General features: G+C 47.6%; 3 protein-coding genes across 8 annotated transcripts in view; 1 reads left to right on the top strand and 2 right to left on the bottom strand.

Annotated features, from left to right (window-relative positions):
• Nucleotides 1–7,125: 7,125 nt before the first annotated feature.
• Nucleotides 7,126–25,830, top strand: TBC1D20 (TBC1 domain family member 20). 2 transcript variants are annotated; one of them, XM_060078399.1, is made up of 9 exons: nucleotides 7,126–7,285; nucleotides 13,601–13,786; nucleotides 17,146–17,226; nucleotides 19,609–19,795; nucleotides 19,976–20,077; nucleotides 21,239–21,380; nucleotides 22,204–22,391; nucleotides 22,652–22,944; nucleotides 23,977–25,830. In XM_060078399.1, the coding sequence occupies exons 1-8, from the start codon at nucleotides 7,216–7,218 to the stop codon at nucleotides 22,905–22,907; spliced, it is 1,212 nt and encodes a 403-aa protein (XP_059934382.1). In that variant the 5' UTR covers nucleotides 7,126–7,215; the 3' UTR covers nucleotides 22,908–22,944; nucleotides 23,977–25,830. The 2 variants fall into 2 exon arrangements, with proteins under 2 accessions (XP_059934382.1, XP_059934381.1); XM_060078398.1 differs by having other exon boundaries at nucleotides 22,652–25,830.
• Nucleotides 25,831–31,522: 5,692 nt separating this feature from the next.
• On the bottom strand, nucleotides 31,523–50,382 carry RBCK1 (RANBP2-type and C3HC4-type zinc finger containing 1). 4 transcript variants are annotated; one of them, XM_060077993.1, is made up of 12 exons: nucleotides 49,599–50,382; nucleotides 48,392–48,536; nucleotides 41,865–41,958; nucleotides 41,556–41,754; nucleotides 40,252–40,373; nucleotides 39,982–40,155; nucleotides 38,508–38,752; nucleotides 37,447–37,558; nucleotides 34,549–34,728; nucleotides 33,722–33,820; nucleotides 33,236–33,379; nucleotides 31,523–32,230 (listed from the first exon to the last, which is right to left on the bottom strand). In XM_060077993.1, exons 1-12 carry the CDS (start codon nucleotides 49,618–49,620, stop codon nucleotides 32,150–32,152), a joined length of 1,617 nt encoding a protein of 538 aa, XP_059933976.1. In that variant the 5' UTR covers nucleotides 49,621–50,382; the 3' UTR covers nucleotides 31,523–32,149. The 4 variants fall into 4 exon arrangements, with proteins under 4 accessions (XP_059933976.1, XP_059933977.1, XP_059933975.1 ...); XM_060077994.1 differs by having other exon boundaries at nucleotides 33,236–33,340; nucleotides 38,508–38,788; nucleotides 49,599–50,380; XM_060077992.1 differs by having other exon boundaries at nucleotides 38,508–38,788; nucleotides 49,599–50,374.
• Nucleotides 50,383–56,699: 6,317 nt separating this feature from the next.
• TRIB3 (tribbles pseudokinase 3) overlaps nucleotides 56,700–64,104 on the bottom strand; it is an 11,534-nt gene continuing 4,129 nt past the window's right edge. For both annotated transcript variants that reach the window (XM_060120353.1, XM_060120352.1), the window contains exons 3-4: nucleotides 60,910–61,202; nucleotides 56,700–58,037 (exon numbers count right to left, since the gene is read on the bottom strand). In XM_060120353.1, the coding sequence (XP_059976336.1) occupies nucleotides 57,548–58,037; nucleotides 60,910–61,202 (783 nt within the window). In that variant the 3' untranslated portion in view covers nucleotides 56,700–57,547. The remainder of the gene's footprint in view (nucleotides 58,038–60,909; nucleotides 61,203–64,104) is intronic.

Here is a 64,104-nt window from a genome sequence, read left to right as displayed (position 1 = left end):
CCAGTTCCACCTTCCCCCTCCTCCACACACAATAAGTTAATGGGAGTATTGTTGAATAAAGAACATCTCAAGATGAGAAGAGCCTTGTTCATAGATGTGCAGCTATAATTACAAGCCACAGGCCAGACTGGATTAACATGACAAAATGTTTATTAATGTTTACTTATTTATTTAAATTATTTAATAATTTAATGAGCCCTTGGTGAAATCTTGAGTGGCTGAAGGCTGAGCAATGGTCCTGACCAATTCAGTAGAATTAGGTGCTACAGTATCCCTGCTTTCCACCATTGGTATATAACAATGTGAAATTCAGGCTGTTCTCCAAGTAGAACAGATACATAGAGGGTGTCACAAGGCAGTCTGGTTCTGGAGTCAATGTGGACAAGTGCTTTCTAGATTTCATAACTCTACTATGGTTCTGTGCTAAATTTAACCACTTCAGAGAAGCAACCTAGTAGAACTATAAATGCCCTGGTTCTGAAAAGAGTTATGTCTGGCTGTGTAGTTTTGGCTCAGTAACTTAACCTCTCTGAATCTTCACAACTGACTTAAATTATTATTGTAAAACATTTTAGATGTACCAAGTTGTAAAGAGGCTGTAACACAGCCATGAACCCACTGCCCAAGTTAAGTCTATATTACCAGTTTTGCCCCTCTTCTCTTCCTCCCTGCCCCAGAGGTTCTAATATCTTCTTCATATGTAAAATTGGGGTGTTAATACCTATTTTACAAGGTGGTTATAAGATTAGATGATAAATGTTTGGAAAGTGCCTGGCACACAGTAGAGTTGGGCTAAATATTCACTTCCACTCTGAATTGTATAGTTGTGCAGGTTACGTGCAGAAAAAGGTGCCATGTCTATAGGCATGCCATAGACTTGTGCATTTCTTTCTACAGTTCTACAGTAGATGGCAGTAAAATACCTGGTTCTAGAGGAAAAAATCCATGCATTAGATATGACAGGTTTTCAACAGATGCAAGTTGTCTCTAATTTCCATGAAGGCCAGCATTGCCCTGTTCTCACCCCCCTCACTCTTCTCCTCTAAGATTCTATCACTCTTATCTCCTCTGAATTTTTAATTGCTCTACTGAAAGCCAAGTATTTTTGCACTATGGCAAATTACAGTCTGGATTTGCCTCCCTGTGGTCATAATCACCAGAGATTCTTAGTGGTCTCAGTGTAAGAAGCTCTTCCCCAGGCACCTCCAGATGGGAGTTTATAGGATGGACAGTCCCTTTCTTAGAGAAGTTCCCGAGGGGATTGGGTATTTCTGAGTCAGCTTTACTCTTGCATCATCTGCTTTGACAGAATTTTCTTGGCTCCTCTAATAGTGAAAAGCAGCAGCAGCTGGCAGTTGGTTTCCTGATTTCACCCTGTGAGTGAGAGTCTCGGCTATAGCTAAACATTTGTAGACTTACCTAGAAAGGGAGGACTTTGCTTCTCTGTGTTGAACAGTTCTGGGAACTCCACGGTGAACTTCCTATGAAGAAGCCTGAATACCCACAGCTCTCCACACCTCATTCTGTTCCCTGCTCACCCACTCAGCTCTGTTCCCTCAGCCCAGAATCAGAGTTTCTTACGGACTCATCTTCTTGACTGGTCTTTCCAGAATTCATTTGTTTATACAATATGCCCCTCAACAGTGTTGATGTCTGTGAGCCTGGTCCTATGCTAAACACTGGAGATTGGGAGAGATGAGACGCAAGACCATGGGGAAATGTGTTATTGTCAAGCAGAAAGGCAGGAAACAAATTGTTCCCCAGGAAAAATCATATTGCTAGTCAGCATGGTGGATTGAGCTAACTCAGATAAGTACCCACCTCCTGCTCCAAATATGTGAGGATGTTGACTGACATAATTTACTTTCAAATAAATAGCCAATTTCAAAGAAAAAAGTGGAAATTCCCAGGTGGCAGAAAGGAAGACAGCATTCATCCTGAAGGTAAGTGGGTATTGAAGTCACAGTGGGCCCCCGACACGAGGCTTGGATACAGATGGGCCTCAGAGCATAGGGGCTAAGGTTTGAATGCCCCCCAGGGAGATAGGAGACAGCCTCAGTGCCTTTGAAGGTAAAAACAAAGAATCCCCTGGCACTTGAAAGAAAAGGCTGCTTCCAGGTAAAAAGGTTAGAGGAAAACAAAATATTAGCTGTAGTTGCTTCTGGGAAGGGAGTTTGTGATGCTGTACAAAAACTCCTTAGGAAGAAGTCCTGAACTCTTGGGGGAGGAAGAATGGTCAGGAAAGCCTTCCCAGAGGAGGGACTGCTGGAGCTGGCTTGAGAGAGGTCCAGCCTTAGCAGGTTCGAGCTGCCAGAGCCCACACTTGCCATCAGAACCCATGTCTCTTGCTTAGTTCTGCTTCCTGGACTGCCTTTTCATAGCTGTGCTTCCAGGAATCCCTGTCCAGGTTTCTAATCAATCATTATAGATAAACTTTCTTTCTCTTGCTTTTTGCTCTCTGGTCCTTTCAACAAAAAACATTTATCCTCACACAGATCTCTAGGTCAGCTATAGTTCAACTGATCTAAACTGGTTCAGCCAAGCAGCTCTGCTTCAGGTTGAGGATTGACTGGGCTGGACTAGGCTCCTGTGTTGATTGGTTTCAGGTTTGCTCCATGTAGTTCCTTCTGGGTCCCATGCCGAAGTTGCGGCAGCTACCCGGGGCATGTTCTGGTGGATTGCTGGGGCACAAGAGGCCAAAGGACAGACACCAAGCCAGAGAGAGATCCAAGAAGCTCTAAGAACACCAAGCAAATTTATACACAACTAGGCATATCATATTCAAAATGCTAAAACAGAAGACAAAAATCTTAAAGGCAGCTCAGAGAAAAAAATGACACATTGCATACAGAGGAAGCTAAGAATTATCAGAGACCATGCAAGCTAGAAGACAATGGAGTGACTTTAGCGCTGAAGGAAAAATAAAACAGTCAATTTATAATCTTATACCCACTGAAAATATCTTTCAAAATGAAGAAGAAATAAAGCTTTTTCTCAAAAACTGAGGAAATATGATTTAATTGCCTTAAAAAAATAATTGAAGTCTAAAGTAGGAGGTCTTCAAACTTTCTGTAAAGGAGCAGATAAATAGTTTAGGTTTTGCAGGTTATATGATCTCTTGAAAGCAATCTACTGTTGTGGCATGAAAGTCTTAGACAATAGGTAAATGAGCATGGTTGTGTTTCAGTAAAACTTTATGGACTCAGATTTGGATTTCATATAATTTTTAGGTGCCGCAAATTATTCTACTTTGATTTTTTTGCCAATAATTTAAAATTGTAAAAGCCATTCTTATTAGCTCATGGGCCATACAAAAGCAGTCAGTGAGCTGGTCTTAGCATGCATATGGGTCATCCTTTGCTGGCCCCAGGTCTAACGCAAAAATACTAGCAATGAATTGTGTATTTATAGCATATATTAAATTTTTAAAATATGAATAAGTGAATTGATATATCCATATGATGAAATACTAAACAATAAAAAGTAATAAACTTGATACGTGCAACAACATGGGTCAATCTTAAAATAATTATGCTGAGTGAATGCCAGACAAAAAAGACTACATACATTCCAACCATATAATATTCTAGAAAATGCAAACTAGTGACAGAATGTAGTTAAGCGGTTGTCTGCAAGTGTGAGGTGAGGCAGGGTTCCGGGTAGAAGGGGAAGAGAAGGAAGGATTTCAGAAGCAAAGCAAAGCACGTGACAACAGCATGGAGAACAGAAGGGAGGAAATGGGAATCTACAGTTGTAAGGTCTTTATACTCTCCATGAAAGCAGGATATTTGAAGGAAAATTGGTTAATTTAAAATGCGTATTGTAAACCCTAGGGCAATCACAAACTAATCTCCACCTCTTGCCCACTCTCAGTCCCAGGTTTGGGGACTTTTCTTGGAAATTCTGAGACAAGGACGATTCAGCTATATTTCACAGGGTCAGATGCAGAAAGTATGTGAGAGCTGGGGCTGCCAGAGTCATATTATGAACCCAGGGCCTGTGGGAGAATGCAGTCAACATGAAGAAATGGGCAGCTGAGAGATAGAGGGGATGCAGAAGGGCAAGAGCTTTTCAGTTATGTGAGCCAGTAAATCTTTTTGCCTGTGCTTTTTTTGGGGGGTCGGGGGGTAAAATTTTCCGTTGCTTGCTGTTTAACAAAATACCACAAATTGATTAAAGGCCTACAGGAGAATATCTGCTGCTTTGAATTTCTCCAGGTAAGGCCTGCACCTTCTTTTAAAGCAGTGGTCCCCAACCTTTTGGGCACCAGGGACCGGTTTCATGGAAGACAATTTTTCCACGGACCAGTGGGGAGGGATGGTTTTGGGATGATTCTAGCACATTAAATTTATTGTGCACTTTATATATTACAGTGTAATAATAGAAATAATGAAATAATTATACAACTCACCATAATGCGGACAGGAGGCGGAGCTTAGGCGGAAATGTGAGCGATGGGGAGCAGCTGTAAATACAGATGAAGCTTTGCTCGCTCACCCACCGCTCACCTCCTGCTGTGCGGCCCGCTTCCTAACAGGCCATGGACCAGTACCGGTCCATGGCCCAAGGGTTGGGGACCCCTGTTTCAAAGGACTTGATCGATTAGGTCCACCCAGGCCAATCTTTCTTTTGACTACAGGGTCAACTGATTTGAGACCTTCATTACCTCTGCAGAATCCTTTCATCTTTGCCGTGTAACATCACTGGAATCATGAGACTGAGATCCCGTGATAGTCACAAGACCTGCCCACACTCAAGGAGAGGGAATTAATTAGGCATGTATACCATGGGGTGGGAGTCTTAGGGACCGACTTAGAATCCTGCCTGCCAGAGTGACCTAAGATGCCCCTGTGCCCTGCACTCAATCATGAATCTTGGTTTCTGGGATTTTCCATGTTCTCCCAGATTTCTAGGTTGCCCTCTGACCTCTTTTCACTTGGCTTTGCAATTGCCTAGTTAACTTGTCTTCCCCTTTAGAAGTTGAGCAACTCAACATTTGTCACTACGGCCCACCTCATAGCCTAGCACTGGTTTGGGCCATAAACATTTGTATGGATCAGCGGAGGTGATTCTTATTGGAGATAAGGATTAATCTAGATGACATCAAAGACCACATTCAATGCTAAAAAATTCGTTAATTCACCCTGCTGACTCCATCCAGTCCAAACTCTTTGAATATGGTTTAAGAGGTTCTGTCTAACTTGTCCCTGCACACTTCTCTGCCCTCACTAGTGTCAAAGTTCACTTTGTCTTTCATGCTGTGCTATAAGAACACTAAACCACTTGTAGTTTCTAGACTATGATTTGCTTTCTGTTAGCTTCAAGATGGTGCCTGTGCTGTTTTCTCAGACTAGAATGCTCTTCCCTACATCAACTGACCTACATCAATTGACTACAAATGTTCAAAGGAACTTAATTGACTAAGTTTATAAATGGTACTGTTACCAACCCAAACTTGGGTCTGGTTGCCCGTGCACAGTAAAGCCAATCTACTGACACCAAGTTGTGGTGAAAGAAAGTGCAGCATTTATTGCAGGGCGCCAAGCAAGGAATCCAGGCAGCTGGTGCTTAAAAGACAAATTCCCTGATGGGTTTCAGGGAAAGGATTTTAAAGACAGGGTGAGGGAGGGGTGTGTGTGCAGTGCTTGATCAGCTCGTGGACATTCTGATTGGTTGGTGAGATGATCGGGAGTCAACATCATCAACCTTTTAGTTCCAACTGGTCTATGGACAGCATACAGTTAACTTCTTCCACCTGATGGGGGTTTCAGTATCTGCAAAACAACTCAAAGGATATGGCTCAGAATATTATCTACAGCCCTTGAGGAGGAACTAAAGGGCCTTGACTTTGTTCAATGGTAAACTATTATTATTTTGTCTCATTTGACTGTTTTCCTTTCTGTATTTTTCTCACTTCTCAGATTAAATTTATTTTTTGGAACTTGAGGAAGGCCTAGGAGGCTAAAGTTTTTCTACAGACAAGGGGCAGGCAGAGGACATGGTTGGCAGGTTGGGGATGGCGGGGGAGTCTGTCCTGGGAAGGCCCCATAGGGTCCTGCTCAGTTACGGTAGCAAAGTGATTGTTAAAATTTACTAGATTTATGAATGGAATTGTAAAATTTGTCAGTTGAAGGAAAAACAAGGTTTAGGGATTTCTAAATTTAATACATTGAGTATTAGTTTTAAAAATCAAATGAACTTCAGAGTCATTTCTGCTCATGAATGCTACCCAGAGGACATAAAAGAGGACTTAAAATGTGATGGTGGACCATGGAACCTGAATGAAACCAAGACGGGCCAGTAGTAATGGGTTCCATGTGCTAGACGCCTCAGAATAAAGAATTGTCATGGTAGGGGTCATCCAGCAACCAGAATCATGGGAGTTTCAGCGAGGGGGGCCTATCATTGGAGATTTAAGAGGTGGGGCAGTTTCTGGCCACAACGATAGGGATGTGACCAAGGGAATGAGTGGCCTATTGAAGAGAAAGGACTGTCATTGGAGACGAGGCGGTCAACGACCTGATAAGACAGATGCTCATTTTGGATGAATGGCCAGTTTTGTACAACTCAAAGGGAATCTGCTCACATAACCGTCTATGTGAACAGCGCCTTTGGCATTGTGCAGTGCACAATCTGCATAACCGTATGCGATGGTTCTGCTAAACCCTGAAGTCACCAAGTACGATGACAGGAGTACCTGTGGGGAGGCGAGACAGCAGGTAAACTTCTTGGTAAGCAAAAACAGAGTGAACAGCTGTGGAGTAGTTACTATATGCTTGGCAGTGTTCTGAGCACTTTCCCAAGAACTTGTGAGTTCAGTACTTTTATTATCATCAGTATCATTTTACAGATAAGAGAAACAAAAGAAATGATAAAATTTGCTCCTGAACACATTTCTTCAAGAGTGCCACGCTCTGCAAATTCAGTTGCACCTAACTCTCCGGGGCGCGCTCCCCGCGCTCTTCCTCTCACCGCTTAGGGCGCCTGCGCGCGGGCCCGGGTGACCGCCGGCTGCCCCCGCCGCCGCCGCCCGCCCGGCGTAGCGGGGTCACGTGCTGGCACGGGGCGGGGCTCGCGCGGGGACGCCTGCGCGCCGCGGGCTGACCAAGCCGAGCTTACCCCGCGGAGTCGGCGCTGGATCCCGCGGCCGCTGCCTCGTCTTCTGTTGGCTCCGCCGCCAGCCGGGGCTCGGGCCCGGGCCCGGGCCCCCGGGACATGGCCGTCCGGAGTGCGCAGGGTGACGGCCCCACCTCCAGCCGGTGGGACGGCGGCGCGGGGAAGGCAGGTACGGAAGCCGGCCGGGGCGCCGAGGAGCGGCCTGGGAGGACGGCCTGAGGGACAGGGGCGGCCCGAGGGTCAGGGGACAGCTGCCGGAGGAGGGGGCCGGGGGACCCGGGGCGACCGCGCGGGGTGCGAGAGAGGAAAAGGCTGAAGACCCCGGTCACGTCTGAAGTGGAAGAGATCCTGGAATTGGGGGTCAGCGGATGCTGAGGGGACCGGAGGAACCGTGGCTGCAGACCCGCACCCCCAGTGGGAAGGACGGGGCGTGCGGGGGCCCCGCGAACCACCTCGTCGCATCTGGAGAGGAGAATTGGGTCTCCCTGAGAACCGAGGCCAAGCCTCGCCCCCGACCGAGACTGTCCGGCCACGTCCGCAGGCTCCGGGGGCCGCCTCCCTAGTAGTGGTCAGGCCGGTTTCCCAAACTTCATTCATCGGTCGCAGTCTGGAGTGACGCGGTGTCCGTGGACCACATATTTCTTTTAATTACCACGAAATTCACCCTTTAAAGTGTGCAGTTCAGTGGTTCTTAGTACATTTTTACAAGGTGGGGCAACCATCGCACTGTCTTAATTCCAGAGCATTTCTAATGCCAAAAAGAAAGGCCATCATTCCCCAGGCCCCATTCTCCACAGCTCCTGGCAACCACCAATGTACTCCGTCTCATCCTGTGCCACCTATTTCAATGTTTAATTGTGTAAAAAGCGAGTCTCTCTATTTTTTTATACTGTCTTATACTAATTTCCATGAAATCATGGTTTCGTTGTGCGCTTTGTTTTCAAGTATGTTTTACATACAGTTAATAAATGGAGAAGACTAAGGTAACTTTCCCACTTTTCCATCTTCCATCTTCTGGTGGGTGGTGCCCATAATAGAACCAACCACGTATTCAACCCACGTTTTGATGAAGCACCCGGTTATTCACATTTTGTTTCTCTGGGTTCATGTTGTTATTGCCCTTTTCTCCTATTCTAATGCTGCATGGAAATGGAGCTCATTCCTCATATTACTCCTTAGGCCCTTTGGCCTTGTAACCCTTTGCTGATGTTTGTATAACATCTGTCCTCATGGCATAATAGTCGCCTCAAGTGCTATGGGTCTTGTGACATGATGTAGTGCAGCTGTGCCTAGGTTGCGAGACTTATGCTTGTTTCCTTGATTTTGCTTCTTTGGATAAGTGGGAGGAATTTAGAGATGAGAGGGGTTTGTTTTTCTGTTTTTCTTGTTTGTTTTTGTTTTGTTTTTAATCATATAGGAGAATTGACAAAGTTACTAATACTATTAACTCTCTTTTGTAGAGGTTATGATTACATTGGTTTACTGTCTAGAATATTTTTCTCCATTTTGGGGGTAATCTTTCTTCATATGTGCTTGTCTTTATTTTTCAGGTAGTTAATGAATCTCTGCTAATTTGGGTACTGTTTGTTGAAACTAATTAGTACCTCCAAAAACAGAGTTTCTTTTATTTTGTTTTTAATAGGAAACTTACTCAGAATAAGGTAAGGTTTTCCTCTCCCACTGTATTTCTCTGGTACAGATATGAAGTTCAGGCGTAAATTTTTTTTTCAAGCATAAATTTTTAAGTTAATTTCCAGTGTCAACATCAGGAGTTCAAGGGGTGGAGCAGGGGGTGTCTGTCTGGGAGGATCTTTCTGACTTGCTCTTTCATTGTTTTGATTAAGGCTAGCACTGCCTATTTAAGTTTAACTTCTGTTTAAAGTCTGTAAAGCTTTCTTGACATGCAAACTTAAACCAAATAATCATCATGGAATTTTATTCTTGCACATAAGATTCATTTATTAAGCGTGTAGATCATTTACCTGATCTAAGTCACTGATGTGTGTTTTGCTGATATGGAAAAACTTTTAGAGGAAGCATAGCTAGTGCTCATTTTTAGCCATTGTCCTTTCCTGTGTATTAAGTTCCCCAAGCCAGATGCTTTTGAAGATACCTGTTGCTCTAAGGAAGCAGAAATCTCTACCTGAGTTCCGTAGCCAGAGTAGGGAGAGGTTTGAGACAATAACAGGCTCAGCCATCTTTATCTGAGTTGTTAAGAACGACTGTTTCAGTGCTCCTTATTTAAATGATCGGTTTAATGGAGAGCAGGCCAAGTATTACCAATGCCATTCCTTTTTGTTGAATGAATTACTTTTCAGGCAGCAGGGATTTATTTATAGCAGTGCCTTATATTTTGCAGCCAGCTCTAGAATAGTCATTTCATTCTGTCGTGGTTATGAAAGCCAAGACCTTTATTATAAAGAAATTTGGAAGATATCAGCTTTGGAATATATAATACATCTCCCTTATAAGTGGAGCAATTAAAAAATTGGAGAAGAAAGGATTCAAGGGGATTTGAAAATGTGGGCTTTTATCCCACGCCCAAATATCGCATTCTCAAGTCCAGCAATGTGTCCTACCCCAAAATCCATATGTAAAATTTATCTTAAAATAGTTAGACATTAATTTTAACCTTTTTCCAAGCATCCCAAGAATAGCTCTGACTTTCCTCTTTCTGAGGTGAAGAGGATATGACATGTAAATTAGTTGTTCATTTGAGACTCTGCAGAACCTCATTGTGTAGTCTAGCAATTGAACTCATCACTGTGTAATTTATACATCTCTAGCTCACTTGAGTTTGCTGTTTTCTCCTCCCTTTTTATGTCACAGTCAAAGCCTGTTTGTACGTTAGGTGCAATGAAATATTTGTCTGTGGGTGTGCCTCTAACATTTAATTGCTAGAATATGGGATTGAGAAAGGCGATATTGGGGTCTGAACAGACAGCCACTAAAATCCACAATTGAGCAGCATTCTACTCTGGGAATCACCAATAGCTTTAGAAAAAGGTCTAAGTGCCTGCAAATCTATGTAGAGTTTTCTGGTGTGGATATTCTTAACAGTAATATGGGGGAAATAATGCCATTTACTATAGGCCAATTTTTCCAGAGGAACAATAGCTAAGCTAAATTATTTGTTCTATTCCGCTCGTGTGTGTTGAGTTCCCACAGAGCATCAGAAACAAGATGATAGCAGTAAATTTTGAAATGCAGGATTTAAGTAGAATCCAAACAGAGTTTTTAGAGAAATAAGTATCGGAGCTGTGGTTTGGATTCAGAATTAGTTAAAATTTTGGCATATTATTTACCAAAACCTACTGGAAATCCAGCTGATTGCAAACAGTTTTATTTCCTCCAAGATATAAACAGTGGTTTTCCTTTTCCCCCAGATTGCTGAATAGCTTAAGTGGCAAGAGGGGTAGGGTGGATATACGTCTTTAAAAATTGAGGAAAATTTTCCATACTCTTAGAAAATAGGTTAACAAGGTTTCTAAATGTCAGCTGCCTCAGTAAATATTTAGTATTACCATTTAAGTGTTCTTAATTTATGATGTGTAGAAAGTACAAGAACACTCTAAGTTAAAAAAATTTTTTTAATACCTGATTTTTTTCTTTGTTGGAAATTAATTCAATTCCTGCTCATATTTTGTCTCAGCCTATGTTGTTATATAAAGTCCTTTCTGTTTTCTGTGTCTCAGTGATCCCTCTTTGGAAACATACAGCCTTCTCTTCCAAAGGATGGCCCTTTGACCCAAAGTAAAATCCCTCCCTGTCTTCCCCTTCAGTGGAGGATAAATCCAGTCCAGACTCTTCTGTTAGCTGCATTTACTGCCGTCCTTCCAGCCTCTCTTCCTTTACCTAACACTTTAGCCTCTTGGAATTTTTGTTTTCAGGGCATGATGTTTCTTTCATGTAACAAGGTCTTCGCACATACTCTCTGGAATGCTCTCCCTTCAGCGCACTCTTCCATGTGCAAACTCTTCTTTAAGGAGGTACCACCGTATATTCCTGGTGAAGCCTTTCCTGATCGCCTCAGAAGTAGTTATTCTTTCCTCTGGGTTTTCATGATTCTTCATGGTTCTGTTATATCTTGTATGATAATTACGTCGCTCCCTACTGTGAGCCTCTCCAGGGCTGGGAGAGAGTCACATTCATGTTTTTATCCCAGTATGGTGCTTACTACAAGTAGTTGCTCATTAAATGATCGACTGATAAATGAATGGATAGATCAATGGACAGATGGATGGATGGTAAGACACGCCCAAGCCAAGAACTTGAAGCACTTTGTAAATAAACATTTGACTAGTTAGGTGCTGTGCTGACAGGAAATTGGGACTTGATTTTTCATGATTTCTAGGTAGAGTAACCATTTAATTTAGCATCCAACCTGGGACATTTTTGAGAGTGCGGATGGGAGGAGGGGTTTGCTATGAACAGTTATGCCAGGACTATAGTTGTAAACCAGAAATCTCTCAGACAAACTGGAACAGATGGTCCCCTACTAGGTCACCAAGGAAAATAATAGTCTAGCCAGCAGAACAGGTTTACCGGGGTGAAAAAGCACCTGGTCCTGTCTGCACCTCCAATTGCATGTTAAATCCAAACCAGTTGGTGCCTCTGTTTATATGGTTTATGTCACAGTTCTCACAGATAGGTAACCAGGGCCATTAGTACCAACTTTCATTTGCGTTAATAATGTGCAGCTTTATCATGGAAACAATTTGTAGACCGTTGCCTCAGAATAGAACAGTACTGAGGAAAGCTGCTTAGTGTCTGTTCTAAAACAGACATCTACCATCTGATGTTAGTCCCTTCTAAAGCCTAACCTACTTCCACTGTTATTCCTCTCTAAAGCCTAACCTACCTTCCAGTGTTATCTTCCACTTTACGTTAACTCCAGTGTCCTGCACCTAGTATATGCTACATAAATTTTTTTTTAATTATTTATTTATTTATTTTGGCTGCTCCGGGTCTTAGTTGCAGCACACGGGATCTTCATTGCAGCATGCAGGATCTTTAGTTGAGGCATGCGAGCTCTTTTAGTTGTAGCATGCGGGCTTCTTAGTTGTGGCATGAGGACTCTTAGTTGCAACATGCATGCAGGATCTAGTTCCCCGACCAGGGATTGAACCCCAGCCCCCTGCATTGGGAGCATGGAGCCTTACCCACTGGACCACCAGGGAAGTCCCCATAAATATTTTTTAATGAGTTCATTTACTGTTAAATGAAAGGGCCTGTGTTTCTGTCTCCACGCCTTTCTTCTGCTCTCCTCCCAGCCTCTCAGAATCCTCCCCTTTCTTTTTAAATTGCACTCTTCAGTAGTGCGTTCTCAGATTAGCCTGACCCACAGCTGTCTGAACTCTTGGTGTCTGCACATACCTTTTTTGGGCAATTATAGTGCACTGCTTTGTGACATCTCTTTGGTGTTGTCTAGTTTAACTTTTCTTGTGTTTGCTGTTCCTAAAATCAGCCATTCTGCATGAAAACTCTGACAGCCTATTATTACCCCATTATTTTAAATAGAAAAATTATAATATGATGCACATTAACCACAAACTCTCAACCAGTCTCCTAAAAAAGTAATTTAAACACAGCAAAATGCCTGTGTATAAATAAGAGGCTACCACATAAGGATATAAGATGCTTAAAACAGTACTTCCTGATCATCAGTAATTAATATGGTTCTTGAGAAACCGTTGCTTTGTATGCAGTATCATGCCTCTCTTACCACTAACCACACTGGAGACCCAAATATACCCTTTGACATTCTACTTTTGAAAATATCTCCATGTGATTCTGATGTTTTACCAGTTGTATTAGTGTATAACTGCAGACTTTTTCCACGTGTGGTTTTGTTTAAAAAAGTAATATTGAGGACTTCCCTGGTGGCGCAGTGGTTAAGAATCCGCCTGCCAATGCAGGGGACACGGGTTCAAGCCCTGGTCTGGGAAGATCCCACATGCTGTGGAGCAACTAAGCCCGTGTGCCACAACTACTGAGCCCATGTGCCACAACTACTGAAGCCCACGCGCCAGAGCCCATTCTCTGCAACAAGAGACGCCACTGCAGTGAGAAGCCCACACACCGCAACGAAGAGTAGCCCGCGTTCTCCACAACTAGAGAAAGCCTGTGGGCAGCAACGAAGATCCAACGCAGCCAAAAATAAATAAATAAATTTATTTTAAAAAGAGAGAGAGATATGTATGCTCTGTAAAGTTTAGCATTAAGAAAACACAATCATTCTATTAGGAAAAACTGTTAGATTTATCTGAATGTACTGAGCATTTATTATAATTGTAAGTCCTTTTTTGTTACTTATATGGCATATCTCCTTAGTGTTTTGCACACTATGTGCTAGTGAAATATCGGTAGATTGACTTCAGATATACCTACCTTACCTCAAACCAAGTAAGGAGATTGAGCCCTGAAGAGAAAATGTACAAATGCTGAATATGTGCCTAATGCCCTTTTCCCTTCTGTTTTGCAGACTTTAATGCCAAAAGGAAAAAGAAAGTGGCAGAGATCTACCAGGCTCTGAACAGTGATCCCACTGATGTGGCTGCCCTTAGACGTATGGCTATCAGTGAAGGAGGGCTCCTGACTGATGAGATCAGGCGGAAAGTGTGGCCCAAGCTCCTCAATGTCAACACCAATGATCCACCTCCTGTATCAGGTAGTTAGGGGTGAGGTGCTGTGAAGGGGAGCTTGTCTAGGAGGTGGGGAAAAAGAATGCCAGGGTCTTTGATTTTTATGCTCATTTCAAACCAAGAGTAGATGAGTAAACACCTAAAGCATTTTAGGATATGCTTGAGCCTAGTCTGAAAATAAGACCAAACTGGTAAGTAGAATCTTAATAAAAAATGGAATGAGTTTTTATTAGGTAGGTAGCTAGCTCTAACTGGCTAGTTAGGGGAGTTTATTAAAAATGTATATTCTGGGGCTTCCCTGGTGGCGCCGTGGTTGAGAGTCCGCCTGCCGATGCACAGGACACAGGTTCGTGCCCCAGTCTGGGAAGATGCCACATGCTGCGGAGCGGCTGGGCCCATGAGCCATGGCCACTGAGCCTGCGCATCAAGAGCCTGTGCTCCACAACGGGAGAGGCCACAACAGTGAGAGGCCTGCGTACAGGAAAAAAAAAAAAAAAAAGTATATTCTGGGAATTCCCTGGTGGTCCAGTGGTTAGGACTCCATGCTTTCACTGCTAAGGGCCCGGGTTCGATCCCTGGTCAGATTACTAAGATCCCACAAGCTGCACAGCATGGCCAAGAAACAAACAAACAAAAATGTATATTCCAGTTTACATTCACTTAGAAGTGGGTTGTAGGAATATGTATTTTAACAAGAATCCCACCTAATTCTGATGCACATGGACTGCATTTTGAGAAACGTGGGACTATAGGAAGAGATAATACCTCTACGGTCCTTATAAAAACAAAAAAACCTTTTATGAGGAAATGCTAAGACCATTTTGAATTCTAAAGTTCTGTAATTCTATGAAAAACTGTTACAGTTGGCCCCTCCAAGTCCAAGGATTCAACCAACCATGGATCAAATATATTCTGGAAAAAAAAAAAAACCTCCAGAAATTTCCAAAAGCAAACCTTGAATTTGCTGTGCTCTCCAACTATTTACATAGCATTTACATTGTATTAGGTTTTTTTTTTTATTTATTTATATTTTATTTATTTATTTTTGGCCACGTTGGGTCTTCATTGCTACACACGGACTTTCTCTAGTTGCTGCTAGCAGGGACTACTCTTTGCTGCGGTGTGCGTGCTTCTCATTGCAGTGGCTTCTCTTGTTGCGGAGAATGGGCTCTAGGCACGTGGGCTTCAGTAGTTGTGGTGCATGGGCTCAGTAGTTGTGGCTCGCGGGCTCTAGAGCGCGGGCTCAGTAGCTGTGGCACACGGGCTTTGTTGCTCCATGGCATACGGGATCTTCCTGGACCAGGGATCAAACCCATGTCCCCTGCATTGGCAGGAGGATTCTTAACCACTGTGCCACCAGGGAAGTCCTGTGTTAGGTTTTATAAGTAATCTAGAGGTGATTTAAAATATACGGGAGTTGTAATTACAACAACTGTACCCCCCAATAAAATAAATAAATAAATAAGTATATGGGAGGATGTGCATGGGTTATATGCAAATGTTACACCACTTAATACATGGGACTTGAGCATCTGTGGATTTTGGTATCCTTGGGGATCCTGGAACCAATCCGCCTCAAATACCGAGGGGCAACTGTACTTATTTGCAAGGCCCGTGTAGTGAAAAAAAAAAAAGTTCCTTAGACTACAGTGCAAAATACAAAAGAAAGTACAGCTGGGTTTCCCTGGTGGCGCAGTGGTTGAGAGTCCGCCTGCCGGTGCAGGGGACACGGGTTCGTGCCCCAGTCCGGGAGAATCCCACATGCCGCGGAGCGACTGGGCCTGTGAGCCATGGCCGCTGGGCCTGTGCGTCCGGAGCCCGTGCTCCGCAACGGGAGAGGCCACACCAGTGAGAGGCCTGTGTACCGCAAAAAAAAAAAAAAAAAAAAAAAAAGAAAGTACAGCAAAACAGTGAATCCACTTTGTCATTTATTCACTCCACAAAAATGTATTGCTTTCCTGCTATGTTTGGCAAAAGTCCAGGTGCTGGGGATTCTTTCATTCATTTGGCAAGTACTAATTGTGCTCCTAATGTGTGCCAGGTACTAGAGATGATTAAAACAGCCTCTACTGATAAAAAGTTCACAGTGTTGTGGTACAGCCGAGTAGATGGTTTTTTTGTTTGTTTGTTTTATTTTTTAGTATACCTATTTAATTTATGTTTTTTTTAAATTAATTAATTTATTTATGGCTCTGTCGGGTCTTAGTTTCGGCACGCAGGGTCTTTTGTTGCAGCGCTGGTTTCTTCTTCGTTGCATCACACAGGCTCTGTTTCAGCATGCAGCCTTCTCTCTAGTTGTGGCGTACAGGTTTTCTCATTCTAGTTGTGGCACGTGGGCTCCAGAGGGAGGACTCTGTAGTTTGCGGCACTCAGGCTCCCTAGTTGAGGTGCGCGGGCTCAGCAGTTGTGGTGCGTGGGCTTAGTTGCCCCACAGCATGTGGGATCTTAGTTCCCCGACCAGGGAACAAACCTACATCCCCTGCACTGGAAGGCGACTGGACCACCAGGGAAGTCCCTGAGTAGATGTTTTAAGTTGCCCCTTGTTATTATCATTGGAACCGAGCTGCCTCAGAGCAGTGATCTTTTTGTTGGAAGGAAAAGGCATTGCTGTATTCACACTCTAAATCCTGAGATGGTGTTCCGTCAGATTCCAAATTTCCCATATCTTTATAAGATGAAGTCTGTGTATGCGGAAGTATTGTACAGGCTCCTCTAGGAAGTTTTGATTTCGGTTATGAAGGAAATGTACACTTTTACATATATAACAGCTAGAGACTGCCTCCTTACTTTCAGTTGGGCTTAACAACTGAACACAAGTACTGTCTCCTGTTTGCAGTGTCTTAGTTTTAGAATTGCAGGGTCAAGAGAGGTTAGCTCCTTTTTTATGTGAGTTTATCTTAATACTCCTTTCTGAACAGCTCAGTGTTCCCTAGACTTTAGAGATGTTAAGAGTTTTTCCAGTGGTCTGTGGTTTCCACATTCATGATCTTATTTGATCCTTACAGTAATCTGAGAGGTACACATGGAAGGGAGTAATCCCCATTGTATAGATGTGGACTTGGAAATTCAGAGCAATTCCCGGTGGCACACGGTAGCAGCCTGCATGCAGCTCCTGGCCTCCTGACTTCTCCTCTGCTGCTCTTTGCACTCTGTAGCCTCCTGGATAATCTTTGTTCCCTTCTCTTACAGTCATCATGACTTGCGTGAATCAGCGTGTTTGGAACTAAACCAGGAGTTCCTCTCCAAATGTTGTATCTTGAGTCATGTCCCCTTCAAGAAAAGCCCGAGTATGTCTTTCAGGCCTTTTATGTCATGTCAGGATGTTTTGCTCCTGATGTGGCTTCCCAGACATTCTTGCAATAACATGTTCTTTTTCCTTCAATAGGGAACGACCTACGAGAGATGAGCAAGGACTACCAACAAGTGCTCCTGGATGTCAGGCGGTCTTTACGGAGGTTCCCTCCTGGTGAGACGCACTCTCGGTCTTCCTGGGTGGGGGGTGGCGGGGTGGCTTCTGTCCCAGTTGCACTTACTTTCCTGTGTTGGTGCTTGCTTGTCCCAGGAAGCTTCCACCCCAGCACAGAGCGTGACCACATGCAGGACCCTGCCTCCTCAGGGACCCATTCTGCTCCCCATCTGCCGCGTCATCCTTTCACTGTCTCAGTCAGTTCAGAACCCCACTGTGAAGGCCTGAGCCTAAAATAATGTCTTTTGGCCTAGAGGTGGTGAATGAGAGAAGAGGGTGTTTCCCCCTTCAGAGCCTTAGAGGAGACTTCATAGGGATTGCTAGAGCCATCAGTCTGGCTTTAAAGAGCAGATTGGTTTGGAAGTGGTCACTATAACAAGAACTATTAATATCTTCATTTATACATAGCGGTATCTTGCATATACATATATTGGGGCCCTTGGACTGGAAGGAAGGCCAATCACTACATGTTTAAAGAGTCTGTTCCTAAAATCGTCTCCCCATTCCCAGGAATAATGAGAAGAATGACCATTGTCTCCACTTTCACAATGAAGGAAACTGGCCAGCAAACCTCATCTATTTCTCTTCCTTTGGCAACTCCACCTTAGGTCCATGAAGAGAGGAGAATTGCTAGAGGGAACAAGAGCCTCTAAACCCATTTTCTCACTCTTCTGAACCCATGCTCTGGCATTGGATTTTGTCTGTTAAAGGGCCTCTTTCCTGCTTGCACCCTGGGTTCCTGGAAAGGCTCTTGTGATTCCTTTGTAGCCAGTAGCCTGCCATCTTGGTTTTGATAAACACATATGCCTATGGTCCATTCCCCTTTTCCTATCCTGCTGGTCTTGAGACCACATAGGACAGATGCATTCCATATTTTTCCCTAGGTAAACTGTCTTTCCTCTGAGCCCTTTATTCCTCTTCCACTTAGGTGACATCAGTCTATGATATTATTCTTGTAGGCTGAACTTTCCATGTGGTTTCATATTTTTTTACATTCACGTTCTTCTGAGCTTAGCTGACCTCTTTTATACTGAAAATTCAAATAAGGTTTACTTTTTTTCTCTCACTACTTTCATTACTTTACCTATCCATAGTAGTTGGTTTACTCCATGTTCTTTTTTATCTTTTAGAGTATGCCTTTTTGAGAAGGGGTGGGTAAAAACGGGCAAAAGATGAGCTTCACTTTCACCTAAAAACCTTTGTCCAGTTTAGTCTGGGCTCTTGTATTAGCTGTTTTCTCTCATAAGATCTGTTTTTGACTGGAAAACCTAATGGTGTAGGAAAGCTGTGCTGTGTGCCGTTCTTCTAAAACAGGTCATGAGGCCAAAGGTTGGCATTTTTATACTAAAAGCCAGATGAGCCGAGGAGCCACAGTGACCGCTGCCAGAACTAGGTGCGCACGCCGAAAGGTCTCCCGAGACAGTCTTCTGTTTCCAGCTGCGTCTTTGGATCAAGGAGATCAGTACTTCCTGTGATATTTAGTTTGTTTCTGAGGGGAACATGCATCTCTTACATTTTTTGTTTTTATATAATTTCATACCTACAGAAAAGTTGCAAAAATAGGACAAGGAATTCCCCAGGTGGCTTTTACACAGATTTTCTTATATGTCAACATTTTACTATATTTACCTTAGTATTGCTTTCTCTCTCTCCTTTGTGGTACACACACGCAAATTTTTTTCTGAACTATTAAGAATAAATTACACACATGGTGCCCCTTTATCCCTAAATATTTCAGGGTATATTTTTTTAAAACACGGCTCTTATTACATAATCACACTTAAAATCAGTAGCACATTGACAGTATTTACTGTTAATACAGATTTTATTCAGATTTCACCATTTATTCCAATAATGTTCTTTATAGGAAAAGGAGATACAAATTCATGCATTTTCCATTCAGTCTTCATATCTCTTTAGCTTCCTTTATTCTAGAATAGTTCCTTTGTATTTTATGACAGGCCAGTTATTTTATAAAATCTCCCTCAGTTTCGGTTTATCTGGTGTTTCCTCCTTTTAAGATTCAGGTGATGAACTCTTGATAGGAATTCCACCAAAGTGGTGCTGAGTTTTCCCTGCAGCACCTCAGGAGGCACATGCTGTCCACTAGTCACACTACTGGCAGCATGACCTGTGGTGACTTGGGTTTTAAGATGGTGTTGGTTGGGTTCCCCCACTGTAAGGTAGCCAGTCTGTGGCTCTTTCCTACATGTCAGGCAGTATCAACAGTGTGGGTCTTGAGTGTGTTGCCAAATAGTTGTAATTAATTTTCTTTTATTAAACACTTTCTCTGCTAATCCACTGCCGACGACCTTCCTAACCTCTGTGTTACTAGGCTGCTTGCCATGTTCAAGTGCATCTCCCCTGCCCTCCCCTCCCCAGGCATGCCAGAAGAACAGAGAGAAGGGCTCCAGGAAGAACTGATCGACATCATCCTCCTCATCTTGGAGCGCAACCCTCAGCTGCACTACTACCAGGGCTACCACGACATCGTGGTCACATTTTTGCTGGTGGTAGGCGAGAAGCTGGCAACATCCCTGGTAGAAAAATTGTCTACCCATCACCTCAGGTACCAGCACAAAACAGCATAAGAGGATGGGTATCACTCCTCAAGTCCCCCTGGGGATAACTCCTCAGCCCATTTCCTAGTCAGTGTTTTCAGTGGTTTGAACCCCACTCCACCCTACTGCCCCCAAACCCTGATCCCAGTATTTGGTCTGACCAAGCTCATTGAATTGTCTCCTTCTAGGGATTTCATGGATCCAACAATGGACAACACCAAGCATATATTAAACTATCTGATGCCCATCATTGACCAGGTGAATCCAGAACTCCATGACTTCATGCAGAGGTATATATGTGTCTACATTTATGTGTGTACATACACACACACCCCTCTTCAGCTTTCTCCTAGCCTTTGTTTATTCTTCACAAGTGTAGCTCAGTTGCATCATCATCTTATGTTGAGTAGTGTTAAGTTCTTCCGAGTTGTCCTTTCCAGTTATCAGCAATCTGGATAATTCAGTTCCGTACAGTCTTGGAACACTTTTTGGGTGCTGTGCTTTTTGGGGGATAGAAGAGATGTCACAGCCCATGCCCTTGAGGAGTTTACATCTAGTGGAGGGAGGTGGACAAGGTAAGTACGCCAAGGTAGACTTCGCGGTTACTGCTGCAACAGAAGTACAGAGTTCTATAGGATCCAGAGGCGAGAAAGACAAGGCCATCTGTGGGTTGTTGTATTCACCACATACCGAGGAGAAGAAATACTTCTTTGCAGTTCTCATATGATTTTTCTCTTCTGTTTAGTTGAGAATGTGTCCTTGGCCAATGCCTGCCTCTCTTTAAAAATGAAAAAAAAAAAAGGCTGTGTCTTAAGGTGTTTCAGTCACCTCATGTTAACTGTAAAATTAATACAGTTGTGTTTTCAAGCCTGAGAATATGTGCTGTGCCCCCCGCCAAAGGAGGGACTTTCTCAGAAGGAAAATGGTGGTGTAGTTCTCTGAAAACAGCTAATACTTTTTTTTTTTTTTTTTGCTGTATGCGGGCCTCTCACTGTTGTGGCCTCTCCCGTTGCACAGCACAGGCTCCGGATTTGCAGGCTCAGCGGCCATGGCTCAGGGGCCCAGCCGCTCTGCGGCATGTGGGATCTTCCCGGACCGGGGCACGAACCCACGTCCCCTGCATCTGCAGGCGGACTCTCAACCACTGCGCCACCAGGGAAGCCCAACAGCTAATTCTTGTTGCTGTAGTTGACGTTTCTTGGCCATTAGAAGAGCACCCAGGGAGATAAGGCCACCAGGACACTATTGTGGTATTAGTGTCATGATGTTGGGTATATTGTAAAGACTTTCTGTGTTGTGAGGAGAAGATGCTGAATTTGTAGGTGGCTGAATTTTCAAGAAAGCACGTTTCTCAAATGCTTTCTTCACACAGCACCGAGGACAAAGAAGACCCAGGGAGGGGGAAGGGCTGACTCAGCAGGGAACCTAACATCTGGGCTTCTTGCTCCTAGTGCCGAGGTGGGGACCATCTTTGCGCTCAGCTGGCTCATCACCTGGTTTGGGCACGTCCTGTCTGACTTCAGGCACGTCGTGCGGTTATACGACTTCTTCCTGGCCTGCCACCCGCTGATGCCCATTTACTTTGCAGCTGTGGTAGGTACAGACCATGAGCCAGCAGCTTGGTGTGCATCCTCGAATCCAGCTCGATCATGTTCCCTAAAGGGAAACCTGGTGATTTTGGAAAGATGCAAAAGACAGCACTTCCCCAGGCTGGCGTCTCTGGACACTGTTCTGTGGAATGTTAATGGGAGAGTCATGGGAGAAAAAAATGTTCTGTTTAACAGTAAGTTTGGGAACTGCTAGTTAAACAGAATTGTTAGATTTGTTTACTGCTTGATTCTTCTGAACCTTTAAAATGCTCATGTGCATTGTGAATTATCAGGGTTTCTGTTGACAACTGGAGCTCGTACAACCCCAACTCCGGGTTTAAGAAAAGAAGAAGTGTGGCATTATGATAGAAAGTTGAGATGGCTTTTAATCGGGGTTGAGGGGCCCCAGTTATTAGAGGGGCCTGAACCATCAGGCGTGAGGGTGGAGGTGGGCACTCACGGCGCTCTTCATTGTCCTTTAAAGGGAGCAAGACCATTCTTTCTGCTGTTTTGAACCATTTCTTCTGTGCTGGAGCTAGGAATCTCCAGTAATCCTTCTTTCCTTCCTCCTAAAAGAACCTCCTTCATTTAATTGGTCAGCCTTTCACGTCATGGGGTGGAAGTTTGCCTCATCAGGAAGGGTTTGCCCAGTGGGAAAAGTGCTCAGATATGTACATCATTACTTCTTAGATGAATACAAGAATTTGCTGAACTTCTGGGGTGAGCCCTGTTTGGTACCAATTTAAATTCACCTCTAAGGAGAATGAAATGAAGTGGCCAAGGTCCTGTATGTTCTGGTCTCTGATGCAAAGCCTTGCTCTCCACAGATCGTGTTGTATCGAGAGCAGGAGGTCCTGGATTGTGACTGCGACATGGCCTCAGTCCACCACCTGTTGTCCCAGATCCCTCAGGACCTGCCCTATGAGACACTGATCAGTAGAGCAGGAGACCTCTTTGTTCAGTTTCCCCCGTCCGAGCTTGCTCGGGAGGCAGCTGCCCAACAGCAAGCTGAGAAGTGAGTGGGGCCACGGCACCGGTTGAACAGGGGTGTTCGTTAGTGAGCAGAAATGATGGAAGACTGTCTGGTGGGGACGGGGCTGGGAGTGGTGTTTCCAGAGACCTGTGCTTATGCTACTGGAATCCCCACTTGAGACTTCATGGGTCTTTATAAGAAGAGTTTTCTGAGCAATGGATGTCTCTGCCCTCAGCCTGTTTAATCTAGTTTTTTCCCTTCTTCTCTCATCCCATTCCCTTCTGTCTCCTTCTCCTCTGCAGAACGGCAGCCTCTACCTTCAAAGACTTTGAGCTGGCGTCAGCCCAGCAGAGGCCTGACATGGTACTGCGGCAGCGGTTTCGGGGACTTCTGCGGCCTGAGGAGCGAACAAAAGATGTCCTGACCAAACCAAGGACCAACCGCTTTGTGAAGCTGGCAGTGATGGGACTGACGGTGGCACTTGGAGCAGCCGCTCTGGCTGTGGTGAAAAGTGCCCTGGAGTGGGCCCCAAAGTTTCAGCTGCAGCTGTTTCCCTAAATGCCTGAGAAGACACGTCCTCTTACATGACATCAAGGTCTCACCCTTCCATGGACAGATTGGGAGGGGGTGGAATTTCCTTTATTAAAAGGGTTTCTGTCAAGGGTTTTCTATTCCTGCACCCTTCCCCCCGTCCGTGGATGCCTTTGCTTCAGAGGCCAGTAGCAGGGCCTGCGTGACGCTGGGCACTCGGGTCCTGAGCACAGAACTCTTTCTGCCTCGCAGTGGGCTTCTGAGTTGTCTGCTGCCTTCTCTTGTGTTGAGGGAAGTGGGTTTCTGCAGCTCCCGGCTGCCTTTGGAACCCGCTGGGCCTGGTCACTGGGGAGCATCTCGGCTGCTCATAGTAAGCTGGACCACTGAATGCCCTCCTGGCAGCTCCTTCCATTCTGACTGCTTCAGCCAGACAAAGAAGGACGGAGCTGCCGCTAAAGAAGTCAGACCTTGGAATGAAGGCGAAGGGGCAGAGAAGGCCAGCCTGGGAGCAAGATTGGCCCCCTTTTAAGAGCAGCTCCATTAGCTGGTCAGAAATCTAAGAGACACGTGTGAACTAGGTTACTAGGTAAATCCTACCTATTTTCAGCCTAGAAATCACTTGGGCATTTCCAGTCAAACAGGAAGGAATGTTACGTTTTAGGGCGCAGACATAGGCTGGTTTTTGCCTGCCTTTTTTTTTTTCTCCTTATTCTCTTCCACAAGCCACATGACGATGCATATAAAAGACACTTTTACTACTATTTTTAGAATTACATACACCCAACATATAAAGTACCTGCACTTTTAAAGTAATAGTTCCTTCATGGAAAAAAAAAATAATTGGTCTCATCAGAAGGATGAGCTTCTAAAACCCTGAAGTTTCCTTTCTACTCAATTATTTAACATTTCACTTTAGTCAGAGTTGCTGTTTGTAAACAGCCCCACACTTCCATAGCGCCCACTTCTCCAGCTTCCCTTCCTCCCCTCCTGTTTTCCTCCAGTCACCCTTCTACTCCCAAATAGGCATCCACTCACAACCTTGGCTTGGTTTTTTGGGTTTAACTTACCTCAACTGCTGGTTTCTCCTTCCTGGTAGGAAATGTCACTGGGAACTCGTCAGCACCCAGAAGGGGACAAACTGCATCCTGAAGCGTGTGGTGGGAGCCTGGGACAGCCAGCTCGAGGCTTCCTAAGGACTCTCCAGGTCTTAGAGAACAAGATGGATATTCACTTCCTCTGGTACAGCTTTTCCTATAAGCGAAGCTAGGTTTGTTTTAGATTAACTGTGGCTTGAAAAAAAAGTGCCTTTTCCTGCTCTGAAGAACTGGGGTGTATAGTATGAAGCAGCCGTGTACTTTTATTTTCCTGGTCTGTTGCAGGCACTGTTCTCTCTTGGCAGGTGTTTTCTTAAAGTAAACATGCCAGAAGCACTTCACCACACCACACCCAGACCTCCACATCCTCCCCATATGCCCATGGTGTGCAGAGTGGTTAGGAGAGGCATCTGTCTACACTGAGTTACACTAAGCACTTTACAACCAAAAAAAGCTCAAAGTGGCAGGTCATTCTCCATAGCAGGAGTCCCACCTGGGGTTAGCATGATGTGGATGGATTAGTCTAGAAAGTGGTAGATTTATCAAGACAAAGGAAATTCTTCCAGGATCCAGATGATCTGACAGAAGTTCCCAGTCTTCTCCCGCAACAAGTTTGTCCTCTTGTCATCTTTCCAAATGGGCAGCATCGGCCCCTCCTGCCACAGGCCCTTGGGCCTGTCTGTAAATACTGAAGGAATTGATGGGGAAGACGAAGGGAGGTGCATGTGATCAGGGTCCCAAGACCATGGCTTTTTGGATCCCAGGAAGCAGGTGGCATTGACTTTTGTTGTGGCCTAGGAAGGAGAAAGTTCATTTGCTTTATAGCTTTTCTGACATCAGGATTATCCCCTGCCAATGAGAAGAAAGCGTTATCTTTTTACCTTCAAGTGGTTTACTATTCTGTAAGGAATATGTGTAAATATTTTGTACAGAGCCCTGTATGAAATAAACGGCCATATGTGGTTACTAATCTCTTCTGTCATTCTTTCCTTGTTGGAGTGGCTTTAGCTTTAGACATCTGGCCTTGATGCTCCCTCCCTTCCACCCCTGACCTGGAGATGTGCTGTATCTGTGGACTCCTGGTTGGCCTTGACTTGCCCGGAGAGTTTGGACAGTACCTGCAGTCCTGTTTCTGTTTTTCCTGAGGCAAGAACCCACGTTGCCTGGGTTCACTGTTTCCTTGGCCCAAAGGGGAGACGTAAGGGGGCTGAAGGCTGAGCAGGCATCACTCGGCTCCCCGACTGTGTCTGACCACCATAGGCCAGCTGCCCATGCTGTCCGTTGATTTGACTTGTGGAGGACACAGGGCTGGCCAGGACACAGCCCTGCCTCTGGGAACTCACCAGAGAACTGCATTGAAGGAGCAATTTGTTTTCAGTGGCAGTTTCATAGTTGATTGAATGTAAAGAGAATTTTGATAAATGGAAAACTGAAGGAAGGGTATGTGTGGTGAAATAAATATTTGGGTTTTGTCCCCACTTCCCCTGAGACCCTTGGAATTTTCTGAGTGATCGGAGTGTCTTTTGGTGTTCATAATGATTTCCTTTGGATCCCACCTGAGTTTATGCTAATGAAGTGAGTTAAGGTGGGACCCCTGGATAGCCTCAGGATGGCACAGGTCACCGGAAGGACCAAGTGATTAGAGAGTGAGAACTTTGAGCCCCACCACTGACCTCCTGGGAGGGGAGGGGAGGCTGGACATTGAGCACTGCAAAAACTCTTGATTCAGAGATTGGGAGAGCTGCTGTGTTGATGCACACATCAAAGTGCTGGGAGGGTGGCATGGCCCGAGAGGGCTTGGGAACATTGCACCCTCTTCCCCCTGTTCCTTGCCCTATTCATCTCTTTCATCTGGCTGCTCCTGAGTTGTGTCCTTCATAATAAATCAGTACATGTAAGTAAAGTGTTTTCTTGAGTTCTGTGGTACTTCTAGCAAATTATTGAAACTGAGAGGGTTTTGTAGAAACCACTGAACTTGTAGTTGGCCAGGCAGAAGTGTGAGTAGTCTGGGCACCCCATTTGCAGCTGGATCTGAAGTGGGACAGTCCTGTGGGACTGAGCCCTTTAACTTGTGGCATCAGATGCTAATTCCAGGTAGTTAGTGTCAGAACTGAATTGAATTGTTGGACACTCAGTTGGTGTTGGAAATCAGAGAAGTGGTGTCAGAAAATACTGCACAACACGCAAGGCTGAGGGGAAATTAGTGTAAAAATAATAGCTGAATAACAAGTATGGGTGTTTTGTAGAAAGATGGAATGGGCAATGGCAATGGAAGGGTACTTGGGGCTCAGGCCAGGGAGAGCTTTGAGCTCTGTGGAAGGGAGTTGGGACTCTCTGTAGGCAATTTGGGGGATGAGGATGGGCCATGACCAAACCTGGGTTTGGAGAGAGTTCCTGGTGACATGATGGCAAGTGTGTTCCTTCCTGGCTATGTGAGCTTCTTCAAGTCACTACATCTCTAGAACTCACTGTCAATGACAGTAAAATAGGGATAGTCCCATCCCACATGGACGGTTTAATGAACTGATGTTTGTGAAAATGCTTTAACAAACTGAAGTTGTGCAAGTGTTGTGATTCCATTTCAGTGAACATTAATGGATCAATAAATGCCTTAAGCCAGCCTTGCACTTGGGCCCGGGGAGCTCACCCCTGGATTAAGTGGTGACTGAAAGGAAGAATAGGCCAGAGGCTTTTGCCAAATCCAACTAAAGGATGATGGGGCCTGAGGCTCAGCCTGGCTTTCTTCCTTTTGCTGCTGGTGACCCCCTGCTGCCTTTTCTCCTGTCCTCCCAAAGGCCCTTTACTTGCTAGTTGTCTTTTCTGCAGACTTACATTTGGTTGGAGTTTGCCAAGCAGCTTTTGTGAGCTGGCAAGGCTGTGGGCTTGCCTCCAGCTTCCTGCTTTTTAAGTGAGTGGCTTTCACGGCAGCCCCAGACACTAGAAGACACATGTTACTCTGGCACGGGCTGTGGGGCCCATCCACCACTTCCTGCCCACATTAACAGCTGCTCTTTATCTGAGCAATGTGCTTCCCCTTGCCTTCCCCATCCCTGGAGAGAAAGATCGTGTCACACAAGAACATTTGGGACCTCCAGCTGCTTCCTCAGGTAGATGGTCGGAGTCCAGAGCCTGTGGGGTTTGGTTTCAAGTCTGCCCTGGAGAGTTGGTGCTGGGGCCCAGTTTGGGGTGACCCCTTGGGAGGGGGGAGGCACCTCCACTTGACCCTGCAGTAGGGAGCACCTGTGAGCCTGCCCGTCTTAGATCCTTCGCCCACTGGCATGTGAAGTATGGCGCTGAAGGTGAGAACCCCGGGACAGCCCTGCGCCCCTCCATTTGCCCCCCTGACCCCCCATTTGGCTGCAGCAGACATAAACTCGATGCCCGCCTTGGTGTAGATGGAGTGGGCCAAGTGAAAGACGCACGCAGCCCATGTGGTCCCCCCCTCTGCCAGCCTGTTGATACAGCCACGGGTAAAGAAATGTTTCATTAACACTTCCCAGTACTCATTGGAGAAAGAATGGTGCAAGGGCACAGGAAGGGCCGTGTGAGGAGAGCTGGGGGTGACGAGAACTGTGGTGAACTGGATCAGGAACATCACGTGACTCTGGCCTGCCATGTGGAAATGAGAAGCCAGGATTACCAAGCTTCGACTTTTTTTTTTTTTTTTTTTTTACAAATTTAATCAGTTATACATATACATATGTTCCCATATCCCCTCCCTTTTGCGTCTCCCTCCCACCCTCCCTATCCCACCCCTCCAGGCGGTCACAAAGAACCGAGCTGATCTCCCTGTGCTATGCGGCTGCTTCCTACTAGCTATCTACCTTACGTTTGGTAGTGTATATATGTCCATGCCGCTCTTTCACTTTGTCACAGCTTACCCTTCCCCCTCCCCATATCCTCAAGTCCATGCTCTAGTAGGTCTGTGTCTTTATTCCTGTCTTACCCCTATGTTCTTCATGACATTTTTTTTTCTTAAATTCCATATATATGTGTCAGCATACAGTATTTGTCTTTCTCTTTCTGACTTACTTCACTCTGTATGACAGACTCTAGGTCCATCCACCTCATTACAAATAGCTCAATTTCATTTCTTTTTATGGCTGAGTAATATTCCATTGCATATATGTGCCACATCTTCTTTACCCATTCATCCGATGATGGACACTTAGGTTGTTTCCATCTCCGGGCTATTGTAAATAGGGCTGCTATGAACATTTTGGTACATGTCTCTTTTTGAATTATGGTTTTCTCAGGCTATATGCCCAGTAGTGGGATTGCTGGGTCATATGGTAGTTCTATTTGTAGTTTTTTAAGGAACCTCCATACCGTTCTCCATAGTGGCTGTACCAATTCACATTCCCACCAGCAGTGCAAGAGTGTTCCCTTTTTTCCACACCCTCTCCAGCATTTATTGTTTCTAGATTTTTTGATGATGGCCATTCTGACTGGTGTGAGATGATATCTCATTGTAGTTTTGATTTGCATTTCTCTAATGAGTAAAGATGTTGAGCATCCTTTCATGTGTTTGTTGGCAGTCTATATATCTTCTGTGGAGAAATGTCTATTTAGGTCTTCTGCCCATTTTTGGATTGGGTTGTTTGTTTTTTTGCTATTGAGCTGTATGAGCTGCTTATAAATTTTGGAGATTAATCCTTTGTCAGTTGCTTCATTTGCAAATATTTTCTCCCATTCTGAGGGTTGTCTTTTCGTCTTGTTTATGGTTTCCTTTGCTGTGCAAAAGCTTTTAAGTTTCATTAGGTCCCATGTGTTTTTGTCTTTATTTCCATTTCTCTAGGAGGTGGGTCAAAAAAGATCTTGCTGTGATTTATGTCATAGAGTGTTCTGCCTATGTTTTCCTCTAGGAGTTTGATAGTGTCTGGCCTTACATTTAGGTCTTTAATCCATTTTGAGCTTATTTTTGTGTATGGTGTTAGGGAGTGATCTAATCTGATACTTTTACATGTCCCTGTCCAGTTTTCCCAGCACCACTTATTGAAGAGACTGTCCTTTCTCCACTGTACATTCCTGCCTCCTTTATCAAAGATAAGGTGACCATATGTCCGTGGGTTTATCTCTGGGCTTTCTATCCTGTTCCATTGATCTATATTTCTGTTTTTGTGCCAGTACCATACTGTCTTGATTACTGTAGCTTTGTAGTATAGTCTGAAGTCAGGGAGCCTGATTCCTCCAGCTCCATTTTTCATTCTCAAGATTGCTTTGGCTATTCGGGGTCTTTTGTGTTTCCATACAAATTGTGAAATTTTTTGTTCTAGTTCTGTGAAAAATGCCATTGGTAGTTTGATAGGGATTGCATTGAATCTGTAGATTGCTTTGGGTAGTAGAGTCATTTTCACAATGTTGATTCTTCCAATCCAAGAACATGGTACATCTCTCCATCTATTTGTATCATCTTTAATTTCTTTCATCAGTGTCTTATAATTTTCTGCATACAGGTCTTTTGTCTCCTTAGGTAGGTTTATTCCTAGATATTTTATTCTTTTTGTTGCAATGGTAAATGGGAGTGTTTCCTTGATTTCACTTTCAGATTTTTCATCATTAGTATATAGGAATGCCAGAGATTTCTGTGCATTAATTTTGTATCCTGCAACTTTACCAAATTCATTGATTAGCTCTAGTAGTTTTCTGGTAGCATCTTTAGGATTCTCTATGTATAGTATCATGTCATCTGCAAACAGTGACAGCTTTACTTCTTCTTTTCCCATTTGGATTCCTTTTATTTCCTTTTCTTCTCTGATTGCTGTGGCTAAAACTTCCAAAACTATGTTGAATAAGAGTGGTGAGAGTGGGCAACCTTGTCTTGTTCCTGATCTTAGTGGAAATGGTTTCAGTTTTTCACCATTGAGGACGATGCTGGCTGTGGGTTTGTCATATATGGCCTTTATTATGTTGAGGAAAGTTCCCTCTATGCCTACTTTCTGCAGGGTTTTTATCATAAATGGGTGTTGAATTTTGTCAAAAGCTTTCTCTGCATCTATTGAGATGATCATATGGTTTTTCTCCTTCAGTTTGTTAATATGGTGTATCACGTTGATTGATTTGCGTATATTGAAGAATCCTTGCATTCCTGGAATAAGCTTCGACTTTTGCAAGAGAACTTGGGCATCTAGATTTTAATGTAGCATCTCCAATTAAAAAATACCGGCAACCGGGCTTCCATGGTGGCGCAGTGGTTGAGAGTCCGCCTGCCGATGCAGGGGACACGGGTTCGTGCCCCGATCCCGGAAGATCCCACATGCCGCGGAGCGGCTGGGCCCGCGAGCCATGGCCGCGGAGCCTGTGTGTCCGGAGCCTGTTCTCCGCAACGGGAGAGGCCACAGCAGTGAGAGGCCCGCGTACAGCAAAAAAAAAAAAAAAAAAAAAATACCGGCAACCAATTCAAATTTCTAAAACAATACTGGGTAGACTGTTTACCGCCTGTGGCTTGCTGGTTTGTACCTGTGCACCAAAAGAATGGTCTGCTTTCCTCCCCTACAGGCCCCTAAGGTTCACCAAGACAGGCCCTGGCAGGAGAGGGAGGAGGGAGGAGCCGGTGAGAGCAAGCGGTTAGCCCTGACCTGGGCCCCGCGCTCTCCTGCAGCGCAGCTCTGGCAGCTCTGCTCAGCTTGCCGTTTCCTCCAGTCAATGGCTCTGCCTGACTTTCTTGCTCCAGGGGCGGGAGTGCCCCTCATCAGCCAATGCAGAGCAGGAAGGCACTCACGTTCTCTCACCTCTCTGCTCACAGAGCCTGGGGTCAACTCTTGAGCCTTGGCACCCAACGACAGGGTGGCAGTGCCTTTCCAGGGTCTAGAATAAGCCCTTCCACCCCGCCCCAATGACATGCCCCAACTCCTGGAACCTGGAGTCCACACCTTGAGTCACAGAGACGCCCTCCGCCTGTTGTAATGATGATCCACATCCCGGCTCAGACAGTGTGCTGGCCTTCAAAGTGGGGGGTGGGAGGGGTGTTGCAGGGGTCAGAGAATGAGGTAAAAACAGAATGGATGCCCAGAACCGTGTTTTATTAATCTCTGACCAGCACAGAGTGGGCATAGTAAACAGCACTGGACCAATACTGTGACATCTTGTCTGAGATGTTAAAAAGTAGGATCACAATTTCACCCGCAACTGCAGCAGGTTCACCTCTTCCTGAAATCTCTCTGTTCTCCAACACTGGATGCCCACTGAGAGGTCAGAAGTTTGCAGCAAGAATTTCCTGCCAGCCTGTAGCTGCTGCCTCGGCCCCTCCCTGCCTCCCCCTGAAGCCCACGCTGACCTGCAGACCCCACCTTGTGGACTCTCAACACACTGCAAGCTGCCTGTCCAGGCCAACGTTGACCCACAGCATCCTGCCCCTCGAGTGGGCGCAGAGGTGCTCAGTCCAGTGCAAGTATCCCAGTGCTCAGCCGCACCTTTGTTCTACACTGACAGGGGCCAATCCATCAACTTTTGGCTGCAATTCCCAGAGAGCTTGGGATCCTGCCTGTCTCCGTGTAGAGTCGCGGCCCATGACCCTTTTGCTCCCTCTCACGACATCACACTCATCCCTTCCTGGAAAACCATTTTAATTAGTTTACACATGCGGCAAAGAGGGAGATACGGAAGCTGGGCTGGCTGGGCTGTCTTTACAAACTGCCAGGTCTCCCTCTTGGCTCTGAGCAGAATTAGCAGCAATTCTAAGAGGCCCCAGGCCTCCAACAGCAAAGCCAGAGAAAAGTCACCCCCAGAAAGCCGACGGGGGAGGTGGTAGGCTGTGAGTGCTCAGCGTCCTGCAGACAAGGGAGGTGGATGAGGGAAGTGTGGACTCACACGGGGCTCTCAGAGGCTCCATTCAGCAAGGCCTCCGGCCAGGGCTGTGTTTAAGGCTGGGTTAGGCAGAGATGGGAGCCACAGAGAGGAGATGAAAGGTCTGGCTGGCAAGCCCCAGGGGAAGGGCAAAGGCACTGGGGCAGATGCAGCCACGGACAATGGCCAGCTCAGGCAGGGCCTCTGCAATGCCCACAGCAAACAAGTCCATCCACACAGCTCAGGGGCCTTGGCCTCTTCAGGGCCCCTGTCTCAGCCAAGCACAGAGGCATCTCCCAGGCCAGAAATCAGAGCCAAAGCACCAGCCCTGTCCCACAGCAGCTTGCAGATGCGGGGCTGGGTCAGCATGGGGACCAGGCCATCCTCAGCTCAGTGGCAGTTCTGACAGCTGGGGTGGCAAGGAGCCCCATTCACCCGGCAGCGGCAGCCCCCGCTGGTGTCTCCCGGGCCCTAGAGGATGAGCGGGGAGAGGAGAAAGGGTCAGGACAGTGAAGACAGCGGGCTCCTCCCCTTCCGCCGTGCACTCCATCACACCCCCGAAGCACAGACTCCCACCCTGGGCCTTGGCTCGGGCACATCCTCCTGCTAAGATGACCCTCTCAGCCCCAGCTACCAGATGGAGGCAGCCGTTAAGGCCTTTCGGGGCTCCCATAGCAGCCTCAATTATGTGGTCTGGCTGCCCACCCCTAGACCTGGAGCCAGAGAGGGCTTGATGGATTTTTGCATATTCGGGGTGGGTCAGCACACTGGCGGCATGAGAGTGTGTTCCTTCCGCCTCCACCTGTCTCACTGTCTGCCTGTACGGATAACGCCGAGCCCCAATTCCAGGAACACTCCTCCCAACGACAGCCACCATGAGCCACCATGCGCGTGCTCACCATGTGACAGATGCACCGCGCTAAGAACTGCTCTTGCATTTTTTCATTTGATTCTGACAACAAACCTGAGGCCCAGCTATCATCTCCACTTCACAGATGAAGAAACTGTGACTCAGAGAAAGGAGTAACAGCCTAACCACATGGTCAACGTGTGCCAGAGCCAGGGACCCACCCCTCTACCTCTGACTCCCACCCGCACCCTTGGCCGCTGTCCTATAGGGCAGGGCTGGGCAAACATTTCTGTAAGGGGCCAGTTCCCTGAGTCTTTGCCGGCCAGTCGGTCTCTGCCTTTGTAGCGCAAAAGCAGCCACAGACGGTATGCAAACGAATGAGCGGGGCTCCCATAAAACTTTACTTATGGACACTAGAATTCGGCTTTCATATAATTTTTACATGTCATGAAATATTCTTTTGATATGTTCAACCATTTTAAAAGATGTAAAAAACGTTCTTAGTTCACCAGCTACACAAATGCAGGCAGTGGGGTTAGAACTGGCCCATGGGCTGACCTGTCCAATCTCTACTCTCAGGCACCCTCCCACAGCACCCCTGAGCCCTCTGCTGCCTGGGGACTCACCCTGGGGCCCCAGCGAGGACCCTTGGTGACCCAGCAGATCTCGGTGTGGCAGACAGTGCAACGGATCCAGTCACAGCCATCCTTCTTCTGCACCACTATCTGGCACTGTGGGCAATGCATGGCCTCGCCCTGCTGCAGCATGGTCTGCAGCAGAGCAGGTGCTGACCTTAGGCCCAGCCCCGCTCCCTGGCCCCCGCCCCACTGCAGAGAGAAACCGGCCACCCCCCTGAGTCGCAGAATCACTCTCCCATGCTGCTCCACCCAGGCCCGGCTGCATGCAGCCTCCTCTCCCATGCGTCTGCAGTCTCCTCTCTCCACCCGGACACTCCTGCTGCTCGCCACTTGTCCTGAGTCCCATCTCTGGATGGGAGTGATGCCAGCAGGTGCTCAAGCCTCCAGGGCTGGATGAACCACAGCCCTTTCAGAGAAGTCCCCATCCCTCCCCAAAACTCAAATCCCGAGCCCTCAGCCTTGACCCAGCCTCACCCTCAGCATCTCCGTCGTCTGCCGGGCAGCCACGTCGTTCTGAGCCCGCAGGGCCAGGTCGTCTTGGTACTCCTTGCAGTTCATCTGCTCGTGGATGGCCTGCAGCAGGATGAAGGGCTCGAGGTGAGAAAGTTCCCCAGGGAGTTAGAGAGCTGAGGACCAGAGCAGGCATCCACATAAGCACCTAATGCTTCTACATGGTGTGACAGAGCCTTCCTTTGTAAACCACGTACACCCTGAGGCCAGGGAGGTGAAGCCAGGGTCATCACATATGGTAATAATCATATATACCTATTTATTTTAATTCCTGACAGGCACAGAAATCCCTAAACCGCAGCCCCTCGTCGCCAGCTGTGTTCTGCCCTGGTTGTAGGCCTAATGCTCTAAGAGCGAGCTTGCAGGGCTGCGAGCAGGCTCAGCCCTGCCTACTCGCCCAAGACCAGTCTCTGTTGTGGTCACCTGTTGAGAGGATGAGGGCAGGGATGGCCTGAGGTGAGGGTCAGGCAGGGCTCAGTTCAGGACAGGAGTTGACACTCCGTCTGGGGCTAGGGCTGGGGTTGGTCTGTGACGGATCGGGGTTCACCAGAGGCCAGGATCGGGGCTCAGTCTGGGGCCAGGATTATTCAGAGGCTCAGTCCGGGCTCAGGGCTCAGTCTAAGGCTTAGGCTCAGATCAGGGCCCAAGCCAAGCCTGGCCACTGACACACAGCTCTAAGTCATGGCAACCAGGTCAGTATCCCAGCTCCCTTCCCAGGAGAACAAACTCGGAATGGCAGCGGGCTCCTGGCAGGACCAGAGTGACTGGGCAGTGTGGGTCCCTGTCCCCACCTTGCAAAGCAGGCAGTTGACGTGGAAACACACAGGGCAGGTGAACTCGTTGACATCATCCTCAAAGAAGCACCATCCTTTGCAGTCCAGGGTCTTGCAGTGGTAGCTGAAGGCACTGCGGTTTTCCGCAATGGAGACGCCCAGGTCCAGAAATCGCTGGTAATCCTCGGGGCTCAGGAGCTGCCAGCAGACCACAACCTTGGTGCTCTGCGTTCAGAACACCTGACAGTGTGCCCTGCTGGCCACCAAATATCCCTCAGGAAGCCCCCAACCCATAAAGTCCAACATAGCAGTGTTAAAAACTCCATTCAAAAAGTGGGTTAAGGGAATTCCCTGGCAGTCCAGTGGTTAGGACTCTGTGCTTCCACTGCAGGGGGCGTGGGTTCGATCCTACAAGCTGAATGGCTCAGCCAAAAAAAAAAAAAAAAAAGGAAAAAAAAAGTAGGTTAAAAGTTCTGGAGATGGATGATTGCACAGCAATGTGGCTACACCTAATGCCACAGAACTCTATACTTAAAAAATGGTTAAATGGTAAATGTTATATATATTTTACCACAATCTTTTAAAAAGGAGAAAAAGTGGACAATAACAAGCAATGCCAGGAAGATGTGGTTGAACTAGCATCCTGGTACATAGCACTCTGAGAAAGCCATGTGGCAATAATGTTTCAACCATCCCAAACTTTTCTGACCCTTTGAGACTTATTCTACTTCTACAAGTTTATCCTAAGAAAATAATATACAAGAAGGAAGAGACACCATGCAAAATGTTCCCTGAAGCATTCCTTACAAACTGGAAGGAATTATTAATAATTATTAATATTAATCATTATTGATATTAATTATTAATAATAATTCCAGAAACTGGAATTATTCAGAGAGGAGAACTAAACAGGATGTATGCCATAGAGATTTACAATAATCTTTAGAAAGGTTTTGTAGCAAAATAGCAAAAGCTGTTGTCCCTACATTGGTTACAATGAGGTAAAAATCATGCCTATGTTCTATATCTCGACTGAGTGGTAGTCTTAAGAGTTACATTTGTCAAAACTCATCTAACTGCATGCTTACAACGGACGAATTTTATTGTGTGCAAGGTATACCTTAATAGTTAATTTAAAAAGAAAAAAAAAAAAAAAACATGTCTACCCAGAGACACCAAAGGAAAGAAGAGAAAATGCAATCAGAGATTTTCTGGGATGGCAGAGTTGGTGGGTGATTTTTCTCTTTGATTTCGGTTCTGGTTCTTGTGGTTTAGGCATGTTTTTTGTAAAACAACCTCCACTGCATTACTATGCTGATCCCTGCCCCGTCCTCTTTCTCTGCCACACACTTGACTATTCTCTGAGGCTTCGGTCAACCTCCAGGGGCTCCAGGGAAGCATGAGCCCTGCAGCTCCTTGGCAGGAACTCTGGCCCCATCACAATGCCCCTTGGCAGAGGTGGATTTTACAGGGAAAGCCTCTGGGCAGCGACTGTGGGTGCCAGGACATATGGAATGATCTAGGTCTTGGGGCCTCTGCAGGCAAGAGCAAGGAAGCCAGAGCTGCCCTGCTCAGGTGCCCCACAAACAACAGTTAAAAATGGGGCTTCTCTTAGTGTAACGGCTGGGAGTTCCCAAAGGCCCACCCCTTCTGTCTGCCCTTTTTCCCCTGAGGCAGAACCCCTTAGGCGCCAGGAAATACTTGGTAAAGTTTAGGGGGTTCTGAGAAGCAGCATCGTAGGAAATAGGCAGAAGTGATGTGGAGACGGGGTCTTGTATATGCGGTGGTGGGGGTCTCTCATTTGGACCTCAGCCACCTTTGGCCCTGCCTCCATGTTGGCCTGGGAATTCCAAGATGCCCAATTCTGGGAAGGCCATTCCCCAGCAGTTTAAAAAGCAATGATCAAGTCCAACAGTCCACTTTACAGATGGGTAAATGGAGGCGCAGAGAAGGGAGAGCACTTGCTCAAGATGACCAGCAGTCAGGGGCATAACTCGATAATAATAACATTAATAATAATAGAAAACACACACATGCAGACACATACAGCCCTGTGAAATGTTGCTGGAGGAGTGGCCCCTATTTGTTCATGTCTCCCCAACTCCACACCCTTGGGTGGTTCCCTCCCACACAAACTCTGGGCTTAAGCATGTGACCTGCTTTGGCCAAAGGGACAGGAGCAAGTGAGCAGCCTTGGAAAGCGCTCCTGCACTGGCTGCTCTTGGATCCTTGACACCAGTACATGGCCAGCCTGGGGTGGATGAGACCAAAGTGGAAAGAGGCCCTGTCATACCAGCCATCACAGATAAGACCATCACACCAGTCCATGACAGTGGACCTGCCAGCTAAGCCCAGTTGAGCTCTGCCAGGCCCAACCTGGACCAGATGAATCATCCAGCTAAGCCCAACCCAAATTGCTAACTTGCAGATTCATAAGCTAAATAAATGGTGGTTGTTTTGAGTCTGGAGTAATCTGTTACACCTCAGAAGCTAACTGATACAAGGGCTAACTGATACCATGTATCAAGCACTACTCCAAATTCTTTACGTGTCTTCCACTATAATCTTCACAACCCTTGAAATAGAAACTCTCTGACCCCAACCAAGATGAGAAAACCGAGGCACAGAGAGGCTGCGTATCTGACCTGAGGTCATCAGGCCATCAGGCCATCTGGCCACAGAATTCCCCCTACTAACTGCTCTGCTGTCTTTTCTTCATAAGGGTGTTTTCTTTACTAGGTATTTCCCCTAGTTCCTGTCCTGCCCACCCCTTGGGCCTCCAGCATCCCACACAGAAAGGGCTCTTGATAAATGACCGGTGCCTGAGACTGGGACTCTCAAACTGGTTCCCACCTGCCAGCTCAGGGCCCAGTTCCCTGGGACAGGGGGTGCGCCCCTTCCTCCCACAGGCCTTACCGCCCGGATCTCCCTCTCCAGCAGCTTGCCCGAGCAGGAGTAGGTGTTGTCAATGAAGGGGCAGGCAACCTCGGCCTCCTGGCTGTTGAGGATGGTGCCCTGTAGACACTCCCTGGGGGAGGTATGAAGGGGCAGGGAGGTTAGGGGTCATCTGAACCCCATCCCCCAGGACTCCATCCCCCAGGACTACAGCCCTCACATGGTGAGGCCTGACCCCAGGCGGGCTTCTCCTCAATACCTCCCTTCCTCCCGATCCCTCCCACCAACCCATCACTTCTGTCCCTCCCACTGCCACCCTTATCACTCCGGCCCAGGTCCCATCACCTCACCTGCAGGACTGCAGGAGCCTCCTCCCTGGGCTCCCTGGGTCTACCATGTCCCTCCCTGAAGCCTCCCATCCCATCCCGCCCAGAGCAAACCTGAGAGCCCCGGTAACTCACCCTCCCTAATACCTCTCTGTCCCCATCCCCTAACTCCCTCCCTCCCTCTGCTCCAGCTACACTGACCCCTTGCTGCCACAGGCAGGCCAGGCACATACCCACTTTGGACCCCCTGGTCTGCTCCAGTGCAGCCTCCCTAGGGGCTTCCCAGACCTCTTGTAGGGCAGGGCCTCTGTTACTTTTATCATAATCCACTGGTACTTAGCATTTGGTACAATTTACAATTATATCAGTGATTATTTGATTAACACCGGCCTGTGCACAGGAATGTAAGCTTCAGGAGGCGGAAAATGAGCTTTTTGTTCACTCCTGGATCCCCAGGCCTAGCCCAGTCCCTGGCACCCAGGGCAGCTCATCAAATGTGTGCTGTGAAGGACGACACGTTCTCCACAGCCCAGGGCCAGGTGTGGAGTCTCAGACGGCAGACTGTCCACCAGCGAGGGTCAGGGTGGGGCTGGCACGGGCTGCCAGGCCAGAACCCAGGCCTTACATGGGCCTGGCGGTTGTGTGGAAGGTCGCATGCTCTGGCGACAGAATGCCTGAGCTGTGCGGCCTCGAGCAAGTTGCTGGCCTCTCTGTACCTCACATTCCTCCTCTGCAAAAAGGGGAGAGAGTGCCTACCTCGCAGGTTTCTGTGGGCGTCCAAGGAGATGTAAGAGCACTGCGCCCCACCCCCTTTCAGCCATGGGTACTGCGCAGCCGTGAGGAACTACATCGCTGGGGGTGGGGTCAGGGCCGCACCTGCAGAAGGTGTGCAGACACTCACGCAGCACCACGGCCTCGCCGGGCGCCAGCACCGAGTAGCATACGGGGCACTCGGTAGGCTCGCTGTTCAGCACCAGGCTCCGCTGATCCAGTTGCACGAGCTGTAGGTAGTTCCCCTCCTGCTGCTGCTGCTTCCGCTGGGCACACGGGGGTGGGGCCGCGGGGCGGGTCAGGGTCTCAGGGGCGGGCCAGAAAGGCGCAGGACCAGGGGATGGGTCAAAACTGCCGGCTGGGGAGGGTTGGGGGGGAGCAGGATCCTGCGGTGGGGGTACGACTGGGCAGGCTGAGGTTAGGTGCAGGAGATGCTGGGAAGGGAGGGGCCGGGAGCGGGGCGGGGCGGGAGGCGAGGAAACAGGCAGGTGGGGTGGGGGTGGGGCAGGAGGCGGGCCAGGCACTGGCAGGTTAAGGCTGCAACCTAGTGTCAAGCCAGGGAGCGATGGCGTTTGGAAAGGAAGGGGCCAGGGTCTGAGCGGGGAACCAGGAGTAGCAGGGCTCCCATCTCTGCCAAGAAGCAGGGCAGGGCTAGGGCCAGGGGGGTGAAGGCAGAGCCGGGTCAAGGTCACAGAATAGGTCAGGGGTATGGGAGGTGGTGATAACGCGAGGGAGCAGAGCAAGGCGGGAGAGAGGACAGGGTCCGGGCCAAGGCTGTAGATGGGGCCAGCAGTGAGGTCATGGCCGGGGTGGGACGAGGGCAGACTGGGTCCAAGTGGGGGATGGGAGCATCCGATCAGAATGGGGGAACGCTCAGGGTTAGGTATCTGTGTACTCAATGCGTGCGTAACATGATGGGGGTGGGACTGTGGGAGGAGCAGGACAGAGGGCTGGGTCAACCTCCCAGGGAGCGGTGAAGGGCTCGGTCCAAGATCCTACGAAGTCTGGGTGGGCCACAGCCAGGGAGGAAGGGGAGGTCAGGAAGAGTAGGATTCAGGATGAGGTCAGGGCTGAGTGGAGCAAGAGCGAGGTCACAGACGGACAAAGGGGCGGCGGACGGGGCAGTGGTCAGGGTCTCAGCTAGGATGTTGGGGTCAGAGCCCAGTACTCTCGTGTGCACAGTGAGAGTGTAAGTCAAAGCCAGGGGCAGCGCCACAGCCCACTGGTGGGGGGAGCGGGGCAGATAAGCCTGGATGTGCATCACAGCCGGGGAGTAGGGTCCTAGCGACAGGATGAGCACAGGGAGAGGCCGGTCACAGTCAAGTGCAGGGTCACCACCAGTGGTGTGATCAGGAGGGGGCAGCAACAGGGGGAGGAGCGGCAATGTGGAGGTGCCTCCCTTCCTGGCCTACGCCTCCCCCGTCCAGTCTGCAGGTGTCTGTCCAGGGTCCACGCCCACCTGCTGGTACTGGCGCAGCGCCTCCTCCTCGCCGGCCAGACGCGCTCGCTCCTCCTCGTCCGGCTGGTACGAGGCGGGGACCTGGTAGGCCTCGGGCCGTGCCCGGCAACACATCTCGCAGCCGGGCCGCGTGGGCTTGTTGATGAAGGTGCAGCCAGGGCACTGCCAGCCCACCTGGGGGCAGAGGGGCGGTGAGCGCAGGAAGACGAGACGGGCGGGTCGGGGCGCAGGGGCGGGTCGGGGCGCCGGGGCGCGCGCTGGGCAGCTTACCGGCGGGGGCTCTGGCGCCGCGTCGTTCCGCCCCCGCCCCGGCTCCTGGGGGCCCCCGGGCTTCGGGGGGACTGGCTCCAGGGGGCCCCGTGGCTGCAGCGTGAGGTCCTTGAAGCCCAGATCTGGGGAGGAGGGTTCAGGGGTGCGGATCCCTGCAGCCCATTTCGTCCACACCCTGGGCCAGCCAGGAACCCCGGGCCCTGCACTGACCGCCCCCCCACCCCACCCCCTTCTATCTCCCTCCTTCCGGAAGAGTCTCCAGCTCGGTGGTCCTGCCGGGTGGGTCCAGACCTGGCCGAGTGCCCTGGCTCCCAGGGGTCAGAGTCCCTCCTCCACCCACGACTGCTCCTGGGGCCTCCCAGCTTAAAAACCCTGCTTGAAAACTGATCTCCTGTGCTCCTAAGTGTAGCACCTAGAGGGACGGACAACACTTCTGAGGTAGTCCTGCCAAAATACTGAATCTGAATCCATTCATGAGGGCACATGGGACAGAAAAACAAAAAACAAAACTGGCCTGGACTCTTCAAACAACAGGAGAGCCAAGGGAAGACAGGAGACCAAGATTGAAAAAGACTGAGAGACACCGAGGCCAAGGGCCAGGTCTTTTACTATAAAGGACATTAGTGAGACAACTGGTAAAATTTGAGCAAGATCTGTCCATTAGATCAATGGACGGTATCAATGTTAATTTCCTAAATTTGATAGGTATATGTAGTACGAAAATGACCCTTTTTTTTTAAAGGAAATACACACAAGTATTTAGGGGAAAGGGACAACGTGTCTGCAACTTACTCTCATAACAGTTCCAAAAAATTACTTATGCATAAATAAATACTGCGAGAATGATAAAGCAAAACAAATGTAGTCAAATGTTAATATTTGGGGAATCCACATGAAAAGCACATGGGAATTCGTTATACAGTTCTTTATACAATTTTGCAACTTTTCTGTAGGTCTGAAATATCTCAGAATAAGAAGTAAAAAATTTAGAATAAAAACTAGCTAGTATCATGTCCAATTTACAGATTTAGAAAACTGAAGAGCAGAGATGAGAAGAGACTTGCCTGAGGTCACACAGCTGATAAATGCCAGGGCGGGGACTGAACTCAGCCCCTCTCCCCTAGACCAGCTGTTCTCTAAATGGTTCCCCAAATGGCTCCTTCCTGGGGTGTCCTTTGTCCTCTCTTCCCCACTATGGATAAGGTCCTCCAGGCACGTTCCTGACGAAAGCCCCTGGGCTCTGCTGCCTGCTCCCTCTCCCCTACAACCTCAGCAGTGCACGCCGCTCCGGCGCAGAGCCTCACCCTCCAGCATCCGCAGCTGCCGCTCCCGCTGCAGCTCCTGAGGGTTGAGTGAGGTGTTGCAGGCTGACAGCAGATAGAGGTAGGCGCAGGCCCCGTTCCGCCGCACCCCGTGGGAGTGCAGGGTCTCCTGGTCCCGGGCCAAGCGCTGCCCAATCACCCACTGCTGCAGGGTTGGCGGAAAGCCATAGTCCAGGAACACCTGGCAGGGACGAGGCAGAGGGAGTGTGGGGAGGGAGGAGCGGAGTAGAGAGAGGCAGGGCGAAAGGGGGACCTCCGCCCTGACGCGTCTTCCTTTTGCCCCTCACTCACCATGTCCTTGAGGGAGGCCACCGTCATGTCAGGCCGCACCGTGAGCCAGATAGTGACCGTGTGCATCTGCGCATCCTCCACGCTCACCCACAGCCTGCGGGGAGGGCAAGGGGCCGCAGGTCCAAACTCAGCCACCAGCCAGCTCCTGGATTCCCACTCCCCTGTGCTTCCTCCTGGATCAGAACTCGCCGCTTAGGCCCCTGCAATGGCTCCACATGGCTCTCAGAATAAAATCCAAACTCACTGTGGCATGGCAAGGGCCTCCGTGCTCTGGCCCCTCCCAAGCTCTCCAACCTCTTCTATTATTGGCTATTATTGGCTCCTTAGTCAAACCACAAGTTATTAACTGTATGCCAAGACTCTTCAAAGGACTTAACATGTATTAACTCATGTAATCCTCTCAGGTACTGTTGTCACCCCTATTTTAGAGATAAAAACAGGAGGCACAGATAGGTTACAGTGGCTCTGCCAAGTAAACAATTAATAATTGTTAGAGGCAGGATTTCAACCCAAACAGTATTATTCCACAGAAAGCGGTTTTAAACACCAACCTTCTCAAAGATGCTCAAACGTTTTTGGAAGACCAAAAGCACGAAAAGGGAGGGCTAAGACAAAAAAACAGAACTGATCCCAGGACACAGAAAAATTAGGGTGTAGAACAATAACAGGAAAGCCCACTTAGAACCTCCAGAGTGATTTGGGAAAATGCCGCATCCTTAACGCAAGAACAGCAAGAAACAATCAGAAAATGAGGAAGAATTCCTGTGAAGGTAACAGTGACTCCTTACTAACCTAACCTTCAGGTCAAACTACAAGTTCACAAGGAAAATGAGAGATATTAAATTACACCATGAGGAGGCAATTCATAAACTCAGAATGTGGGAGAATTCTGGAGGTCAAAGACCAGGTTTCTTAAAAAAAATTAATGGCACTAAAAATAGAGAAAGTGAATAAAAGAGACTCAGACAACATTAAGAAATGCTATTTGATCTCCTTTGGCTCCTGACTGGAACAAACCAACTATAACAAACACTAACGAGGGAGTTACAAGTGGTCAGGACTCTGGGGACCCAGGTTTAATCCCTGGTTGGGGAACTAAGATCCTGCAAGCCATGTGGTGTGGCCAAAAGAAAAAAAAAAAAAACACTAACGAGATAATCAAGGAAAGTTGAATATAAATACCGTATTAGGGAATTTTAAGTAATTATTGTTAATTTTTTAGGTGTAATAATGGTATTGAGGTTATTTTTTAAGTCATTTTTTAAAGACATATCAAATTACTTATGAATGAACTAAAATCTGAGACTTGCTTTAAAAATACTCCAGAAAATACCTCAAAATTCCTCAGGATAATGATTTTCAACACCTAGCCAACTATAAGGGAAATAAGAAATTTTTAGACATGTATAGATGCCAAAAGTTTACCATCCACCTCTCCACATGAAAAGTTTTTGAAATACAAGAAAAAAAAAAAAAAAGAATAGCTGAGTCTGATGCAGGAGAATGGAAGAAAAGTAAAGGAAATTTAAAGAAGGACGAGATCTTAACCTTCAAGACATTCTTCTTCAAGCAACAGGGGTTTTGAAACATGAAAGTGCATAAAGTTTCAACTGCACTACTTATTCTACACTGAGTAATATTTCCATAATCAAAATACTATAAATGCTATTTTAGTGGGTTTACATTTTTAGAATCAACCTAGAGGCAAAGCATAGAAGTCTGAATTTTACTTAGGAAACAAAATCTAAAAGCTATAACCTTAACACAAATAACAGAAATATACAGTTGGAACCCTTATATCTAATGTCATCAGGATCAGTCGTGATCAGTTAGTCAGAAAAATCGTTAAAGCAGAGAACTGCAAAAACAGCTGCAGACTTTAACACTTAATTTTACCTTAAAGGATACAAATGCACATTCAATGGCCAATCTCTAGGTAAAAGGCCAATGGCTTTTTTTGAGTACAAATCTGCTACTGGAGTTCCCCATGATTTTTTCTTTTTGTATGAACCACACGCATTATACATGGTCTATGACTTCCAGTATCAGCTTCTTTAAAGTGGAGCAAAAACTTACACTCTCAAAGCATCTGAGTACAGTGCCCTTCTGGATTTTTACCATATTTTTTACAACTGTCCCACCCTAAAATGATAACAGGTATTTTTGGTGCCTCATCTCTATCTTGTCTTTCTAAAGCAATCAACTCAGTTTTCATAGACACAATTCTCTTTTAGCACTCATGTTTTATTGATTGATGTAACAGCTAATTAAATTATGCTGTGGCAGTAACAAGTACAACTGATATAAACAAGCTGTGTGTAGTGGTATGTTTTATAGCAGAAACTACAGTGCCATTTAATATTCAAGTATTTTATTTAAATCAAATGGCCAATTGATCGACAGATGCAATGCAATCCCTGTCAAAATCCCAGCTGACATTTTTTGCAGAAATTGACATGCTGATCCTAAAATTCATATGGAGATTCAAAGGACCCAGAATAGCCAAAAAAATCTTGAAAGAGAAAAACAACGTTGGAGGACTCATGCTTCTATTTTAAAAATTTACTACAAAGCTATAATAATCAAAACTGTGTTAGTGGCATAAGGACAGACATATAGAGCAATGGAATAGAAATTAGATTCCAGAAATAAACCTCAGATTTATGGTCAATTAATTTTCAACAAAGGTGCCAAGATATTAAACAGGGACAAAATAGTTTTTTTAACAAATAATGCAGGTACTTCCCTGGTGGCACAGTGGTTAAGAATCCACCTGCTAATGCAGGGGACTCGGGTTCAATCCCTGGTCCGGGAAGATCCCACATGCTGCTGAGCAGCTAAGCCCATGTGCCACAGCTACTAAGCCTGCGCTCTAGAGCCCACAAGCCACAACTACTGAGCCCTCCCGCCGCAACTACTGAAGCCCAAGTGCCTAGAGCCCGTGCTCCACCAACAAGAGAAGCCACTGCAATGAGAAGCCTGCGTACCACAAAGAGAAGCCCGCGCACCGCAATTAAGCCCATGCACCGCAACGAAGAGCAGCCCCCACTCACCGCAACTAGAGAAAGCCTGTGTGCAGCAACAAAGACCCAATGCAACCAAAAATAAATAAATTAATTAATTAATTAAAAAAAATAACGTTGTGATAACTAGATATTCACAAGCAAAAGAATTAAGTTGGACCTCACACCATATACTAAAATTAACTCAAAAGGGATCAAAGACTTAAATGTAACAGCTATAACTATAACCTCTTAAAAAAATAAAGAGGGATACACCTTTATGACCATGTATGAGGCAGTGGTTTCTTAGATGACGTCAAAAGCGCAAACAACAAAAGAAAACAGATAAACAGTCCTTCGTCAAAATTAAAAACTTGTGCTTCAAAGGACACTATCAATACAGTGAAAAGACAACCCACAGAATGGGAAATGAAAATATGTGTCCATTGTATACATATACACCACATTTTCTTTATTCATTCATGGTCACTTAGGTTGTTTCCATGTACAGTATATATACACAATGGAATATTATTCAGCCATAAAAAGAAGGAAATCCTTCCCTTTGCAACAACATGGGCATTGAGGTCATTATGCTAAGTGAAATAAGTCAGACAGAGAAAGACAAATACTGTATGATCTCACTTATATGTGGAATTAAAAAAAACCGATGTCAGAGGAAAAGGATAGACTGGTTGGCAGGGTGGGGGGTGAAGGTGGTCAAAAGGTACAACTTCCTGTTTTAAGATAAATAAGTTCTGGGGAAGTGATGTAAAGCATGTTAACATAGTTAACATATATTTTATCATATATTTGAAAATTGCTAAGAGAGTAAATCTTAAAAGTTGTCGTCACAAGAAAAAATAATTTATCACTATGTGAGGCAATGGATGGTAACTAAACTTACTGTGGTAATCATTCCACAATACATACATATATTAAATCATTATGTCATACACCTAAAATGATTCTGAGGCTCAATTTCCAACCTGTGGAAGGGGGAGGAGGGGGAAGGCTTCCCACACACCACCAAGAAATTTTCAGACACCAGCAGGGCTCGATTCTGGCACTCTCTACCCAGAGACAACGTCAGGTTCCACAGGTTGAGGGCTCAGTCCTACAAGACTGCCCCACCACTTCACACACCAACTGAAAGCCCAAGTTGTCACCTGTTCTCTGACTGACTGGCTACAGGTTAGGGATTCCAACGACCTCCTCCTTGGGTTTGATTATTTTGCTAGAGCAGCTCACAGAACTCAGAGAAATATTTACTTTCTATATTACTGGTTTATTATAAAAGGCTATAACAGCCAGATAGAAGAGATGCATAGGCAAGGTATGTGAGAAGGGGTGCAATTCTCTCCAAATCTCCAACCTGGAAGCTCTCCAAACCCTGTCTAAAAAAAAAAAGAGTGTTTATGGAGGCTTCATTACATGGGCATGACTGATTAATCCACTGGCCACTGATGATCGATTCAACCTCCAGCCCTTTTCCTCTCCCCGGAGATCAGGGTGATGGGACTGAAGTTTCCAATCCTCTAATCACAGGATTGGTTCCTCTGATGACCAGCCCCCATCCGTAGGTGATCTAGGGGCAGTCCAAGAGTCACCTCACTAACATAACAAAAGGCACCTTTATCATTCTCATCACTTAAGAAATTCCAAGTGTTTTAGGAGTTCTGTGCCAAGAACAGGAAGAAGACAAATATATATTTCTTATTGTAAGTCACAATACCTTAAACTAACTATATATGTCAATTATATCTCAATAAAACTGGGGAGGGCTTCCCTGGTGACGCAGTGGTTAAGAATCCGCCTGCCAATGCAAGGGACCCAGGTTCGAGCCCTGGTCCGGGAAGATCCCACATGCCACGGAGCAACTAAGCCCGTGCGCCACAACTACCGAGCCTGAGCTCTAGAGCCTTCGAGCCACAACTACTGAAGTCCGTGCACCTAGAGCCCATGCTCCGCAACACGAGAAGCCACCGCAATGAGAAGCCCGCGTACAGCAACGAAGACCCAACACAGCCATAAAAAACTGGGGAAAAAATATGTCCATATAAAAACCTGGACACAAATGTTCATAGCAGCATTGTACATGTTAGCCGAAAAAGTAGAAACAACCCAGATGTCCATCAACTGATTAATAAAGAAAATGTGGTATATCCATACAATGGATTATTATTCAGTCATAAAGAGGAATGAAGTTTTGATAGGTGCTACAACATGGATGAATCTAGAAAACATGATGCTAAGTGAAAGAAGCCAGACACAAAAGGTTATATAGTGTATGACTCCACTTATATGAAATTTCCAGAATAGGCAAATTGCTAGAGATAGAAAGTAAATTAGTGGTTGCCTAAGGTTGGGGGGATTGGGGAAAAAAGGTAGGGAGATAAGGAGTGACTATTAGCAGGTATGGGGTTTTGGGACTTCCCTGGTGGTCCAGTGGTTAAGACTCCAAGCTTCCACTGCAAGGGGCATGGGTTCAAGGGGCACAGAGCAGCAAAAAAAATTAAAAAAAAAAAAAAAAGGTATGGATACAGGGTTTCTTAAAAAATGTTCTAGAATTGGGTACAATGATGGTTGCACAACTCTGAATATACTAAAAGCCTTGAACTATAAACTTTAAATTGGTGAATTGTTTAAATTGTTGAATATGGTCTGTCAATTATAGCTCAATAAAACAAAATCAAATGGGATCCACCATTGAAAATTAATAACTGTAAAACTATTGTCTTACTACACAGCAGGAAAAAAGCAGGCAAAAACAACATTTATTGAGTGATTAACATGTGCCAGGCACTGTGCTAAGCATTTCAGCATCAAGTTTAAGCCTCCTGGCGCAGACTAACAGTATCCATTAACCCTTGCCTTGAATTCTAGTGGAATACCTGGCTGTATTTCACAGCCTCCCTTCAAGCTGAGTGTGGCTGTGAGAATAGGTTCTGGCCTTGGGAGTTAAGTGGAAGAAGTGCGTGCAACTTTCTGAGCTCTGTTCTTAAGATGAGAGTGGGAGGGGGTGCCCTTATTCCCTTCTTCCTTCCTGCTGACAAGAATGCTGGTGCAATGGCTAGAACTGGAACAGCCATTTTGGACCATAAGGTGAACCTCAGAATGGAGGCCATGAATGGCATAATAACAAGACAAAAGCATGAGTCTCTGAGGACTGCAGGGAGCAGAGCCTCCACATCTGGACTCTGTACCATCAAACCTGTTGATACCACTGTTAATATGTTTCTTTCTGTTGTATGAGACCTAACACCCTAATACACCTCCTAACAATTCTAAGAACAGCTACTAATATTGCCCCATTTTTTAAATGAAAGAAACAAACTCTGAGAGGTGAAGTGACCTGCCCTAGATCTCAGAGTTGATTTGTAACAGAGCTGGGGTTTGAAGCTAGGTCTCCTGACACCAGAACCTGCCATTAAGAATGACTTAACTGTTCTATAGGCAAGACTATATCGCGGCCCACTGGGGTTCAGGAAGCCCTAAGTCCCTGGTCAGCTACATACTCCTCACCTGATATCCTGTGTCGGGGAGACCTCAGGCTTCAGTTGCACCTTCAGGGGCACCCGTTGCTCTGCCAGCCATATGGCACACTGCATAGCCACCTGTTCATCCCCGCCAGCCACTGCTCGGGTGAGGCTCTGGGCCACCTCCTCAGCTGAAATCCACAGTGGAAGCAGGTTAGCACAGGGTTTATTTTTCAGGAGCTGGGGTTAAGGGGGTGAGGAAGGAGGTGACCCTTTGTACATGCTGCTTCCTCTCTGTCTTCCTGGTGAACTCCTACATATCCTTCAGCACCCAGCTTAAAAGTCCCTTTTCTCTGGGAGGCCTTCTCTGTCACTCCCCACTCCCCCTCCCTGCTCATTTGGTTCTGTTTTCCCTTCATACTCCCAGGTCCCCCCATACTTCCACTCATTTATACAACAAACATTTACTGAATTCTTACTGTGTGCCAATCACTGTCTCAGAAACTGGTCTTCAACAGTGAATAAGATAAACAGGGTCCCTCTTCTCATGGACCTCCCAGCCCAGTAAGAAGACAATTAACAAAGTTAACAAAAGAAAAAGATTCAGATTGTGATCCATGCTGGCAAGGAAATGAACAGGGTAAGGAAATCAGGGAAAGCCTCTAGGAGGAGGTGACATTGAAGCTGAGACCTGAAGGAGGAGAAGTTGGGTATGTCAAGACCCGGTTGGGCAAAAGTGTTCCAGGTACAGAGAAAGGGAAAGGCTTTGGGCAAGAAATGGCTGGATTAGAACAGAAACCGGTGGGGCTCCAAGCATTATGACCAAGGGGCCCAATGGGGGAAGGCAGAGGTCAGCGAAGCCAGCAGGCCTGTGGGCCACCCAACTGCTCTGGGCTTTGTTCTAAGAACAAGGAGCACAGGAGGGTATGTGAGCAGGTTGGTGACATGACCTAACTTAAGTTCTCCCACGCTGGGTGGAAGGGGCCAGGGGGAAGGCAACGACCCCTGAGGTCTGCTCCCTCACCAGCCTGGGTGGTCTCCTGTGTCCTCTGGGAGCTCCCTACACCCTTCCTAACAGAGCTGGCCCACTGAGGCCTCAGGGGCATCAAATAAATGAATGACAAGAGGCCCCTGCAAGGAACCAGGCCCCAAGGGAGGAAACTGAGGGGCAGGTGGGTAGAGGGACAACAGGGTTAATGCCCCTCCCCCTCCCCCCCCCCGAAGTTTCTCAGTCGCCTCCAGGCTGTGCCCACCTTTCTTGATCTTCTCGTCCATCTGGCGTGGTTGTGCCCATCCCCCCAGGCGGGGGCTGCAGCTCCAGGGAAATGCCACCTCCCGGTCACTTGCTAGAGGACGGGCGACCACGAGCAACTCAGTCCAGGCCGGTGACCTCTGGCGCGGCCTAAGCCTTCTTTGTGCCTCGGTGTCCCCGGTGGCAGTCGGGTAGCATCACACTACCCGAAGACCGGGGATGGGGCCTGGGATAGGGAACGGGCCGGGACCCCGCGTGGGAGGTGAAAGGGGGCACCAAGCCAAGCCCGCAAAGGGCAACAGAGGAAACGGGACAGGCCTGGCTGCGGGGAGGGACGACGCACAGCCGGGGCGCTGCGAGTCCCCGAGGAGGGCCTCCCCTTTTCCCTGCTGGGGAAAAGCGCCCTCCGGGGCGCTGGATTTCAGCCCAACTCTCTCCCCCGCGGAGCGGCCCCTGTCAGTCAGGAGAGGGAGGGGAGCAGCCTCCACGGAAAAGAAAGTGAAAGTGGCGGCCCCGGAAGTGGGGCGGAAGAGTCTCGCGGGATCCGGGTGTCCCCGCCGTTCCGGCGGCGGCCTCTGCTCCGGATCTCGGCGGTCCGGGGCGCTCTGTCCGGCAGCCCGAGGCGTTCCCACCCCGCCCCGGGCCGGACCCGGACTCTTAGACCCTCACTCACCGGAGCAGCCTCGCCGGCAGCGCCGCGGGAGGGGTGGGGGAGTGGGCGGGGCCGGGAGGGGCGGGGAGCGACGAGGAGACCGCCCCTGTTCAGTCCAGCTGCCAGCACTGCGGCGGGCAGGCCGGTCCTTGCTCCTTTTGCAGAAGAAATAGAGGCTCTGTTTGTTTCTGATCTGCCTGAGGCCACGCAGCCGGTTTTAAATCCAGGCCGGACGGCCTCAGGAACCCACCCTTAGCCAGCCGGACGCTGCCTCTCGGCGGTCACTCTCCACCTTTTGATTGGGCCACTAATGAAGTTTGTTTTCACCGGGCACAGGCTGGAAGCTCTTTGCATCCTCCAGTCTTCCCACCCCTGAACTTTTCTCCCACCCCTCATCCCATAGATCAACAGATCCTATGGGCTTGGCCTGCACGATAGTTCCAGAATCTGTCACCTCTCACCTCCTCCAACCCCAATCCCAATCCACCTCCATCCTTTCTCCTCCGGTGTACTGCACCAGCCTCCTCATTGGGCTCCTTGCTTCCTCTTTTGGTCACTACAATCCATTTTCCACCCAGCTGCCAGAGGGCCCTGTTAGAATCAAGCCGTGCCACTCCTCAAAACACTCCCAATAGCTCCCATCTCACTCAAAGTAAAAGCCGAGGTCCCCCCAAGGCCTGCAACTGCCGCCGCTCCTTCTCTGACTACTATCCTCTTGGCTCACTCCACTCAAGACCCATTGGCCTCCAGATCCTGGAACAAGGCAGACACACTTCCACCTCAGGGCCTTTGCACTTGCCATAGCCCAAATATCTTCATGCATTGCTCTTGCCCTTTATTTTGGGCTTTCCCAAAAGTCTTCCCTGTCCACTCTATCTGAAATTTCACACACACACACACACACACACCCCTAAATCTAGCATTTTATATTCTCCTTCCTGGCTTCATTTTTTCCCAAAGCATGTATTACTATCTAACAACATATTTTACTTCTTTATCTTCATTATCTTTTGGCTGTTTCCCTCTTCTAGAGGTGAGGACTTTTGTGTGTTTTGCTCATTGCTGTGTTCCTGGTGTCTAGAACAGTTTCCAACACATAATAGTTGCCCATGGATTACGTTAAATGAATGAAGGAATCTCAGACTTTCATCTGGGATCAATTTCTTTTTGCCTGAAATATATCCCATAAGACAGAGGTTCTCAGCCTGAGCTGTATGTTTGAATCAGCTGGGGAACTTTTAAAAATCCTATGCCCAGGTCACATCTCAAATCAATTGATTCAGAATATCTGGGGGTGGGTCCAGGCATCAGGAGTTTTTAAGCTCTTTGGTGAGTGTAATGAGAAGCCAAGTTTGAGAACTGTTGTTTTAGAAGTCCCTGTAGGGTGAGTCTTCTCGTGACAAACTTTCTTGGTTTTTGTTTGAAAAATCTTTATTTAGACGTCACTCTTGAGAGACGTTTTTGCTGGGTATAGAATTCTAGCTGGCATTTCAGCACCTTGAAGACAACATTCCATTGTCTTCCGGCTTCCATTGTTGCTGTTAAAACATCTTCACCTGTCAGTCTAACTGCTGTTCTTTCTTTAAATAGCTTTATTGAGAAATAATTTATATACTATAAGATCTACCCATTTAAAGTGTACAATTTAATAGTTTTTAGTACAGAGTTGTGCAACTATCACCATGATCTAATTTTAGAACATTTAAAAAATATATTTATTTTTATTTATTTGGCTGCGTCGAGTCTTAGTTGTGGCATGCAGGATCTTTGTTGCAGCATGCGGGATCTTTCGTTGCGGCGCATGGGCTCTTTGTTGCGGCACATGGGCTCTCTAGTTGTGGCATGCAGGCTCAGTAGTTTTGGCACATGGGCTCTCTAGTTGTGGCGCATGGGCTCTAGAGCATGTGGGCTTAGTTGCCCTGCGGCATGTGGGATCTTAATTCCCCAAACAGGGATTGAACCCACATCGCCTGCATTGGAAAGCAGATTCTTAACCATAGGACCACCAGGGAAGTTCCTAATTTTAGAACATTTTTACCACCCCCAAAGAAACCCTGTACCCATAGCAGATACTTTCTATCTCCTACTCTCTAACCCCCTCTGCACTAGTCTACTTTTGGTCTCTATAGATTTTCCTATTCTGGACACTTTATATAAATTTAGTCTTACAATATGTGGTTCTTTGTGATTGATTTCTTCCATTTAGCATAATGTTTTTGAGGTTCATCCATGTTGTACTGTTGTTCTCTTGAAAGTAATCTCTCTGGTTTTTTTCCCTCTGAATGCTTTTAAGATTTTTTTCTTGTCTTTGGTGTTTTCACATTTTCACTATGATGTGTCTGTGTGTAAAAATTTATGGAGTCTCTTGCCTCTGTGATTAATGTCAGCTTTCTATCTCACTAGTTCCCTCTTTAGCCACATCTAATCTGTGGTTTAACCCATCTGTTGAATTTTTTATTTTGGTTATTGTATTTTTCATTTTAGAAGTTCTTTTAGGTTTTCAAATCCACTTTGTTACTTGATATAGTTTCCTATACTTTGGCCATAGTTTCAGACTTGCTATATATTTATTTAGGCACATTAAACGTTTCTGTTTTATAATGTCTATCTGATAGTATTGCTGTCTGAACTCTGAGTGTCTGTTTCTGCTGGTTTTCACTCCTATTGCCTTGTTTTCTTCTTCTGAGCCTGCCGGTTTATAATGGTCACGTTCGCCTGAGCCCTGAAGTCACCAGCACAAATTTGTACTGAAGGCAGATACGTTCTTTCAGGCGTTCTGGTCTTAGCCTTCGTCCTTCAAGGGCAGAGCTGGCATTCACTTCGGACATTTTTCATCCCAGTGGGTAGACTCTGTAGTCATTCAAACCTGGGTTCAGTCCCATAGTTACACTATCTGTGTGGCCCTGGACAAAAGATTTCCCCTCTCTGGGCCTCAGTTTCTCCCTCTGTACAACAGTGACCGTCATTGTCCCTCCCTCATAGGGCTGTTTTTAGGATCTGTATCAGTTATTGGTTATTGATACATAGCAAATTACCCCAAAACTTAGCATCTTAAAACAATAATAAACGTGTAGATCTCACAGAGTTTCTATGGGTTAGGAATTCAGGAACAGTTTCTTAGGTAGTTTTTGGCTCAAGGTCTCTCAGAGGTTATAGTTGAGATGTTGGCTGGGGCTTCAGTTATCTGAAGGCCTGACTGAGGCTGGAGGATTGACGTTCAAGAAAGCCCACTCAATAGGCCTGGTTGGTGCTGGTTATTTGCAGAATATGTAAGTTCCTTACCACATATATCTCTCCATAGGGTACCTGAGTGTCCTAGCAACATGGCAGCTGGCTTTTCCCAGAACAGATGATCCAGAAGAACAAGGCAGAAGCCATAATATATTTTATGGCCTATACTTAAAGTCATACTCGTTTATTTTCACAGTTTCCTATTAGTTACACTGTCAGCCCAGCTCAGGGTAGGAGGGAACTATACAAGGGCATGGATACCAGGTGTTGCAGATCATTGAGGGCCATCTGGCTATCACGTATCAAATGAGATAGTGCATATAAAGCACTTAGAACCATGCCTGGCATGTAGTATGTTCCCGTAAACATTAACCATCCCTAATAAGTGTCCTGGCTCTGCTCTAGGCATGTAGGATCTACACAGCAACCACTTTCATTTACAAACATTTATTGAGCAGCTCTGTGTGCCAGGCACTGTTCTTGGAGCCAGGGAGACAGCTGTAAACAAAGCATATCCTTGGACTTATGAAACTCATGCAAACAAATGATAGAGAAGGTCCTGCCAGGTGGTGCTAAGTGCTGTGCAGAGCCACAAAGCCAGGTGAGGGGAGAGAGAACAAGGAGGGAAAGAGGGCTACATGTCTCTCCCCAGGATGCTGGTACAACTAAGGTGGTGGCTGAGATTTTGACCTGATAAAGCCCCCCACATCTGTGAGCCCATCCTAGCATTACAGGCAGGTAGAATTTATGCCCACTTTACACCCATTTGCAAACAACCCAGAGAGGAGCTAACATGAGCTCTCTGAGTCCCCAAGGAGGCAGGATTTCTCCAAACACAGAGGTTCTCCAACTTGGATGCTCAGCAGCATCACCCAGGGTGATTGTTAAGATGCAGAACCCCAAGTGTTCTAACTCACTAGGTCTGGGCAGTGTCCAGGGATCTGCATTTTAAACAAGCACCCTAGGGGACTGACTGACCACCTCTGAGAACCCTGTTCTTCGGGCCTCAGCGTGTAGGGGAGGGCATGCCCGCTCTGAAGAGTCTCCAGGTCCAGCCTCGAGAGAAGGGCAGGGCTTAACCACACAAAAGGAGGGGAACAGTCTGAGGCCCAGAGACACCAAGCAATTGGCCCAGGGATCTACTACCTGCAGGTTCAGTTTTAGGTACACTGTAGTCAACTTACTTGATCAAGTATACCTCATGTTGTATATTGAAGAAAAAAAAAAAAAGGCCACATATTATATTCAGGTCCCCCCACTGAGAGGGAGAATTAATTCCCCACCTCCTGGATCTGTCTGTGGGACATGCTGATGTGACAGAAGCACAGCTTGGGCACTGGGATTTGTTCTTCCTTGTTACCTTTTTTTTTTTTTTTTTTTTTTTTGCTGTATGCGGGCCTCTCACTGTTGTGGCCTCTCCCGTTGCGGAGCACAGGCTCCGGACGCGCAGGCTCAGCGGCCATGGCTCACGGGCCCAGCTGCTCCGCGGCATGTGGGATCTTCCCGGACCGGGGCACGAACCCGCGTACCCTGCATCAGCAGGCGGACTCTCAACCACTGCGCCACCAGGGAAGCCCCCTTGTTGCTTTTTGAAACCCCAAGACTACTACATGAAGGAGCCAGTGCAGACTCTGTTGGAGGCTGAGACCACGTAGAGTGGAGATGAGTCATCCTAGCCAAGGCTCCCTGGATCCTGCCAATCGGCAGACAAGTGAGTGAAGCTGAGCTGTCCTGGTGAGCCACCCTTTGCCTGCAGCTGCATGAATGACCAGCTGAGCCCAGCCCAAACTGCTGACACAGACAATCACGAACCACTATGTTTGGGGGTTTGTAATGCAGCAAAGACTGATACAGCCTAGTTACTGGGGAAGAGAATTTCCCTTCCTTCCCTTGTGGCAAGTTTTTCTTAGTCATGGTAATTAACACTAACTCCCCAACAGACAAACTCCAAATTGCAAAGACTTAACATAGGAAGCTTCATTTCTTGCTCAGTAAAATCCAGTGTGGATCTGGTGGTCCTCCTCTATCTTGTAGCTAAGGGAACGCATGGCCTCAAGGTAGTTGTGGAAGGGAAAGACAGGGATTGAGGCCCATCAGCTTTCAATTGCTTTAGCCCGGAAGTGACCACCCCTATGTCACTTCTACACACACTCCATTGGTCAAAACTAGTCCTGTGACTGTAAGGGAGGCTAGGGCATGGGACTTATTGGTGACGCTTGTCTTTACCACAAAGACACGGGTATAATTAATTTCTTCATTTGTGTGGTTATCTGTTTAACATCTGTCTCCTCTGTTAGACTGAAGTCCATGAGGGCAGGGACCACGTTGCATCCGTCTTGCATGGGACCTGCTCTACCGTTGGTTGGCATTAGGAATAGTTGTTGAATTGCTAGGTGAATGAATAATCAGGCAGGGCCACAGTGTGATATTTTGTGTTTAGCTCCCAATTGCATATAAAATCCCCAATTAGGGCTTCCCTGGTGGCGCAGTGGTTGAGAGTCCGCCTGCCGATGCAGGGGACGCAGGTTCGTGCCCCGGTCCGGGAGGATCCCACATGCTGTGGAGCGGCTGGGCCCGTGAGCCATGGCCACTGAGCCTGCGCGTCTGGAGCCTGTGCTCCGCAATGGGAGAGGCCACAGCAGTGAGAGGCCCGTGTACCACAAAAAAAAAAAAAAAAAAAGAATCTGAGGTATAGAGTGATTCAGAAACTTGCCGAGGGTCAAACAGCTAGTGAGTGTTGGAGCCAGGATTTAATTCCAGGTAACCTGACTCCAGAGTACTGAGTTCTCAAGTGACACCTGGGACTGCTGTAGCCATTGTGCCAGCAGTTACCTGGGACAACAGAGCAAAGAGACAGAATGAGCCTAGGGAGCCAGGTCCTTGCTAACAGCTCTGAGAGCCGAATCAACCAGTCGTGAAGCCCACTCCCCGCCTGTTGACCTCTTGCTTTGTGTGAAATACGTTTTCTTCCTTTTAAAGCCACTTTAACTCATGGTTTCAGTTACATGCAGCCAAAAAGTATCCTGAGACGCCAAGATATCCAGAAGGAACAGAGGGAATGAAGGAAGACCTACTGGGTCTTCTGTTCTCATGAACCACTCAAGCTGAGATTGATACAGAAGGCCTCTGGCCTTTCACCCTGGGGCTGGTTTGGAGGCAGGGAAAACTCATAAGAGATGGGGAGGAGGAGATGGATGAAATAACCAGGAGAAATGACAGTACTTCATAATTCCTTTATTAGGCACAAGATAAAAACATATACTCATGGCATCCAAAACCCACAGTGTTGATATAGGGTCCTGGACCCCAAGTGTCCCTAGAACAGAGCTTGGGACTTTTCAGGAGGCCAGGGGACAGAACCTGCCTGATCCCAGCCCAACTCTGGTGCTCAGGTCAGGGGCCACTGAGGTGGACAGGCCTGGCCCTTCACTCCAGGCTACTCTTTGAATTAGATGAAGACCAGCTTCACCATCTGCACTCTTGATCTTCCAGCCCAAATCCTTGGCTCAGGCCTGGATGGAGAAGCCCTTGACCAAGAGGACAGAGCTGCTGGGAGCACAATTCCCAGCATGGTCTGTTCTCTAGAGTCCTGAGTTACAGGGGAGGGGCCTGGAGCCTTTGGCACAGGGATGCTTCCCTTTCTCTGAAAAGGTGCAAGATAGAAAGGCAGCTGGGTTGTTTGTGAAAGGGACTGTCCCATGTCAGAGGTACCTGGGCATCAGCATGAGTGGATGCCAATACCTGCACTGTGGGTGCTCAGTGTAGACACTGCCTGGTGGGCATGGAAAGTGTTGTCAACTCTGTGAGCAGGAGTTTTGTCTCTGTCGTTCACTGCTGTGTTCCCAGCACTGGGAGCGGGGCTTGGCACAGCGAGCTCCCGAGGACTCGGTGAGGCACGAGATCATGTGCACAGGTGTGTGCATCCAGCACACTCCACACACACCTCCTCCTCTCTCCCTCCCAGAAGGCACTTAAGGTTGTTGGCTCAGTTCAAAGAGGCAGGAGAGAGCTTAGAGATACCCCAGCCTCAACTGGCAGTCTGGGGCTGAGAGTCCAGTAGGGTGGCGTTAGCCGTAGAGACACACGTCTCTCTCTCCCTCCTCCTCTGCCTCCTCCAGCCCCAGCCCTTCTGGGACCACCTGGTAGGCCTCGCAGAGGCTGGATCGCGAGGGGGGTGTAGGGATCACATTCTCCCGCAGCCAAGGGTGCAGCAGGATGCCTGAGGCCGTGAGCCGCTCAGTTGGCTCCCTTCGGAGGAGGCAGCGGACCAGGCAGCGGGCCGGGGCCGAGAGGCCCTCGGGCAGGGCGAAGGCCCCACGGCGGATCTTGCCAAAGAGCAGGGCAGGCTCTGAGTCCTGGAAGGGGTAGTGACCAGCCAGCATGGTGAAGAGTGCCACACCCAGGCTCCAGACGTCTGCTGCCTTGCCTGAGTAGGATGGCTGGGAACTGAGGATCTCGGGGCCCACATAGGCTGGGCACGCGTGCTTGTCCCACAAGGAGTCGTCAGGCCCGGTCAGCACACAGGCATCCTCTAGGTTCTCCAGCGCCAGCTTTGTCCTGTGCAGGGGGAGAGACGGGGGGTCAGATAGTGGGACCCCCACACCACCACCCCACATTGTCACACTTAATGGCACCCATTTCCCAAGTGCCTGCTGGCATTTGCCAGACATGAGCCAGTCCTGTGAGGCTGATTAATCCCATATTACAGATTAGGAAGTCTAGGCTCAGAGAGATTAAGTCATGTCTTAAGGTCACAGAGCAATTAAATTTGAACTAGGGCTCTGAGAGGAACACATTTCCCAACTGTCTCTGGGGCGGGGGCCTGGTGTGGGGAGGTGCGTACTCAGGTGGCTGAGGGCATTAAGCCTCTATTAAGCCAGATGCAAACTTAGGGTCTAGGCAGGTAACAAAATTAGAAGTAGGAAGTGGGGACTGTGCCAACTATCTCAGCACAAACCCTGCCTAAAAAGGGCACCACTGGGCTTCCCTGGTGGCGCAGTGGTTGAGAGTCCGCCTGCCGATGCAGGGGACACGGGTTCGTGCCCCGGTCCGGGAGGATCCCACATGCTGCGGAGCGGCTGGGCCCATGAGCCATGGCTGCTGAGCCTGCGCGTCCGGAGCCTGTGCTCCGCAACGGGAGAGACCACAACAGTGAGAGGCCCGCGTACCGCAAAAAAAAAAAAAAAAAAAAAAAAAGGCACCACTAACAGCATTACAGTCAATATTTGGAGTGTCCACTGAGAACCTGACCCTGGGCTAAGCTTCTACCTGGTGTATGTCATTTCACCCTCATACAACCGATGAGGAAGATGCCATTTTGTAGCCACAGGGAGCAGGGCTGGGATTGAATCCTGGCTCTCTCCAGCCCAGAGCCAGCACTATGAGCTGCTTATGTAGTTCCCAGGTGGCTCCATGGTCCCCTTTTCCACAAGAGAAGTCAGAGATCATATTTTAATGAAAAAAATCCCAGCTTTTAAAAAGTTAGCAACCAATTTTATTTATTTATTTATTTATTTATTTAATTTTGGCTGCACTGGGTCTTTATTGTGGTGCACGGGCTCTCTAGTTGTGGCGCGGGCTCAGTAGTTGTAGTGTGCGGGCTTAGTTGAGGTATGTGGGATCTTAGTTCCCTGACCAGGGATCAAACAGGGGCCCCCTGCATTGGGAGCGTGGATAACCACTGGATCACCAGGGAAGTCCCTTTTTAAAAAAATTTATTATTATTTTTTTTGGCCGTGCCGCGTGGCCTGTGGGATCCCAGTTCCCTGACCAGGGATTGAACTTGGGGCCCCTGCAGTGGAAGCCTAGAATCCCAACCACCGGACCACCAGCGGATTCCCGCAACCAATTTTAATTAAAAACACAAACGAACAGGAATGTGGGGAAAAAAAAAAAAAAGTGTGTGCAGACCACCATTTGCAACTTCTGCTTTAAATAACTCCCACGGGGCTTCCCTGGTGGCACCGTGGTTAAGCATCCACCTGCCACCGCAGGGGACATGGGTTTGAGCCCTGCTCTGGGACGATCCCACATGCTGCAGAGCAACTAAGCCCGTGTGCCATAACTACTGAGCTTGTACTCTAGAGCTCGCGAGCCACAACTACTGAGCCTGCGTGCCACAACTACTGAAGCCCACATGCCTAGAGCCTGTGCTTGGCAACAAGAGAAGCCACCGCAATGAGAAGCCCGCGCACCGCAACAAATAGTAGCTCCCGCTAGCCACAACTAGAGAAAGCCCGCATACAGCAATGAAGACCCAATGCAGCCAAAAATAAATAAATTAATTATAAATAAATAAATAACTCCCACAGAGCACTCTAGACTACTTTAATAGGAAGCATACTATTACCACTGCTATTAATCTTGTTCCCATGGCACCACTTCCTGGGTGCCTGTCTGAAAACGCTGACTAGTCCTGTGAATCACTGCACAGGGGGGTGGGCTGAGGTGTAGCATTATTGGCCCATTTTTCAGATAAAGAAGTCAAGGTTCAGGCAGGTAAAGCCCTTGCTCAAGGACAAATTGCAAGTTAAAAAGTAGAACCAGAATTTGAACCCAGGTTTGTCTGATTCCACCATCCCTCTTCTGATGGTGCTTCTCAAACTATTGCCTTGAAAAGGGAAGAAAGTACTTTTCTCACTTCTGGGTGGTCTGGGAGTGTTGTACTCACCCTAAGTTCAAAATTATTTGAAGCTGTGTATTAGCTTAAAAATCATTATAAAATTTACATTCTACTTCTTACTAAAAGCATGTTCATTTTAGTATAGAATGTAAAAGGAAATAGAAAACCACCCTTAGGCAAACATCCTAGGAATAACTGCTACAGGCAGAAATGGATGGTGGCTGAAATTAGTGGGTGAAAGTTTAAGCAGAAACAGGATATTTACATGCAGAGCCCGAAAGAACCTCAGAGTACTGATTAATTACAAGGTATTGCCCAAGGTATTTACTTTATTATTTTTTTTAATTTTAATTTTAATTTATTTATTTATTTTGCGGTATGCGGGCCTCTCACTGTTGTGGCCTCTCCCGTTGCGGAGCACAGGCTCCGGACATGTAGGCTCAGCGGCCATGGCTCACGGGCCCAGCCGCTCCGCGGCATGTGGGATCCTCCCGGACCGGGGCACGAACCCGTGTCCCCTGAATCGGCAGGCAGACTCTCAACCACTGTGCCACCAGGGAAGCTCCCAAGGTATTTATTAATTGTAAATGGTAAATTAGGAAACTTCCAGTGGAGAAACTTGGCAGAAGCCACCTTAACCAAAGATTGAGGTTAACATCACAGCAATCCGTATCAGCAGCCCGTATCTCCTGATAGGATAGGCTGAGAAGGCCCTATGGCTTCTGTGGTATTCTTGCCAAAAATGCATAACCTCAATCTAACTGTGACCAGAACATCAGTCAAGGCCTTATCCGTGGCCACGCTCACCTCTCTGGGTCAGTAAAGACGAAGCGCTGCAGCTTGAGGTCGCGCAGGACCAGCCCGTGCTGGTGGCAGTGCGCCAGGATGGCGGCCATCTGGCGGAAGAGCGCTGCGGCCTCGGGCTCCAGGAGGCGCCGCCGGCGGCGCACCAGGCTGTGCATGTCCCCATGCGGCCGCGGGAAGAAGGCATAGAGGTGCCGCGTGCCTGTCAGGACTTCCACCGGCCGGGCCACATGGCGGTGGTGGGGCAGCCGCAAGTAGGGCTCCAGCACCGCCAGGGCCTCGCAGGCCGGGTACACCTGTTGGGAGCCCGGTGTGAATACGGGTGGGGACCCCGTGGGGCCCAGGTCGGCCTTGCAGCCAGTCACAGCCAACCCTTTAGACACTACTGTGTGCTGGGCCTTGTGCCCCAGCGCTTCAGCAGCAGGTCACTCAATCCTGACCAAGCGGAGGGCCACATGGCCAGCAAGGGACAGGGCTGGGATTGAATCCCTGTTCTCCATCATCTGTGCTCTTAGCTGTGAGCTCATGTGGCCTCAAACCTCAGATAATTAAAAATAACAGGTAACCTGAACAAAAATAACCCCCCAGAGGGAGTCCAAAAGAGCAGATAATGCAGAAGTAACTCATCCTTCTCCTAATCACCAATATGGCTACCATTCTCTAGGATTCACTGCCCACCCACCCTTTCCTTTATTCCACAAGCAGACATTGAATGCCTACCTGTACCAGCCACTGGGGCGCTAACTTGACTGACAGCCATGGTCCCTGCCCTCCTGGTGCCCATAGTCCAATACATGAGACAGTAAACAGGCCAAAAAAACTAAATACTTACAAATTCTGATAAGAATTGCAAAGGAATGCTGGAATAAAGAGTATTCTGGCAGGGGGCACCTATTTTAGAAAGTGTAGTCTGGAAGGGACTCTGAGGAAGTGACCTGAATGATTGAGGTGCCCAAGGGATAAGCTTTCTAGGTGGGAGGCACAGGCAGTGCAAAGGCCCTGAGGCAGGAAAGAACCTGAGCTGCTCTAGAAACCCAGCCAAAGATCAGTATGGCTGGAATGGGGTGGGGGAGGAAGGTGGGGCCCGTGGTGAGAGTGGGGAGGTTGTGGGGAAAGATGCTAGGGGCTTTATGGACATTAGATGGAAACCTTGCCATATTCCTGAAAGGATGTTCAGAGGAAGGTGACTTGGAAGCCACACAGCTAATCAGTGGTAGAGCAGTCTACTCACTTTGGTTTATCTGCCTTTAAACACTTTGCTTGTTATTTTGTCTGTGACACACAGAAAATAAAAATAAATAAATAAAGCATATACATATTTAATCCATGAAAAAATGTAAGTAGATGTGTTAAAACAAAACAGTTGGGGTGGCCTGGAGGCAATAATCGAAAAACGGAGACTTTTTTAAAAGTCAGGCCAAGCGCATCCCTGCCTCTGAGCATTTGCACTTGCTTTTCCTGCCACCTGATTGTTCTCCTCTAGATACCCACAGGGCTGGCTCCCCCAGTGCAAGTCGCTGCTCAAAGTCACCTCCTCAGAGAGGTCTTTCTGGACTTCCCAGCTAAGATCACCTTCACCCCCTCCCCTCCCCACTCCCTTCTCTCCCGGCTCCTAGTTTCTCTCCATAGCAGTTAAGATCACCTGACGTATATTTCACTCATTCACCCCCAGCGTGGACTGTGGGGGCAGAGCTTGGTTTACTTTTGAGCCACAGCATGGTACATGGTGCATGGTACATGGTGCATGGTGCACGGCACGTACAAGTGCTCACTGAGAGTCTGTTGAATTAATGAATAAGGCGATAATCTAGGAAGACAGGATGTAGATCTTTCTACACACCAACCAGAAAAGCCTAGGCAATGTGGAAACAGCAGGTCGGCCCCCACAGTTCACGCTGGACTTAGGAACAGGCACATCCCAGCAGATTTCTTTAAATGTTCCTGAATATCTGGGGCCATGTGAAAGCATGGTGCTTCTGGCTCCAACTTGCCATGGTCGTTCCTCTCAGCATGGACCTCCCTCCCCAGGGGAACAGAAAAAAAAACCTGTGATGCTGCAGGAAGGGGACCCAGAGTTCAGGGGTTCCTTAGAGCACCTGGGGTAGCCCTGGGGACCAGCATCAGGCAGCCCAGAGCCCAGTGTGATGTCCAGGTCTGGCCCTGCCCGCTGCACCCCCATCAGCAGGAGCTGGAGCCACCGTTGCTGCTCCTCCCAGTTGGATGGAGGCTTCAGTCCCTCTGCCTCTCTGTGCCTTCCCAAGGGGACCCAGCCCCCTTCTACCCCTCCCGGTGTACCTGGGTCTCCGTATCCTCCTTACCCCTGCCCACCAGAGCAAACCTGCCCTGCTTGTATCTGAACCACCTGTCCTAGCATGGGGACCACGGCTCTGGGCTTAACCTGCTTGGGCCCAATCTCAGCTCTGACACCTCTTGGCTTTGTGAGGTGGCAAGTAACCACAGCTTTCTGAACCTCAGAGCCTGTCCTCTATCTATAGAATGGGCCCAATAATAGTAACTACCTCATAGACTGTGTGAAGATTAGAGGAGTGATGCAGACTAGACAGTAAATACCTGCACAGGAAATACCTACGATTATGCTTTCTCACCTCTGTCCTTGTGAGCTGAGACCTGGCAGTGTCCTGTATGGGTCACTTGGCCCTGCCTGTTGCCTGAATTCTGCCAAGAACTCTGATTTCTGTCAGGAACCCTGGACTGTGCCCTAGGATCCAGGCTTGATGCCATGTGGCTTCATGCATGGCCCTTCTCCTCTTGACCTCAGTCTTTCCATCTGTAAAATGGCCACCGGTAGGCCCAATGACCTCCAGGTTCCCAGGAGTTCTGAGGTCTATCATGTCTCATCCTACCCTTGTGCAAATACTTTAAATGGCTCCCCACAGCCTAGTGGGGGCTTCTTCCTAATGCTTTCACAACCAGTGGCTGCCAGCTCTCATCTGCTGGCCCTGTCTGCACCCCCCCTCTACTCCGGCCATAATGAGCTCCTTTTAATTCTCTGAAGTGCCATGCTCTCACTCCTGTAGGCCTCTGCATAGCTGTTGCCCCTGCCTGGAACTCCCTTCTCCCACTTTTCCCTGGCTGACTCCTACTCAGCCTTCTCTGACTCTGCCTTTGAATATACTAGAGGCTTCTCTGTGCTCTCAAGGCCCCTAAGTTCCACCCCAGCAACATTCATCATACTAT

The sequence above is a fragment of the Mesoplodon densirostris genome, chromosome 16, assembly GCF_025265405.1.
Source record: "Mesoplodon densirostris isolate mMesDen1 chromosome 16, mMesDen1 primary haplotype, whole genome shotgun sequence".
Lineage (NCBI taxonomy): Eukaryota > Metazoa > Chordata > Mammalia > Artiodactyla > Ziphiidae > Mesoplodon > Mesoplodon densirostris.
The sequence above is the reverse complement of the archived record's forward strand: the minus strand, read 5'-3'. Positions and strand labels throughout refer to the sequence as shown.

Bases quoted from the DNA above. Each gene is read 5' to 3' on its own strand.
- TBC1D20 (XM_060078399.1), top strand. From the start codon at position 7,216: ATGGCCGTCCGGAGTGCGCAGGGTGACGGCCCCACCTCCAGCCGGTGG. The intron at 13,787-17,145 runs GTAGTTAGGGGT...TTCCTTCAATAG, and splicing joins TGATCCACCTCCTGTATCAG to GGAACGACCTACGAGAGATG. The intron at 19,796-19,975 runs GTACCAGCACAA...GTCTCCTTCTAG, and splicing joins TTGTCTACCCATCACCTCAG to GGATTTCATGGATCCAACAA.
- RBCK1 (XM_060077992.1), bottom strand. From the start codon at position 49,620: ATGGACGAGAAGATCAAGAAAG. The intron at 48,537-49,598 runs GTGGGCACAGCC...TGTGGATTTCAG, and splicing joins GGACGAGAAGATCAAGAAAG to CTGAGGAGGTGGCCCAGAGC. The intron at 37,559-38,507 runs GTAGGCACTCTC...TACCTCCCCCAG, and splicing joins CGCCCACAGAAACCTGCGAG to GGAGTGTCTACAGGGCACCA.